Source organism: Coregonus clupeaformis, unplaced genomic scaffold (genome assembly GCF_020615455.1).
Source record: "Coregonus clupeaformis isolate EN_2021a unplaced genomic scaffold, ASM2061545v1 scaf1903, whole genome shotgun sequence".
Taxonomy (NCBI): Eukaryota; Metazoa; Chordata; class Actinopteri; order Salmoniformes; family Salmonidae; genus Coregonus; species Coregonus clupeaformis.
This window is the reverse complement of record NW_025535357.1, coordinates 36,021-103,094: the sequence shown is the minus strand read 5'-3', so window position 1 is coordinate 103,094 and position 67,074 is coordinate 36,021. Positions and strand designations below refer to the sequence as shown.

General features: G+C 45.5%; 1 pseudogene; it reads right to left on the bottom strand.

Moving 5' to 3' along the window:
• Window positions 1–15,288: 15,288 nt before the first annotated feature.
• On the bottom strand, window positions 15,289–42,770 carry LOC123487929 (annotated as a pseudogene).
• Between the last annotated feature and the right edge of the window lie 24,304 nt (window positions 42,771–67,074).

The window sequence follows — 67,074 nt, the reverse complement described above, 5'->3', positions numbered from 1 at the left end:
CAGGGTCTCTTTCAGTAGGACACACCAGTTAAAACACAGGATCTCTTTCAGTAGGACAACCACCGGTTAAAACACAGGGTCTCTTTCAGTAGGACTAAACACCCAGTTAAAACCGGTCTCTTTCAGTAGGACAGAACAACCAGTTAAAACACAGGGTCTCTTTCAGTAGGACTTTGAACACACCAGTTACAAAACACATTTCTCTTTCAGTAGGATAGAACAGAGGACAACCAGTTAAAAACACAGGGTCTCTTTCAGTAGGACAGACCAGAGGACAGCCAGATTTAAAACACAGGATGCTCTTTCCAATTAGGACAGAACCAAGAGGACAACCAGTTAAAACACAGGTCTCTTTCAGTAGGACAGAACTCTTAGTTAAAACACAGGTTCTCTTTCAGTAGGACAGAACAGAAGGACAACCAGTTAAAACACAGGTCTCTTTCAGTAGCACGACACAACCAGTTAAAACACAGGGTCTCTTTCAGTAGGACAGAACAGAGAGGACAACCAGTTAAAACCACAGGGTCTCTTTCAGTAGGACAGAACAGAGCACAACCGGTTAAAACACAGGGTCTCTCTTTCAGTAGGACAGAACAGAGGACAACCAGTTAAAACACAGGGTCTCTTTCAGTAGGACAGAACAACCAGTTAAAACACAGGGTCTCTTTCAGTAGAAGGACAGAACAACCAGTTAAACTTTAGGAATCTATGCGTCGTAGACACGGGGCCTTAGTTAAAACACAGGGTCTCTTTCAGTAGGACAGAACAGAGGACAACCAGTTTAAAACACAGGGTCTCTTTCAGTAGGACAAACCACCAGTTAAAAACACAGGGTCTCTTTCAGTAGGACAAACCACCAGTTAAAATACAGGGTCTCTTTCTGTAGGACAGAACAACCAGTTAAAACACAGGGTCTCTTTCAGGGTAGGGACACAGACACTAGTTAAAACACAGGGTCTCTTTCAGTAGGCACAGAGACAAACCAGTTCATGCTAGGGTCTCTTTCAGTAGGACAGAACGGACAACCAAGCAAACACAGGGTCTCTTTCAGTAGGACAGAACAGAGGACAAACCAGTTAAAACACAGGGTTCTCTTTCAGTAGGACAGAACAACCCCAGTTAAAACACAGGGTCTCTTTCAGTAGGGACAGAACAGAGGACAACCAGTTAAAACACAGGGTCTCTTTCAGTAGGACAGAACAGAGGACAACCAGTTAAAACACAGGGTCTCTTTCAGTAGGGGACAGAACAGAGGACAACCAGTTAAAACACAGGGTCTCTTTCAGTAGGACAGAACAAACCAGTTAAAAACACAGGGTCTCTTTCAGTAGGACAGAACAGAGGACAACCAGTTAAAACACAGGGTCTCTTTCAGTGAGGACAGAACAGAGGACAACCAGTTAAACACAGGGTCTCTTTCAGTAGGATAGAACAGAGGACAAACAGTTAAAACACAGGGTCTCATTTCAGTAGGACAGAACAACCAGTTAAAACACAGGGGTCTCTTTCAGTAGGACAGAACAAACAACCAGTTAAAACACACGGGTCTCTTTCAGTAGGACAGAACAGAGGACAACCAGTTACACAGGGTCTCTTTCAGTAGGACAGAACAAGGACAACCAGTTAAAAACACAGGGTCTCTCTTTCAGTAGAGGATCGCAGAAACAGAGGACAACACCAGTTAAAAACACAGGGTCTCTTTCAGTAGGACAGAACAGAGGACAACCAGTTAAAACACAGGGTCTCTTTCAGTAGGACAGAACAAACCAGTTAAAACACAGGGTCTCTTTCAGTAGGACAGAAACAACCAGTTAAAACACAGGGTCTCTTTCAGTAGGACAGAACAGAGGACAACCAGTTAAAACACAGGTCTCTTTCAGTAGGGAAACAGAGACAACCAGTTAAAACACAGGGTCTCTTTCAGTAGGACAGAACAACCAAGTTAAAACACAGGGTCTCTTTCAGTAGGACAGAAACAGAGGGACAACCAGTTAAAAAACACAGGGTCTCTTTCAGTAGGACAGAACAGAGACAACCAGTTAAAACACAGGGTCTCTTTCAGTAGGACAGAACAGAGACAACCAGTTAAAACACAGGGTCTCTTTCAGTAGGACAGAACAGAGGACAACCAGTTAAAACACAGGGTCTCTTTCAGTAGGACAGAACAACCAGTTAAAACACAGGGTCTCTTTCAGTAGGACAGAACAGAGGACAACCAGTTAAAAGCACAGGGTCTCTTTCAGTAGGACAGAACAGACAACCAGTTAAAACACAGGGTCTCTTTCAGTAGGACAGAACAGAAAACCAGTTAAAACACAGGGTCTCTTTCAGTAGGACAGAACACAACCAGTTAGAAACACAGGGTCTCTCTTTCAGTAGGACAGAACAGAGACAACCAGTTAAAACACAGGGGGTCTCTTTCAGTAGGACAGAACGACAACCAGTCAAAACACAGGGGTCTCTTTCAGTAGACAGAAAGAGACAACCAGTTAAAACACAGGGTCTCTTTCAGTAGACAGCAGAAACAGAGACAACCAGTTAAAACACAGGGTCTCTCTTTCAGTAGGACAGAACAACAAGTTAAAACACAGGGTCTCTTTCAGTAGGACAGAACAGAGGCAACCAGTTAAAACACAGGGTCTCTTTCAGTAGGACAGAACAACCAGTTAAAACATTAGGGTCTCTTTCAGTAGGACAGAACACAACCAGTTAAAACACAGGGTCTCTTCAGTAGGACAGAACAGAGACAACCTAGTTAAAACACGGGGTCTCTTTCAGTAGGACAGAACACAACCAGTTAAAACACAGGGTCTCTTTCAGTAGGACAGAACAGAGGACAACCAGTTAAAACACAGGGTCTCTTTCAGTAGGACAGAACAACCAGTTAAAACACAGGGTCTCTTTCAGTAGGACAGAACAGAGGACAACCAGTTAAAACACAGGGTCTCTTTCAGTAGGACAGAACAGAGGACAACCAGTTAAAACACAGGGTCTCTTTCAGTAGGACAGAGCAGAGGACAACCAGTTAAAACACAGGTCTCTTTCAGTAGGACAGAACAGAGGACAACCAGTTAAAACACAGGGTCTCTTTCAGTAGGACAGAACAACAACCAGTTAAAATACAGGGTCTCTTTCAGTAGGACAGAACAGAGACAACCAGTTAAAACACAGGGTCTCATTCAGTAGGACAGAACAGAGGACAACCAGTTAACAGGGTCTCTTTCAGTAGGACAGAACAAAACCAGTTAAAACACAGGGTCTCTTTCAGTAGGACAAGAACAGACGACAACCAGTTAAAACACAGGGTCTCTTTCAGTAGGACAGAACAGAGGACAACCAGTTAAAACACAGGGTCTCTTTCAGTAGGACAGAACACCAGTTAAAAACACAGGGTCTCTTTCAGTAGGACAGAACAAGGACAACCAGTTAAAACACAGGGTCTCTTTCAGTAGGACAGAACAGAGGACAACCAGTTAAAACACAGGGTCTCTTTCAGTAGGACAGAACAACCAGTTAAAACACAGGGTCTCTTCAGTAGGGACAGAACAGAGGACAACCAGTTAAAACCAGGGTCTCATTCAGTAGGACAGAACAGACAACCAGTTAAAACACAGGGTCTCTTTCAGTAGGACAGAACAGAGGACAACCAGTTAAAACACAGGGTCTCTTTCAGTAGGACAGAACAACCAGTTAAAACACAGGGTCTCTTTCAGTAGGACAGAACAGAGGACAACCAGTTAAAACACAGGGTCTCTTTCAGTAGGACAGAACAGAGGACAACCAGTTAAAACACAGGGTCTCTTTCAGTAGGACAGAACAGAGGACAACCAGTTAAAACACAGGGTCTCTTTCAGTAGGACAGAACAGAGGACAACCAGTTAAAACACAGGGTCTCTTTCAGTAGGACAGAACAACCAGTTAAAACACAGGGTCTCTTTCAGTAGGACAGAACAGAGGACAACCAGTTAAAACACAGGGTCTCTTTCAGTAGGACAGAACAGAGGACAACCAGTTAAAACACAGGGTCTCTTTCAGTAGGACAGAACAGAGGACAACCAGTTAAAACACAGGGTCTCTCTTTCAGTAGGACAGAACAGAGGACAACCAGTTAAAACACAGGGTCTCATTCAGTAGGACAGAACAACAACCAGTTAAAACACAGGGGTCTCTTTCAGTAGGACAGAACAGAGGACAACCAGTTAAAACACAGGGTCTCTTTCAGTAGGACAGAACCAGAGGACAACCAGTTAAAACACAGGGTCTCTTTCAGTAGGACAGAACAGAGGACAACCAGTTAAAACACAGGGTCTCTTTCAGTAGGACAGAACAGAGGACAACCAGTTAAAACACAGGGTCTCTTTCAGTAGGACAGAACAGAGGACAACCAGTTAAAACACAGGGTCTCTTTCAGTAGGACAGAACAGAGGACAACCAGTTAAACACAGGGTCTCTTTCAGTAGGACAGAACAGAGGACAACCAGTTAAAACACAGGGTCTCTTTCAGTAGGACAGAACAACCAGTTAAAACACAGGGTCTCTTTCAGTAGGACAGAACAGAGGACAACCAGTTAAAACACAGGGTCTCTTTCAGTAGGACAGAACAGAGGACAACCAGTTAAAACACAGGGTCTCTTTCAGTAGGACAGAACAGAGTACAACCAGTTAAAACACAGGGTCTCATTCAGTAGGACAGAACAGAGGACAACCAGTTAAAACACAGGGTCTCTTTCAGTAGGACAGAACAGAGGACAACCAGTTAAAACACAGGGTCTCTTTCAGTAGGACAGAACAGAGGACAACCAGTTAAAACACAGGGTCTCTTTCAGTAGGACAGAACAACCAGTTAAAACACAGGGTCTCTTTCAGTAGGACAGAACAGAGGACAACCAGTTAAAACACAGGGTCTCTTTCAGTAGGACAGAACAGAGGACAACCAGTTAAAACACAGGGTCTCTTTCAGTAGGACAGAACAACCAGTTAAAACACAGGGTCTCATTCAGTAGGACAGAACAGAGGACAACCAGTTAAAACACAGGGTCTCATTCAGTAGGACAGAACAGAGGACAACCAGTTAAAACACAGGGTCTCTTTCAGTAGGACAGAACAGAGGACAACCAGTTAAAACACAGGGTCTCTTTCAGTAGGACAGAACAGAGGACAACCAGTTAAAACACAGGGTCTCTTTCAGTAGGACAGAACAGAGGACAACCAGTTAAAACACAGGGTCTCTTTCAGTAGGACAGAACAGAGGACAACCAGTTAAAACACAGGGTCTCTTTCAGTAGGACAGAACAACCAGTTAAAACACAGGGTCTCTTTCAGTAGGACAGAACAGAGGACAACCAGTTAAAACACAGGGTCTCTTTCAGTAGGACAGAACAGAGACAACCAGTTAAAACACAGGATCTCTTTCAGTAGGACAGAACAGAGGACAACCAGTTAAAACACAGGGTCTCTTTCAGTAGGACAGAACAGAGGACAACCAGTTAAAACACAGGGTCTCTTTCAGTAGGACAGAACAGAGGACAACCAGTTAAAACACAGGGTCTCTTTCAGTAGGACAGAACAGAGACAACCAGTTAAAACACAGGGTCTCTTTCAGTAGGACAGAACAACAGAGGACAACCAGTTAAAACACAGGGTCTCTTTCAGTAGGACAGAACAGAGACAACCAGTTAAAACACAGGGTCTCTTTCAGTAGGACAGAACAACCAGTTAAAACACAGGGTCTCTTTCAGTAGGACAGAACAGAGGACAACAGTTAAAACACAGGGTCTCTTTCAGTAGGACAGAACAAACCAGTTAAAACACAGGGTCTCTTTCAGTAGGACAGAACAACAACCAGTTAAAACACAGGGTCTCTTTCAGTAGGACAGAACAGAGGACAACCAGTTAAAACACAGGGTCTCTTTCAGTAGGACAGAACAACCAGTTAAAACACAGGGTCTCTTTCAGTAGGACAGAACAGAGACAACCAGTTAAAACACAGGGTCTCATTCAGTAGGACAGAACCACCAGTTAAAACACAGGGTCTCTTTCAGTAGGACAGAACAGAGGACAACCAGTTAAAACACAGGGTCTCTTTCAGTAGGACAGAACAGAGGACAACCAGTTAAAACACAGGGTCTCTTTCAGTAGGACAGAACAGAGAACCAGTTAAAACACAGGGTCTCTTTCAGTAGGACAGAACAGAGACAACCAGTTAAAACACAGGGTCTCTTTCAGTAGGACAGAACAGAGGACAACCAGTTAAAACACAGGGTCTCTTTCAGTAGGACAGAACAGAGACAACCAGTTAAAACACAGGGTCTCTTTCAGTAGGACAGAACAGAGGACAACCAGTTAAAACACAGGGTCTCTTTCAGTAGGACAGAACAGAGGACAACCAGTTAAAACACAGGGTCTCTTTCAGTAGGAACAGAGGACAACCAGTTAAAACACAGGGTCTCTTTCAGTAGGACAGAACAGAGGACAACCAGTTAAAACACAGGGTCTCATTCAGTAGGACAGAACAACCAGTTAAAACACAGGGTCTCTTTCAGTAGGACAGAACAGAGGACAACCAGTTAAAACACAGGGTCTCTTTCAGTAGGACAGAACAGAACAACCAGTTAAAACACAGGGTCTCTTTCAGTAGGACAGAACAGAGGACAACCAGTTAAAACACAGGGTCTCTTTCAGTAGGACAGAACAACCAGTTAAAACACAGGGTCTCTTTCAGTAGGACAGAACAGAGGACAACCAGTTAAAACACAGGGTCTCTTTCAGTAGGACAGAACAGAGGACAACCAGTTAAAACACAGGGTCTCATTCAGTAGGACAGAACAACCAGTTAAAACACAGGGTCTCTTTCAGTAGGACAGAACAGAGGACAACCAGTTAAAACACAGGGTCTCTTTCAGTAGGACAGAACAAACCAGTTAAAACACAGGGTCTCTTTCAGTAGGACAGAACAGAGGACAACCAGTTAAAACACAGGGTCTCTTTCAGTAGGACAGAACAGAGACAACCAGTTAAAACACAGGGTCTCTTTCAGTAGGACAGAACAGAGGACAACCAGTTAAAACACAGGGTCTCTTTCAGTAGGACAGAACAGAGGACAACCAGTTAAAACACAGGGTCTCTTTCAGTAGGACAGAACAGAGGACAACCAGTTAAAACACAGGGTCTCTTTCAGTAGACAGAACAGAGGACAACCAGTTAAAACACAGGGTCTCTTTCAGTAGGACAGAACAGAGGACAACCAGTTAAAACACAGGGTCTCTTTCAGTAGGACAGAACAACCAGTTAAAACACAGGGTCTCTTTCAGTAGGAACAGAGGACAACCAGTTAAAACACAGGGTCTCTTTCAGTAGGACAGAACAGAGGACAACCAGTTAAAACACAGGGTCTCTTTCAGTAGGACAGAACAGAGGACAACCAGTTAAAACACAGGGTCTCTTTCAGTAGGACAGAACAAACCAGTTAAAACACAGGGTCTCTTTCAGTAGGACAGAACAGAAGCAACCAGTTAAAACACAGGGTCTCTTTCCAGTAGGACAGAACAACCAGTTAAAACACAGGGTCTCTTTCAGTAGGACAGAACAGAGGACAACCAGTTAAAACACAGGGTCTCTTTCAGTAGGACAGAACAGAGGACAACCAGTTAAAACACAGGGTCTCTTTCAGTAGAGACAGAACAGAGGACAACCAGTTAAAACACAGGGTCTCTTTCAGTAGGACAGAACAGAGGACAACCAGTTTAAAACACAGGGTCTCTTTCAGTAGGACAGAACAGAGGACAACCAGTTAAAACACAGGGTCTCTTTCAGTAGGACAGAACAGAGGACAACCAGTTAAAACACAGGGTCTCTTTCAGTAGGACAGAACAGAGGACAACCAGTTAAAACACAGGGTCTCTTTCAGTAGGACAGAACAGAGGACAACCAGTTAAAACACAGGGTCTCTTTCAGTAGGACAGAACAACCAGTTAAAACACAGGGTCTCTTTCAGTAGGACAGAACAGAGGACAACCAGTTAAAACACAGGGTCTCTTTCAGTAGGACAGAACAACCAGTTAAAACACAGGGTCTCTTTCAGTAGGACAGAACAGAGGACAACCAGTTAAAACACAGGGTCTCTTTCAGTAGGACAGAACAGAGGACAACCAGTTAAAACACAGGGTCTCTTTCAGTAGGACAGAACAGGGACAACCAGTTAAAACACAGGGTCTCTTTCAGTAGGACAGAACAACCAGTTAAAACACAGGGTCTCTTTCAGCAGAGGACAGAACAACCAGTTAAAAACACAGGGTCTCTTTCAGTGGGACAGAACAACCAGTTAAAACACAGGGTCTCATTCAGTAGGACAGAACACAACCAGTTAAAACACAGGGTCTCTTTCAGTAGGACAGAACAGAGGACAACCAGTTAAAACACAGGGTCTCTTTCAGTAGGACAGAACAACCAGTTAAAACACAGGGTCTCTTTCAGTAGGACAGAACAGAGGACAACCAGTTAAAACACAGGGTCTCTTTCAGTAGGACAGAACAACCAGTTAAAACACAGGGTCTCTTTCAGTAGGACAGAACAGAGACAACCAGTTAAAACACAGGGTCTCTTTCAGTAGGACAGAACAGAGGACAACCAGTTGAAACACAGGGTCTCTTTCAGTAGGACAGAACAACCAGTTAAAACACAGGGTCTCATTCAGTAGGACAGAACAACAGAGGGGAATGTAAGGCATCATGTCAGCTCAAAGTAAGGAGTCATGTGGGATCTATTCATTGCATTAATATCTATCCATAGTTCCCACCATAGATATTCAAAGCTATAGAACTGACGTGAAGTCCATACATGTATGGAGTTAGGGGTTACATGTACTGCCCATACATGTATGGGTTAGGGTTACATGTATACTGCCCATACATGTATGGGTTAGGGTTACATGTACTGCCCATACATGTATGGGTTAGGGTTACATGTACTGCCCATACATGTATGGGTTAGGGTTACATGTACTGCCCATACATGTATGGGTTAGGGTTACATGTACTGCCCATACATGTATGGGTTAGGGTTACATGTACTGCCCATACATGTATGGGTTAGGTTACATGTACTGCCCATACATGTATGGGTTAGGTTACATGTACTGCCCATACATGTATGGGTTAGGGTTACATGTACTGCCCATACATGTATGGGGTTAGGTTACATGTACTGCCCATACATGTATGGGTTAGGGTTACATGTACTGCCCATACATGTATGGGTTAGGGTTACATGTATTGCCCATACATGTATGGGGTTAGGGTTACATGTATTGCCCATACATGTATTCCAGAATCGGCATTGGTTGGAATCCGGCCTACTGCCCTTTGACTCCCCCGTCTTTCCAACACTGTTCTATCTCCTACCTTAAACAGAGCTGACATTGTCTATGGTTCCTACCTTAAACAGAGCTCATATATAGTCTATGGTTCCTACCTTAAACAGAGATCATATATAGTCTATGGTTCCTACCTTAAACAGAGATCATATATAGTCTATGGTTCCTACCTTAAACAGAGATCATATGCAAGCGGGGAGAACAAGTATTTGATACACTGCCGATTTTGCAGGTTTTCCTACTTACAAAGCATGTAGAGGTCTGTAATTTTTATCATAGGTACACTTCAACTGTGAGAGACGGAATCTAAAACAAAAATCCAGAAAATCACATTGTATGATTTTTTAATAATTAATTTGCATTTTATTGCATGACATAATTATTTGATCAATTCCGGCTCTCACAGACCTGTTCGTTTTTTTAACGAAGCCCTCCTGTTCTCCACTCATTACCTGTATTAACTGTACCTGTTTGAACTCAATTACACTGTATAAAAGACACCTGTCCACACACTCAATCAAACAGACTCCAACCTCTCTACAATGGCCAAGACCAGAGAGCTGTGTAAGGACATCAGGGATAAAATTGTAGACCTGCACAAGGCTGGGATGGGCTACAGGACAATAGGCAAGCAGCTTGGTGAGAAGGCAACAACTGTTGGCGTAATTATTATAAAATGGAAGAAGTTCAAGATGACGGTCAATCACCCCTCGGTCTGGGGCTCCATGCAAGATCTCACCTCGTGGGGCATCAATGATCATGAGGAAGGTGAGGATCAGCCCAGAACTACACGGCAGGACCTGGTCAATGACCTGAAGAGAGCTGGGACCACGGTCTCAAAGAAAACCATTAGTAACACACTATGCCGTCATGGATTAAAATCCTGCAGCGCACGCAAGGTCCCCCCTGCTCAAGCCAGCGCATGTCCAGGCCCGTCTGAAGTTTGCCAATGACCATCTGGATGATCCAGAGGGAGGAATGGGAGAAGGTCATGTGGTCTGATGAGACAAAAATAGAGCTTTTTGGTCTAAACTCCACTCGCCGTGTTTGGAGGAAGAAGAAGGATGATACAACCTCAAGAACACCATCCCAACCGTGAAGCATGGAGGTGGAAACATCATTCTTTGGGGATGCTTTTCTGCAAAGGGGACAGGACGACTGCCCGTATTGAGGGGGAGGATGGATGGGGCCATGTATCGCGAGATCTTGGCCAACAACCTCCTTCCCTCAGTAAGAGCATTGAAGAAACACACAGCCAGGGCAACTAAGGAATGGCTCCGTAAGAAGCATCTCAAGGTCCTGGAGTGGCTTAGCCAGTCTCCAGACCTGAACCCAATAGAAAATCTTTGGAGGGAGCTGAAAGTCCGTATTGCCCAGCTGACAGCCCCCGAAACCTGAAGGATCTGGAGAAAGTCTGTATGGATGAGTGGGCCAAAATCCCTGCTGCAGTGTGTGCAAACCTGGTCAAGAACTACAGGAAACGTATGATCTCTGTAATTGCAAACAAAGGTTTCTGTACCAAATATTAAGTTCTGCTTTTCTGATGTATCAAATACTTATGTCATGCAATAAAATGCAAATTAATTACTTAAAATCATACGATGTGATTTTCTGGATTTTGTTTTAGATTTTAGATAAATTACAGACCTCTACATGCTTTGTAAGTAGTAAAACCTAAAAAATCAGCAGTGTATCAGATACTTGTTCTCCCCACTGTATAGTCTATGGTTCCTACCTTAAACAGAGCGGATATACAGTACCAGTCAAAAGTTTTAGAACACCTACTCATTCAAGGGTTTTTCTTCATTTTGACTATTTTCTACATTGTAGAATAATAGTGAAGTCATCAAAACTATGAAATAACACATATGGAATCATTTAAAAACCAAAAAAAGTGTTAAACAAATCAAAATATATTTTATATTTGAGATTCTTCAAATAGCCACCCTTTGCCTTGATGACAGCTTTGCACACTCTTGGCATTCTCTCAACCAGCTTCACCTGAAATGCTTTTCCAACAGTCTTGAAGGAGTTCCCACATATGCTGAGCACTTGTTGGCTGCTTTTCCTTCACTCTGCAGTCCGACTCATCCCAAACCATCTCAATTGGGTTGAGGTCGGGAGATTGTGGAGGCCAGGTCATCTGATGCAGCACTCCATCACTCTCCTTCTTGGTCAAATAGCCCTAACACAGCCTGGAGGTGTGTTGGGTCATTGTCCTGTTGAAAAACAAATGATAGTCCCACTAAGCCCAAACCAGATGGGATGGCGTATCGCTGCAGAATGCTGTGGTAGCCATGCTGGTTAAGTGTGCCTTGAATTCTAAATAAAGCACAGACAGTGTCACCTGCAAAGCACCCCCACACCATAACACCTCCTCCTCCATGCTTTACGGTGGGAAATACACATGCGGAGATCATCCGTTCACCCACACCGCGTCTCACAAAGACACGGCGGTTGGAACCAAAAATCTCAAATTTTGACTCCAGACCAAAGGACACATTTCCACCGGTCTAATGTCCATTGCTCGTGTTTCTTGGCCCAAGCAAGTCTCTTCTTCTTATTGGTGTCCTTTAGTAGTGGTTTCTTTGCAGCAATTCGACCATGAAGGCCTGATTCACACAGTCTCCTCTGAACAGTTAATGTTGAGATGTGTCTGTTACTTGAACTCTGTGAAGCATTTATTTTGGCTGCAATTTCTGAGGCTGGTAACTCTAATGAACTTATCCTCTGAAGCATAGGTAACTCTGGGTCTTCCACTCCTGTGGCGGTCCTCATGAGAGCCAGTTTCATCATAAGCTTGTTGGTTTTTGTGACTGCACTTGAAGAAACTTTCAAAGTCTTGAAATGTTCTGTACTGAGCTAAAGGGTAGAGCTGCCGCTTTCAAGGAACGGGACTCTAACCCGGACGCTTATAAGAAATCCCCGCTATGCCCTCCGACCGAACCATCAAACAGGCAAAAGAGTCAATACAGGACTAAGATTGAATCGATACTACACTGGCTCTGACGCTCGTCGGATGTGGCAGGGCTTGAAAACGATTACAGACTACAAAGGGAAGCACAGCCGCGAGCTGCCCAGTGAACCAAGCCTACCAGACGAGGCTAAACCACTTCTATGCTCGCTTCGAGGCAAGCAACACTGAAGCATGCACGAGAGCACCAGCTGTTCCGGATGACTATGTGATCACGCTCTCCGTAGCCGATGTGAGTAAGACTTTTAAGCAGGTCAACATTCACAAGGCCGCAGGGCCAGACGGATTACCAGGACGTGTACTCCGAGCATGTGCTGACCAACTGGCAAGTGTCTTCACTGACATTTTCAACATGTCCCTGACTGAGTCTGTAATACCAACATGTTTCAAGCAGACCACCATAGTCCCCGTGCCCAAGTGACTCTAAGATAACCTGCCTAAATGACTACCGACCCGTAGCACTGACGTCTGTAGCCATGAAGTGCTTTGAAAGGCTGGTCATGGCTCACATCAACAGCATTATCCCAGAAACCCTAGACCCACTCCAATTTGCATACCGCCCCAACAGATCCACAGATGATGCAATCTCTATTGCACTCCACACTGTCCTTTCCCACCTGGACAAGAGAACACCTACGTGAGAATGCTATTCATTGACTACAGCTCATCATTCAACACCATAGTGCCCTCTAAGCTCATCACTAAGCTAAGGATCCTGGGACTAAACACACTCCCTCTGCAACTGGATCCTGGACTTCCTGACGGGCCGCCCCCAGGTGGTAAGGGTAGGTAACAACACATCTGCCACACTGATCCTCAACACGGGGGCCCCTCAGGGGTGCGTGCTCAGTCCCCCTCCTGTACTCTCTGTTCACCCATGACTGCATGGCCAGGCACACTCCAACACCATCATTAAGTTTGCCGACGACACAACAGTGGTAGGCCTGATCACCCGACAACGATGAGACAGCCTATAGGGGAGGAGGTCAGAGACCTGGCCGTGTGGTGCCAGGACAACAACCTCTCCCTCAACTTGACCAAGACAAAGGAGATGATTGTGGACTACAGGAAAAAAAGAGGACTGAGCACGCCCCCATTCTCATCGACGGGGCTGTAGTGGAACAGGTTGAGAGCTTCAAGTTCCTTTGGTGTCCACATCACCAACGAACTATCATGGTCCAAACACACCAAGACAGTCGTGAAGAGGGCACGACAAAGCCTATTCCCCCTCAGGAGACTGAAAAGATTTGGCATGGGTCCTCAGATCCTCAAAATATTCTACAGCTGCACCATCGAGACATCCTGACTGGTTGCATCACGCCTGGTATGGCAACTGCTTGGCCTCCGACCCGGCAAGGCACTACAGAGGGTAGTGCGTACGGCCCAGTACATCACTGGGGCCAAGGCTTCCTGCCATCCAGACCTCTATACCAGGCGGTGTCAGAGGAAGGCCCTCAAAATTGTCAAAGACTCGAGCCACCCTAGTCATAGACTGTTCTCTCTGCTACCGCGACGGCAAGCGGTACGAGTGCCAAGTCTAGGTCAAAAGACTTCTCAACAGCTTCTACCCCCAAGCCATAAGACTCCTGAACAGCTAATCATGCGCTACCCGGACTATTTGCACTGCCCCCCACCCCATCCTTTTACGCTGCTGCTACTCTGTTAAGTATTTATGCATAGTCACTTTAACTCCTACCCACATGTACATATTACCTCAACTACCTCAACTAGCCAGTGCCCCCGTTCACATTGACTCTGCAACGGTACCCCCTGTATATAGCCTCCCTACCTGTCACTTTATTTTACTTCTGCTCTTTTTTCTCAACACTTTTTTTTGTTGTTGTTTTATTCTTACTTTTTTTTGTTTAAAATAAATGCACTGTTGGTTAAGGGCTGTAAGTAAGCATTTCACTGTAATGTCTGCACCTGTTGTATTCGGCGCATGTGACCAATAAAATTTGATTTGATTGACTGACCTTCATGTCTTAAGGTAATGATGGACTGTCATTTCTCTTTGCTTATTTGAGCTGTTCTTGCCATAATATGGACTTGGTCTTTTACCAAATAGGGCTATCTTCTGTATACCCCCTCTACCTTGTCACAACACAACTGATTGGCTGAAACGCATTAAGAAGGAAAGAAATTCCACAAATTAACTTTTAAGAAGGCACACCTGTTAATTGAAACGCATTCCAGGTGACTACCTCATGAAGCTGGTTGAGAGAATGCCAAGAGTGTGCAAAGCTGTCGTCAAGGCAAAGGGTGGCTACTTTGAAGAATCAAACATATATTTTGATTTGTTTAACACTTTTTTGGTTACTACATGACTCCATATGTGTTATTGCATAGTTTTGATGTCTTCACTATTATTCTACAATGTAGAACATAGTAAAAATAAAGAACAACCCTTGAATGAGTAGGTGTTCTAAAACCTTTGGCCGGTAGTGTACTGTCTATGGTTCCTACCTTAAACAGAGCTGATATATTGTCTATGGTTCCTACCTTAAACAGAGCTGATATATTGTCTATATATTGTCTATGGTTCCTACCTTAAACAGAGCTGATATATTGTCTATATATTGTCTATGGTTCCTACCTTAAACAGAGCTGATATATTGTCTATATATTGTCTATGGTTCCTACCTTAAACAGAGCTGATATATTGTCTATATATTGTCTATGGTTCCTACCTTAAACAGAGCTGATATATTGTCTATGGTTCCTACCTTAAACAGAGCTGATATATTGTCTATATATTGTCTATGGTTCCTACCTTAAACAGAGCTGATATATTGTCTATATATTGTCTATGGTTCCTACCTTAAACAGAGCTGATATATTGTCTATATATTGTCTATGGTTCCTACCTTAAACAGAGCTGATATATTGTCTATATATTGTCTATGGTTCCTACCTTAAGCAGAGCTGATATATTGTCTATATATTGTCTATGGTTCCTACCTTAAACAGAGCTGATATATTGTCTATATATTGTCTATGGTTCCTACCTTAAACAGAGCTGATATATTGTCTATATATTGTCTATGGTTCCTACCTTAAACAGAGCTGATATATTGTCTATATATTGTCTATGGTTCCTACCTTAAACAGAGCTGATATATTGTCTATGGTTTCTACCTTAAACAGAGCTGATATATTGTCTATATATTGTCTATGGTTCCTACCTTAAACAGAGCTGATATATTGTCTATATATTGTCTATGGTTCCTACCTTAAACAGAGCTGATATATTGTCTATATATTGTCTATGGTTCCTACCTTAAACAGAGCTGATATATTGTCTATATATTGTCTATGGTTCCTACCTTAAACAGAGCTGATATATTGTCTATATATTGTCTATGGTTCCTACCTTAAACAGAGCTGATATATTGTCTATATATTGTCTATGGTTCCTACCTTAAACAGAGCTGATATATTGTCTATATATTGTCTATATATTGTCTATGGTTCCTACCTTGTTGATTCTTCTCCTTTGTAGTAATCTGCTGCCTGTTCATAGTGAGCTATAGCCTGCAGACAGAGACAACATTTAGATACACCTGACCCATGACAGAGACAACATCTAGATACACCTGACCCATGACAGAGACAACATCTAGATACACCTGACCCATGACAGAGACAACATCTAGATACACCTGACCCATGACAGAGACAACATCTAGATACACCTGACCCATGACAGAGACAACATCTAGATACACCTGACCCATGACAGAGACAACATCTAGATACACCTGACCCATGACAGAGACAACATCTAGATACACCTGACCCATGACAGAGACAACATCTAGATACACTGACCCATGACAGAGACAACATCTAGATACACCTGACCCATGACAGAGACAACATCTAGATACACCTGACCCATGACAGAGACAACATCTAGATACACCTGACCCATGACAGAGACAACATCTAGATACACCTGACCCATGACAGAGACAACATCTTGACCCATACAAGGACACTCTGGTCCCTTGTACAACACCTGGCTATGAATGCAAATCTGATAACCACCATATTTACTCATATGGAGCTGATTCTCCCAGTCTATTCAGCTCAGAGCTATACAGGGCAGTAGTGATTCTCCCAGTCTATTCAGCTCAGAGCTATACAGGGCAGTAGTGATTCTCCCAGTCTATTCAGCTCAGAGCTATACAGGGCAGTAGTGATTCTCCCAGTCTATTCAGCTCAGAGCTATACAGGGCAGTAGTGATTCTCCCAGTCTATTCAGCTCAGAGCTATACAGGGCAGTAGTGATTCTCCCAGTCTATTCAGCTCAGAGCTATACAGGGCAGTAGTGATTCTCCCAGTCTATTCAGCTCAGAGCTATACAGGGCAGTAGTGATTCTCCCAGTCTATTCAGCTCAGAGCTATACAGGCAGTAGTGATTCTCCCAGTCTATTCAGCTCAGAGCTATACAGGGCAGTAGTGATTCTCCCAGTCTATTCAGCTTCAGAGCTATACAGGGCAGTAGTGATTCTCCCCAGTCTATTCAGCTCAGAGCTATACAGGGCAGTAGTGATTCTCCCAGTCTATTCAGCTCAGAGCTATACAGGGCAGTAGTGATTCTCCCAGTCTATTCAGCTCAGAGCTATACAGGGCAGTAGTGATTCTCCCAGTCTATTCAGCTCAGAGCTATACAGGGCAGTAGTGATTCTCCCAGTCTATTCAGCTCAGAGCTATACAGGGCAGACACAGTGTGCATCCCAAATGGCTCCCTATATAGCTCCTACTTTAGACCAGGTCCCATAGGTCTGACCTTATCAATATCCACCAGCTCCGTCTCAAAGATCTCTGCAATGGAGATGTGATGTTTGGCTGCGATAGTGAACCGTCCCTAATGAGTCCAAGAGAAGAGGAACACAGAGGGAAGGTTGAGAGAAGTGAATGACAGTACACCAGACTGTGCTCATATCATAGCTCTACAAGTTCATGTTATTGGTGAAATACTTCCGTGTAGATACATGGTACCCTTTGTCTTGGTGTTGCTAAACTATGTGCAGTCAAAGAGGTGGGTATCTAAGAGTTTTCACCATTTCTGTGTAGATCTCTATGGCCCAAGTTCAGACAGTTGATAGCCTCTGTGGATGGAGAGGAGAGGAGAGGAGAGGAGAGGAGAGAGAGAGAGAGGAGAGGAGAGGAGAGGAGAGGAGAGGAGAGGAGAGAGGAGAGGATGTATTACCCTCAGAGACCATTCCCCTATTCACTTTGATCTGCAGGAAAATACCAAGGTAATGTTTCATTTCTTTGGAGAACATTCACCAAACGCTGAAAGAACAGTTGAATGTCTACAGTAGTAAAATAAAGACAGCCCTGGTTGTAAACGAGTGTTAAAACGAGTCCATGCTGAGGGACATAGTGTGGAATACCTTGTGGGTCAGCTTTTTTGAAGGCGTTTCCAGCATCTATGAAGTTAGTGGCAGCATCGTGTTTACTCTGCAGCTGGAGGTGGAGCTGGGCCGCCTGGGAGAACGCATTACCTGCACCTGAAACAAACACACAGACATCTATCACAATTCAGACTTATTACCATCACAATTCAGACTTATTACCATCACAATACATAATTATTACATCACAATACAGACTTATTACCATCACAATACAGACTTATTACCATCACAATACAGACTTATTACCATCACAATTCAGACGTATTACCATCACAATACAGACGTATTACCATCACAATACAGACGTATTACCATCACAATACAGACTTATTACCTCACAATACATAATTATTACATCACAATACAGACTTATTACCTCACAATACATAATTATTACATCACAATACAGACTTATTACCTCACAATACATAATTATTACATCACAATACAGACTTATTACCATCACAATTCAGACTTATTACCATCACAATACAGACGTATTACCATCACAATTCAGACGTATTACCATCACAATACATAATTATTACATCACAATACAGACTTATTACCATCACAATACAGACTTATTACCATCACAATACAGACTTATTACCATCACAATTCAGACTTATTACCATCACAATACAGACGTATTACCATCACAATACAGACTTATTACCATCACAATACAGACGTATTACCATCACAATACAGACGTATTACCATCACAATACAGACTTATTACCTCACAATACATAATTATTACATCACAATACAGACTTATTACCATCACAATACAGACTTATTACCTCACAATACAGACTTATTACATCACAATACATATTTATTACATCACAATACAGACTTATTACATTACAATACAGACATATCTACCATCACAACACAGACATATCCACTCTTACAACACAGACTTATTCCCATCACAATACAGACATATCTACTCTCACAACAGACATATCTACTCTCACAACAGACATATCCACCATCACAAAACAGACTTATCCACCATCACAATACAGACTTATTACCATAACAATACAGACATATCCACCACCACAATACAGACATATCCACCACCACAATACAGACATATCCACCATCACAATACAGACATATCCACCACCACAATACAGACATATCCACCACCACAATACAGACATATTCACCACCACAATACAGACATATCCACCACCACAATACAGACATATCCACCATAACAATACAGACATATCCACCACCACAATACAGACATATTCACCACCACAATACAGACATATCCACCATCACAATACAGACATATCCACCATCACAATACAGACATATCCACCACCACAATACAGACATATCCACCACCACAATACAGACATATCCACCATCACAATACAGACATATCCACCACCACAATACAGACATATCCACCACCACAATACAGACATATCCACCACCACAATACAGACATATCCACCATCACAATACAGACATATCCACCATCACAATACAGACATATCCACCATCACAATACAGACATATCCACCACCACAATACAGACATATTCACCACCACAATACAGACATATCCACCACCACAATACAGACATATTCACCACCACAATACAGACATATCCACCACCACAATACAGACATATCCACCATAACAATACAGACATATCCACCACCACAATACAGACATATCCACCATCACAATACAGACATATCCACTCTCACAATCGAGACATATCCACCATCACAATACAGACATATCCATCACCACAATACAGACATATCCACCACCACAATACAGACATATCCACCATCACAATAGAGACATATCCACCACCACAATAGAGACATATCCACACTCACAATAGAGACATATCCACCATCACAATACAGACATATCCACCACCACAATAGAGACATATCCACCACCACAATACAGACATATCCACCACCACAATACAGACATATCCACCATCACAATACAGACATATCCACTCTCACAATACAGACATATCCACCACCACAATACAGACATATCCACCACCTACAATACAGACATATCCACCACCACAATACAGACATATCCACCACCACAATACAGACATATCCACCACCACAATACAGACATATCCACCACCACAATACAGACATATCCACCACCACAATACAGACATATCCACTCTCACAATACAGACATATCCACCACCACAATACAGACATATCCACCACCACAATACAGACATATCCACCACCACAATACAGACATATCCACCACCACAATACAGACATATCCACCACCACAATACAGACATATCCACCACCACAATACAGACATATCCACCACCACAATACAGACATATCCACTCTCACAATACAGACATATCCACCACCACAATACAGACATATCCACCATCACAATACAGACATATCCACCACCACAATACTGCAGCCATGATACAGGGAATAGAGGTGTATGGGTAATCTACAGTGCCTTCAGAAAGTATTCACACCCCTTGATCTTTTCCACATGTTAATGTGTTACAGCCTGAATTTAAAATTGATTAAATTGAGATTTGTTGTCACTGGCCTACACACAATACCCCATATTGTCAAAGTGGGCTTATGTTTTTAGAAATTTTTACCAATTAATAACATCCGGAAAGCTGAAATCTCTTGAGTCGATAAGTATTCAACTATGTCAAGCCTAAATAAGTTCAGGAGTACAAATTTGCTTAACAAGTCACATAAGTTGTTAGGGGCGGCAGGTAGCTTAGTGGTTAAGAGCGTTGTGCCAGTAACCGAAAAGTCGCTGGTTCTAATCCCAGAGCTGACTAGGTGAAAAATCTGTCGATGTGCCCATGAGCAAGGCACTTAACCCTAATTGCTCCTGTAAGTCGCTCTGGATAAGAGCGTCTGCTAAATGACTAAAATGTAATGTAAATGTAATAAGTTGCATGGACTCTGTGTGCAATAATAGTGTTTAACATGATTTTTGAATGATTACCTCATCTCTGTACCCCACACATACAGATTTTTTTTATTTTATTTCACCTTTATTTAACCAGGTAAGCCAGTTGAGAACAAGTTCTCATTTACAACTGCGACCTGGCCAAGATAAAGCAAAGCAGTGCGATAAAAACAACAACACAGAGTTACATATGGGGTAAAAAAAACATAAAGTCAAAAAAAATACAACAGAAAATATATATGCAGTGTGTGCAAATGTAGCAAGTTATGGAGGTAAGGCAATAAATAGGCTATAGTGCAAAATAATTACAATTAGTATTAACACTGGAATGCTAGATGTGCAAGAGATTATGTGCAAATAGAGATACTGGGGTGCAAAAGAGCAAAATAAATAACAATATAGGGATGAGGTAGTTGGGTGGGCTAATTTCAGATGGGCTGTGTACAGGTGCAGTGATCGGTAAGGTGCTCTGACAACTGATGCTTAAAGTTAGTGAGGGAGATAAGTGTCTCCAGCTTCAGAGATTTTTGCAATTCGTTCCAAGCATTGGCAGCAGAGAACTGGAAGGAATGGCGGCCAAAGGAGGTGTTGGCTTTGGGAATGACCAGGGCATGTAGATTTCCGGGCGTTGTAGAAAAGATTCAGGGCATTATGTACAGACAAGGATATGGAAGGATATGAGTAAAGTGGAGGTACACCTAAGCGTTGGGTAACAATGAAAGAGAGAGCGTCACTGGAGGCACCAATTGAGTCGGTCTCCGCGTGTATGGGGGGTGGGACAAAGGAGCTATCTAAGGCAGGTTTAGCTGGGCTGGGGGATCTACAGTGAAATAGTACAATTAGAAATAACCGAAACAACAATAAGCTAACCATATTGAGATGGGAGAGAGGCATAAAGCAATCACGGTGTAATTTGAGAGAGCTAAGACAACAGCTGGTAATGACGACACAGTTTGGGCTGAGGCTAAACATAAACAGGATGCGGTACCGTAAAAAGGAACAGTCCAGCAGGCATCAGCTGTATAGCTGAGTTATCATAAGGTCCGGTGAACAGCAATAGGATAGTTCGGGGGCTGCTAAAGCACTAGCGAGCAAGAGGCCACGGCTAGCGTGTGCTAGCGGGCCGGGGCTAGCAGATGGAATCTTCGTGGTCGACGTGGTAACGGGAAGCCTGTTGTAATCACATCAGACGATTTCGTCGGCAGACCAGTCGTGTAGGATCGGCGGGGCTCCGTGTCAACACTAGGTGGTCCCATCCGGTTGACAGAGAGGTAGATAGCCGGGAGATGGGCCTAGCTCAGGATGATTAGCCAGACCACAACGTCCATTTTGTTGCAGCTAGCTGGTAGCGATGAATCCGGAGTTAAAGGTCCAGTGATTCAGTGATTCCGGCAGAAAAACTGATATGTTCTGGGTCGATAACGCGCTGTGCAGACAGTGCAGACTGGCCGAATAATAGTCCAGACTAGAGCTGGCTGGTGCAGGCCACGGACAATGGTGAAAAACCGCTAACGGTAGCTGATAGCAAGTAGCTAGTTAGCTGGCTACTCCCGTCCGGTAGACCTAGAGGTAGATATGAGTCTGGCTCTAGGCTAGCTCGAGGCTAACTGGTGCTTGCATCGGGGGCAGTGGTGATTAGCCAGACAGCAACATCCATTCGGTTGCGGCTAGCTAGTTGCGATCCGGTGATTAATGTCCAGTGATTAAATTATTCCCGCAGAAAATCCAATGTTCTGGATGAAATACCGCTAACTGTGGCTAATAGCAAGTAGCTAGTTAGCTGGCTAGCTAGTTTCAACTGGAGATTCTAGATAAAAGGTAAGTCAATAATATAATCCGTTCCACATTGAGTGAGGCGGGTTGCAGGAAAGTATATTTTGTAGAAGGATGAAAAGTCTGATAGGGAAATATGTACGAAAAATACAAAAAAAACAGGGTATTTACAGGCTATTTACAGACACACGACAAAAACAAGACTGCACTACTACGCCATCTTGGATGTTTGTAAAATATAATTGTAAGGTCCCTCAGTCGAGCAGTGAATTTCAAACACCAAATCAACCACAAAGACCAGAGAGGTTTTCCAATGGCTCGCAAAGAAAGGGCCCTATAAGCAGACACTGAATATCCCTTTGAGCATGGTGAAGTTATTAATTACACTTTGGATGTTGTATCAATACACCAAGTAACTACAAAGATACAGGCGTCCTTCCTAACTCAGTTGCCGGAGAGAAAGGAAACTGCTCAGGGATTTTACCATGAGGCCAATGGTGACTTTAAAACAGTTACAGAGTTTAATGACTGTGATAGGAGAAAACTGAGGATGGATCAACAACATTGTAGTTACTCCACAATACTAACCTAATTGACAGAGTGAAAAGAAGGAAGCCTGTACAGAATAAAAATATTCCAAAACATGCATCCTGTTTGCAACAAGACACTAAAGCAGGGGTGTCAAACTCATTCCATGGAGGGCTTAGTGTCTGCAGAGTTTTGTTTTTTCCTTTCAATTAAGACCTAAACAACCAGGTGTGGGGAGTTCCTTACTAATTACTGACCTTAATTCATCAATCAAGTACAGGGGAGGAGCGAAAACCTGCAGACATTTGGCCCTCCGTGGAATGAGTTTGACACCTGTGCACTAAAGTAGTACTGCAAAAAATGTGGCAAAGCAATTAACTTTTTGTCCTGAATACAAGATGGCGGCAGGGCAGTTTCATTGAGCGTGTTGTGTCACACTGTTTGTTTGTTTCAAATGTTACACGTTTTTATTACTTAGCAGAACTGTTATAGACTTATATATGTTATTGATTGCTTTGAACCTGTAATGGTTCTGTATATATAACCGTTATAGACTGCTAGAGTTGTCATTAAACAACAGGCACAATCTAAAATCCTACAGGATCAAAGCAATCAAAGCGTTAAAAATCATTAGTAAACCAAGCGGTGACATATGCTGTTTTCTACATGAGGAGATAGTGCCGGTGTGGTGCCCTCCCTGAAAGCCGAGAGAGGATACATCTGTGCTGTGACTGACTGTCTAGACACGTTGGGCTGATTAGCCTTGGATGCTCCTCGACGGTCAGGTTTTTAATCTGTGTTCCATCAATCTACCCGAGTCCTCTGACTGCCTTGCTGTGCAGTGGAAGCCGGAGGTCGGTATCTGCGCTGTGACATAACATCTAGATGCGCTGGGCTTCCTAGCCCAGGATACCGCCACCGGTGATTGGCCGGTCTACTGGGCCCGTTGCTGCCTCACTGTGCGGTAGCCTACTGCAAGGCGACTTGGCGCATTGACCAGATCCACAAACTGGGCGAAATCTCTGTCAGCACATTCCTGCAGCGGCTGTTGAACGCGCTGGCGTTCTAACTAAGACAGCAACGCTCAGGCAAACACTTGGTTTCTAACTCTACTAGACCTGTAGGCTACAGCTGAACATTTTTAGGGCATTTAAGGTTTCAAAAGACTGACTCAGCATACTTTAATTTGTTTTCTTTTTCTTTTAGTGAATTGTTGGATTCGGTGGTTAAAATTTGTATTTTAGTACAAATGGTTTTAATTGCTGCCTACATGGGTTATGGCTCATTGCAGAGTCTCAGTTATCAAAAACTATCTCCTCTCCTGCAGCGGCTGTTGAACGCGCTGGCATCTCCTTACCGCTAAACCCTGCTCTGACTGATGGGGTAGCAGCTTTTATCTTTCAGAGGGATCTGATACCATTTGACTCCTACTCTGACATGCTCATAAAACTCTCATCTACAGGGTTTCAAATCAAATCAAATTTTTTTTGCCACATGCGCCGAATACAACAGGTGTAGACATTACCGTGAAATGCTTACTTACAAGCCCTGAACCAACAATGCATTAATTTTTTTATAAAAAAGTAAAATAAAACAACAACAAAAAGGTGTTGCGAAAAAAAGAGCAGAAGTAAAATAAAAATAACAGTAGGGAGGCTATATATACAGGGGGGTACCGGTGCAGAGTCAATGTGCGGGGGGCACCGGCTAGTTGAGGTAGTTGAGGTAATATGTACATGTGGGTATAGTTAAAGTGACTATGCATAAATCATTAACAGAGTAGCAGCAGCGTAAAATGATGGGGTGGGGGTTGGGGGGCAGTGCAAATAGTCCGGGTAGCCATGATTAGCTGGTCAGGAGTCTTATGGCTTGGGGGTTGAAGCTGTTGAGAAGCCTTTTGGAACTAGACTTGGCGCTCAGGTACCGCTTGCCGTGCGGTAGCAGAGAGAACAGTCTATGACTAGGGTGGCTTGAGTCTTTGACAATTTTGAGGGCCTTCCTCTGACACCGCCTGGTATAGAGGTCCTGGATGGCAGGAAGCTTGGCCCCAGTGATGTACTGGGCCGTACGCACTACCCTCTGTAGTGCCTTGCGGTCGGAGGCCAAGCAGTTGCCATACCAGGCGGTGATGCAACTAGTCAGGATGCTCTCGATGGTGCAGCTGTAGAACTTATTGAGGATCTGAGGACCCATGCCAAATCTTTTCAGTCTCCTGAGGGGGAATAGGCTTTGTCGTGCCCTCTTCACGACTGTCTTGGTGTGTTTGGACCATGATAGTTTGTTGGTGATGTGGACACCAAGGAACTTGAAGTTCTCAACCGGTTCCACTACAGCCCCGTCGATGAGAATGGGGGCGTGCTCAGTCCTCTTTTTTTTCCTGTAGTCCACAATCATCTCCTTTGTCTTGGTCACGTTGAGGGAGAGGTTGTTATCCTGGCAACACACGGCCAGGTCTCTGACCTCCTCACTATAGGCTGTCGTTGTGTCGTCTGCAAACTTAATGATGGTGTTGGAGTCGTGCTTGGCCATGCAGTCATGGGTGAACAGGGAGTACAGGAGGGGACTGAGCACGCACCCCTGAGGGGCCCCCGTGTTGAGGATCAGCGTGGCAGATGTGTTGTTACCTACCCTTACCACCTGGGGGCGGCCCGTCAGGAAGTCCAGGATCCAGTTGCAGAGGGAGGTGTTTAGTCCCAGGATCCTTAGCTTAGTGATGAGCTTTGAGGGCACTATGGTGTTGAATGCTGAGCTGTAGTCAATGAATAGCATTCTCACGTATATGTTCCTCTTGTTAAGGTGGGAAAGGGCAGTGTGGAGTGCAATAGAGATTGCTTCATCTGTGGATCTGTTGGGGCGGTATGCAAATTGGAGTGGGTCTAGGGTTTCTGGGATAATGCTGTTGATGTGAGCCATGACCAGCCTTTCAAAGCACTTCATGGCTACAGACGTCAGTGCTACGGGTCGATAGTCATTTAGGCAGGTTATCTTAGTGTCCTTGGGCACGGGGACTATGGTGGTCTGCTTGAAACATGTTGGTATTACAGACTCAGTCAGGGACATGTTGAAAATGTCAGTGAAGACACTTGCCAGTTGGTCAGCACATGCTCGGAGTACACGTCCTGGTAATCCGTCTGGCCCTGCGGCCTTGTGAATGTTGACCTGCTTAAAAGTCTTACTCACATCAGCTACGGAGAGCGTGATCACATAGTCATCCGGAACAGCTGGTGCTCTCATGCATGCTTCAGTGTTGCTTGCCTCGAAGCGAGCATAGAAGTGATTTAGCTCATCTCGTAGGCTTGTGTCACTGGGAAGCTCGCGGCTGTGCTTCCCTTTGTAGTCTGTAATAGTTTTCAAGCCCTGCCACATCCGACGAGCGTCAGAGCCAGTGTAGTACGATTCAATCTTAGTCCTGTATTGTCTCTTTGCCTGTTTGATGGTTTGTTTGGTCTGGCTAACAACTGTGTGTTGTATCAGATTACTGTAGTTTGGATCATTTTAAATCATCTAAGTGCAGAGACATTTTAGGAAGCAACAAATCAAAGTGTTTTATTCTTCTTCTGCTTTTGGTGTCAGGAAACATTCAGCCAAACCCAGGCCCACTGGCTATGGAGGAACTCCCCACTCCAAATGATGTGAAAACTAGATCAGGGTTGGCACTGAAGCATATTAATGTGAGGAGTCTGATGGTGAATATAGACATGATAAAAGTCTGGGTTCACTCTGCTGACCCAGATGTCTTAGTTCTGTCCGAGACCTGGCTTAAGACATCTGTTGTAAATCAGTCTATAGGCTTGGATGGTTATAATGTTTATCGATGTGACCGACGAAGTAAGGGGGAGGTATAGCCATCTATATTAAAGACAGATATGTGGTTACTGAACTAAGGTCTTTATCTAAACCAAAACAGTTTGAGTTTTTAGCACTGAAACTGCAGTTATCGAAAGCTGTGAACTTAGATTTAATAGGATGTTATAGACCTGGATTCTCTGGCTGAACTGATGCGTGGTTGGGGGCAAAATGAAATGGTCCTTATGGGCGATTTAAACTGGGACTGGTTATCTCCAAACTCCGAGGCCATTAGAGGAATGTGCAATACACTGCATTTTACTCAAATTATAAATGCAGTCACAAGACTTAATCCAAAAGGCATCTCTAAGTCAACACTTATTGATGTTATTCTAACTAACAATCCGCATAAATACTCAGCTGTTGGTATTTTCCCTAATGATTTAAGTGATCATTGTGCAGTTGCTTCCATTAGAGACAACAAAATCCCGAAAGTGCCCCCTTGGTTCATAGTCAAACTAAATTTTACGCAGTTCTGTGAGCAGGCATTCCTGCATGAACGTTATGCATGCAACTGGGATAGGATTGCACTTAGACATCGAAGAGGCATTCTCCTATTTTCATTCCATGTTTTCTACTATCTGGGATAAACACGCCCCTCTCAAAAAGTACTGGGTAAGAGGTAGAGACTATCCCTGGTTTACAGGGGAATTATCTGATTTGATCCATAAACGAAACACACAATGGGCCAAAGCCAGAAAGGGTCATTCAGGGTCATTCCCCGGCTGAATGGCAGTTATTCAGGGTCATTCCCCGGCTGAATGGCAGTTATTCAACCCATTCCTAACCCTAACCCATTCCCCAGTTATTCAACCCATTCCTAACCCTAACCCTAGCCCATTCCCCAGTTATTCAACCCATTCCTAACCCTAACCCTAACCCCAACCCTAACCCATTCCCCAGTTATTCAACCCTAACCCTAACCCATTCCCCGGTTATTCAACCCATTCCTAACCCTAACCCATTCCCCAGTTATTCAGGGCACTGAGAAATAAGTGCACCTTGCTAATACGGAAATGCAAATCTAGCTTCTATTACGAATCTACCAAGTCAAACCTCAATAACCCGACGAAATTATGGAAAACCATTAAATCCTTTAATGCTCACACAAATTCCTCTGGTCTTCCGCTGAAATTGACCTCAAATTCAATGAATGTGACGGACAAGAATAAACTGCTTGACAAGTTTAATTAGCATTTTGCTAAAGCTGGGTATTTATTTGATAATGAACTCCTTCCTAACATCTCGAATGACTACAAGACAGTGTTCTCACCACACCAGCTGTGAATGAAACTGCCGCATGCCGGCCTATGGTTCATCTATTTCAGTTGACAGAGATTGAGCTTTCAGAAGTTGTAAAGGCACTCAAATCTATTGATATTAAGAAAGCGGCTGGCCCGGATGAATTAAACCCTTATTTTCTCAAACTTGGTGCAGAGATCATTGCTGCCCCTCTCACTCATATATTACATCTTTCTTTGGCGAGTAATACCATTCCAAAAGTCTGGAAAGCAGCCTGTCACGCCTTTACATACGGGTGGAGATCCGTCCCAGTTGGAGAACTATCGTCCCATATCTAAACTGTCTGCACTGGAAAAAGTTTTGGAAAACCTGGTGAACTCACAGTTGAAACACTTTCTTTATAATAACTCAGTTTTATCTCAATTCCAGTCGGGTTTTAGAGCCAAGCATAGTACAATTACTGCAGTACGTAAGGTTGTAGGAGATATTCTAGATGCTCAGGACAAGAAAAATCACTGTTTCACTTTTTATTGACTTATCGAAGGCCTTCAACACTGTTGACCATGCCCTGCTGTTGTATAGACTAAAAAAGGTTGGTTTAAGTGTTGATGCATTGGATTGGTTCCAAAACTACCTTTCTGACAGAACACAGTGTATAGCACTGGAGGGTATGAAATCTGAGTTTCAAAGGCTTACAAAAGGAGTTCCCCAGGGCTCAATTTTAGGTCCGATCCTTTTTACACTGTTTATTAATGATATAGCGAAGACTTGACTCTGCAAATCTCCATCTGTATTTTATATTTTATTTTATTTATTTAACCTTTATTTAACCAGGTAAGCCAGTTGAGAACAAGTTTTCATTTCCAACTGCGACCTGGCCAAGATAAAGCAAAGCAGTGCGATAAAAACAACAACACAGAGTTACATATGGGGTAAACAAAACGTACAGTCAATAACACAATATAAAATATATATACAGTGTGTGCAAATGTACACTGCTCAAAAAAATTAAGGGAACACTTAAACAACACAATGTAACTCCAAGTCAATCACACTTCTGTGAAATCAAACTGTCCACTTAGGAAGCAACACTGATTGACAATACATTTCAAATGCTGTTGTGCAAATGGAATAGACAACAGGTGGAAATTATAGGCAATTAGCAAGACACCCCCAATAAAGAAGTGGTTCTGCAGGTGGTGACAACAGACCACTTCTCAGTTCCTATGCTTCCTGGCTGATGTTTTGGTCACTTTTGAATGCTGGCGGTGCTTTCACTCTAGTGGTAGCATGAGACGGAGTCTACAACCCACACAAGTGGCTCAGGTAGTGCAGCTCATCCAGGATGGCACATCAATGCGAGCTGTGGCAAGAAGGTTTGCTGTGTCTGTCAGCGTAGTGTCCAGAGCATGGAGGCGCTACCAGGAGACAGGCCAGTACATCAGGAGACGTGGAGGAGGCCGTAGGAGGGCAACAACCCAGCAGCAGGACCGCTACCTCCGCCTTTGTGCAAGGAGGAGCAGGAGGAGCACTGCCAGAGCCCTGCAAAATGACCTCCAGCAGGCCACAAATGTGCATGTGTCTGCTCAAAAGGTCAGAAACAGACTCCATGAGGGTGGTATGAGGGGCCGACGTCCACAGGTGGGGGCTGTGCTTACAGCCCAACACCGTGCAGGACGTTTGGCATTTGCCAGAGAACACCAAGATTGGCAAATTCGCCACTGGCGCCCTGTGCTCTTCATAGATGAAAGCAGGTTCACACTGAGCACATGTGACAGACGTGACAGAGTCTGGAGACGCCGTGGAGAACGTTCTGCTGCCTGCAACATCCTCCAGCATGACCGGTTTGGCGGTGGGTCAGTCATGGTGTGGGGTGGCATTTCTTTGGGGGGCCGCACAGCCCTCCATGTGCTCGCCAGAGGTAGCCTGACTGCCATTAGGTACCGAGATGAGATCCTCAGACCCCTTGTGAGACCATATGCTGGTGCGGTTGGCCCTGGGTTCCTCCTAATGCAAGACAATGCTAGACCTCATGTGGCTGGAGTGTGTCAGCAGTTCCTGCAAGAGGAAGGCATTGATGCTATGGACTGGCCCGCCCATTCCCCAGACCTGAATCTAATTGCGCACATCTGGGACATCATGTCTCGCTCCATCCACCAACGCCACGTTGCACCACAGACTGTCCAGGAGTTGGCGGATTCTTTAGTCCAGGTCTGGGAGGAGATCCCTCAGGAGACAATCCGTCACCTCATCAGGAGCATGCCCAGGCGTTGTAGGGAGGTCATACAGGCACGTGGAGGCCACACACACTACTGAGCCTAATTTTGACTTGTTTTAAGGACATTACATCAAAGTTGGATCAGCCTGTAGTGTGGTTTTCCACTTTAATTTTGAGGGTGACTCCAAATCCAGACCTCCATGGGTTGATAAATTTGATTTCCATTGATAATTTTTGTGTGATTTTGTTGTCAGCACATTCAACTATGTAAAGAAAAAAGTATTTAATAAGATTATTTCATTCATTCAGATCTAGGATTGTCACGATCGTCTGAAGGAGGAGACCAATGCGCAGCGTTGCGAGTGAACATGATGACTTTATTAACTTAAAGCAACCACGAAGAAAACAACAAATGACGATCCGTGAAGTTCTATACTGAATACTACTAACAGCAACAAAGAAACAATAACCCACAACACAAAGTGAACTCACACAGTATAAATATGGCTCCCAATCAGAGATAACGAGCCGACAGCTGACACTCGTTACCTCCGATTGGGAGTCATCCGACTAATCAAGAACAATTAACCAAACATAGAAAATGCACAACCAGAAATCCCCAACATAGAAATACACCCAAACAATGAAACTAAACAACCCTGGCTCAAATATCAAGGTCCGTGGAGCCAGAGTGTCACATTACCCCCCCCTAAAGGTGCGACCTCCGGGCGCACCAGCCTACAGTCTCGGGAGGGTCTGGGTGGGCGTCTGTCCCTGGTGGCGGCTCTGGCCCCGGTCGTGATCCCCACCCCACCACAGTCACAGCCTGCTTCGGTAGCCTCCCAATGACCACCCTCCACCTAACCCCACCTGGACTAAGGGGGCAACCCCCGGACTAAGGGGCAGCACCGGGCTAAGGGGCAGTACCTGACTAGATGGCGGATCCTGGCTGGCTGGCTCTGGCGGATCCTGGCGGGGACGGCTCTGGCTGATCCTGGCGGGACGGCTCTGGCGGATCCTGGCGGGACGGCTCTGGCGGATCCAGGCTGGACGGCTCTGGCGGATCCTGGCTGGACGGCTCTGGCGGATCCTGGCTGGACGGCTCTGGCGGCTCATGGCTGGCTGACGGATCTGGCTGCTCATGGCTGGCTGACGGATCTGGCTGCTCATGGCTGGCTGACGGATCTGGCTGCTCATGGCTGGCTGACGGGTCTGGCTGCTCATGGCTGGCTGACGGATCTGGCTGCTCATGGCTGGCTGACGGATCTGGCTGCTCATGGCTGGCTGACGGATCTGGCTGCTCATGGCTGGCTGACGGATCTGGCTGCTCATGGCTGGCTGACGGATCTGGCTGCTCGTGGCTGGCTGACGGATCTGGCTGCTCGTGGCTGGCTGACGGATCTGGCTGCTCATGGCTGGCTGACGGGTCTGGCTGCTCATGGCTGGCTGGACGGGTCTGGCTGCTCGCTGGCTGGCTGACGGATCTGGCTGCTCATGGCTGGCTGACGGATCTGGCTGCTCATGGCTGGCTGACGGATCTGGCTGCTCATGGCTGGCTGACGGGTCTGGCTGCTCATGGCTGGCTGACGGATCTGGCTGCTCATGGCTGGCTGACGGATCTGGCTGCTCATGGCTGGCTGACGGGTCTGGCTGCTCATGGCTGGCTGACGGGTCTGGCTGCTCGTGGCTGGCTGACGGATCTGGTTGCTCATGGCTGGCTGACGGATCTGGCTGCTCATGACTGGCTGACGGGTCTGGCTGCTCATGGCTGGCTGACGGGTCTGGCTGCTCGTGGCTGGCTGGACGGATCTGGTTGCTCGTGGCTGGCTGACGGATCTGGCTGCTCGCTGGCTGGCTGGACGGATCTGGCTGCTCGTGGCTGGCTGGACGGATCTGGCTGCTCATGGCTGGCTGACGGATCTGGCGGATCCTGGCGGGCTGACGGATCTGGCTGCTCGCGGCTGGCTGAAGGCTCTGGCTGCTCCTGTCTGGCGGAAGGCTCTGGCTGCTCCTGTCTGGCGGAAGGCTCTGGCTGATCCTGTCTGGCGGAAGGCTCTGGCTGATCCTGTCTGGCGGAAGGCTCTGGCTGATCCTGTCTGGCGGAGAGCTCTAGCGGCTCCCGGTCTGGCGGACGGCTCTGAAGGCTCATGGCAGACGGGCGGCTTTGCAGGCTCAGTACAGACGGGCAGTTCAGACGGCGTTGGGCAGACGGACAGTTCAGACGGCGTTGGGCAGACGGGCAGTTCAGACGGCGTTGGGCAGACGGGCAGTTCAGACGGCGTTGGGCAGCCGGGCAGTTCAGGCGCCGTTGGGCAGACGGGCAGTTCAGGACGGCGTTGGGCAGACGGGCAGTTCAGACGGCGTTGGGCAGACGGGCAGTTCAGGCGCCCGTTGGGCAGACGGCCAGTTCAGGCCGGCTGGCGACGCACATCGTGGACCTGGTGCGTGAGTAGGAACAGGCCGGACCGCACCGGGAACACCCACCACTGGCCTTAACTGGGGATCAAGAACGGACCGACCAGACTGGGAACACACTTCAGTCTCTCATGCCGTGCCACAACAACTTCCCTCCCTCTACTCGCCAATGGCTCCCCGTAATCCGATAGCCTTCTCTCCTTTTCTCCCTGTGGCAGCCTCCTGCTGCCCAGGCGCCCAAGCCATGTGCCCCCCCAAAAAAATTTTTGGGGAGTAACCACGGGCTTCCAGCCTCGACTCCGCGCTTCCTCTTCATACCACCTCCTCTCGGCTGCAGCTGCCTCCAGCTCTTCACGAGGGCGGTGATATTCCCTCCTCAGACCACCTCCTCTCGGCTGCAGCTGCCTCCAGCTCTTCACGAGGGCGATGATGTTCCTCCGGTTGTGCCCAAGGACCCTTTCCAGCCCGAATCTCCTCCCATGTCCAAAAGTCCTTAGGAGGCATCCATAACTCCTGTGTCCAGACCCCTTGCTCCTGGACGCGCTGCTTGGTCCTTTTTGGTGGGTTATTCTGTCACGATCGTCTGAAGGAGGAGACCAATGCGCAGCGTTGCAGTGAACATGATGACTTTATTAACTTAAAGCAACCACGAAGAAAACAACAAATGACGATCCGTGAAGTTCTATACTGAATACTACTAACAGCAACAAAGAAACAATAACCCACAACACAAAGTGAACTCACACAGTATAAATATGGCTCCCAATCAGAGATAACGAGCCGACAGCTGACACTCGTTACCTCCGATTGGGAGTCATCCGACTAATCAAGAACAATTAACCAAACATAGAAAATGCACAACCAGAAATCCCCAACATAGAAATACACCCAAACAATGAAACTAAACAACCCTGGCTCAAATATCAAGGTCCGTGGAGCCAGAGTGTCACTAAGGATGTGTTGTTTAAGTGTTCCCTTTATTTTTTGAGCAGTGTACATTTGCACACACTGTGTAGTAAGTTATGGAGGTAAGGCAATAAATAGGCCATAGTGCAAAATAATTACAATTTAGTATTAACACTGGAGTGATAGATGTGCAAATAGAGATACTGGGGTGCAAATTAGCAAAATAAATAACAATGTAAATAACAATATGGGGATGAGGTAGCTGGGTGGGCTAATTACAGATGGGCTGTGTACAGGTGCAGTGATCGGTAAACTGATGCTTAAATATAGTGAGGGAGATAAGTGTCTCCAGCTTCAGAGATTTTTGCAGTTCGTTCCAGTCATTTGCAGCAGAGAACTGGAAGGAATGGCGGCCAAAGGAGGTGTTGGCTTTGGGAATGACCAGTGAGATATACCTGCTGGAATGCAGACTACGGGTGGGTGTTGCTATGGTGAACAATGAGCTAAGATAAGGCGGGGATTTGCCTAGAAGTGATTTATAGATGATCTGGAGTCAGTGGGTTTGGCGACTAATATGTAGTGAGGGCCAGCCAACAAGAGCGTACAGGTCACAATAATAATAATATAATAATAATATGCCATTTAGCAGACGCTTTTATCCAAAGCGACTTACAGTCATGTGTGCATACATTATTTACGTACGGGTGGTCCCGGGGATCGAACCCACTACCCTGGCGTTACAAGCGCCATGCTCTACCAATTGAGCTACAGAGGACCACAATGGTAGTATATGGGGCTTTGGTGACAAAACGGATGGCACTGTGATAGACTACATCCAATTTGCTGAGTAGAGTGTTCGCCGAAGTCAAGGATCGGTAGGATAGTCAGTTTTACGAGGGCATGTTTAGCAGCATGAGTGAAGGAGGCATGTTGCGAAATAGGAAGCCGATTCTAGACTGAATTTTGGATTGGAGATGCTTAATGTGAGTCTGGAAGGAGAGTTTACGATCTAACCAGACACCTAAGCATTTGTAGTTGTCCACATATTCTAAGTCAGACCTGCCGAGAGTAGTGATTCTAGTCGAGCAGGCGGGTGCAAGCAGCGTTCGATTGAAGAGCATGCATTTAGTTTTACTAGCGTTTAAGAGCAGTTGGAGGCCACGGAATGAGCGTTGTATGGCATTGAAGCTCGTTTGGAGGTTTGTTAACACTGTGTCCAATGAAGGGCCAGATGTATACAAAATGGTGTCGTCTGCGTAGAGGTGGATTTGAGAGTCACCAGCAGCAAGAGCGACATCATTGATATACACAGAGAATAGAGTCGGCCCGAGAATTGAACCCTGTGGCACCCCCATAGAGACTGCCAGAGGTCCAGACAACAGGCCCTCCGATTTGACACATTGAACTCTATCTGAGAAGTAGTTGGTGAACCAGGCGAGGCAGTCATTTGAGAAACCAAGGCTATTTAGTCTGCCAATAAGAATGCGGTGACTGACAGAGTCAAAAGCCTTGGCCAGGTCAATGAAGACGGCTGCACAGTACTGTCTATTATCTATCGCGGTTATTATATTGTTTAGGACCTTGAGCGTGGCTGAGGTGCACCCATGACCAGCTCGGAAACCAGGCATGGGCAAGTAGCAGCAGATGGTGCAGAGCTGGTGGCAGGGGTAAGGGTAGCCAGGTGGAAAGCATGGTCAGCCTTAGCAAAATGTTTGTTGAAATTTTGGATTATCGTAGATTTATCGGTAGTTACAGTGTTTCCTAGCCTCAGTGCAGTGGGCAGCTGGGAGGAGGTGTTCTTATTCTCCATGGACTTTACAGTGTCCCAAAACTTTTTGGAGTGTATATTGGTTCCTGACTTCCCTGAAAAGTTGCATATCGCGGGGGCTGTTCGATGCTAATGCAGTACACCACAGGATGTTTTTGTGCTGGTCAAGGGCTGTCAAGTCTGTGGTGAACCAGGGGCTATATCTGTTCTTAGTTCTGAATTTTTTGAATGGGGCATGCTTATTTAAGATGGAGAGGAAAGCACTTTTAAAGAACAACCACGCATCCTCTACTGACAGAATGAGATCAATATCCATCCAGGATACCCGGGCCAGGTCAAATAGAAAGGCCTGCTCGCTGAAGTGTTTTAGGGAGCGTTTGACAGTGATGAGGGGTGGTCGTTTGACCGCGGACCCGTTACGGACGCAGACAATGAGGCAGTGATCGCTGAGATCCTGGTTGAAGACAGCGGAGGTGTATTTAGAGGGTAAATTAGTCAGGATGATATCTATGAGGGTGCCCATGTTAACGGATTTAGGGTTGTACCTGGGAGGTTCCTTGATAATTTGTGTGAGATTGAGGGCATCTAGTTTAGATTGTAGGACGGCCGGGGTGTTAAGCATATCACAGTTTAGGTCACCAAGCAATACGAACTCTGAGGATAGATGGGGGGCAATCAATTCACATATGGTGTCCAGGGCACAGCTGGGGGCTGAGGGGGGTCTGTAGCAAGCGGCAACAGTGAGAGACTTATTTCTGGAAAGGTGGATTTTTAGAAGTAGAATCTCAAACTGTTTGGGCACAGACCTGATAGCCTGCAGAGCTCTATCATACTATCTCTACAGTAGATTGCAACTCCGCCCCCTTTGGCAGTTCTATGTAGACAGAAAATGTTGTAGTTGGGAATGGAAATTTCAGAATCTTTGGTGGCCTTCCTAAACCAGGATTCAGACACTGCTAGAACATCAGGGTTGGCGGAGTGTGCCAACGCAGTGAATAACTCAAACTTAGGGAGGAGGCTTCTGATGTTAACATGCAAGAAACCAAGGCTTTTGCGGTTACAGAAGTCAACAAATGATAGCACCTGGGGAGCAGGAGTGATACTTGGGGCTGCAGGGCCTGGGTTAACCTCTACATCACCAGAGGAACAGAGGAGGAGTAGACTAAGGATACGGCTAAAGGCTTTAAGAACTGGTCTTCTAGTGCGTTGGGTACAGAGAAAAAAAGGGGCAGATTTCCAGGCGTTGTAGAATAGATTCAGGGCATTATGTACAGACAAGGATATGAGTACAGTGGAGGTAAACCTAAGCGTTGGGTAAAGATGAAAGAGATAGCATCATGGTAGGCACCGATTGAGCCGGTCTCCGCGTGTATGGGGGGTGGGACAAAGGAGCTATCTGAGACAGGTTGAGCAGGACTGGGGGCTCTACAGTGAAAAAGTACAGTTAGAACTAACTGAAACAGCGATAGGCAAGGCATATTGACATGGGAGATAGGCATAAAGCAGTCACAGGTGTTATTCGAGAGAGCTAAGACAACAGCTGGTAATGGCGACGAAAGTTTGAGCTGAGGCTAAACAGGATGGGGTACCGTATAAAGGAACAGTCCAGTAGGCATCAGCTGTGTAGCTGAGTGATCATAAGGTCCAGTGAACAGCAATAAGTAGGTCCGGGAGCAGTTGTGGCTGCTACGCTACAGGCGAGCTGGAGGTACGGCTGTTGATTGCGTGTGCTAGCGGGCCGGGGATAGCAGATGGATCTTCGTGGTCGTCGCAACGGGAAGCCTGTTCAATCCACATCAGACGATTATGTCAGCAGAGTCGTGATGGATCGGCGGGGCTCCGTGTCAACACTAAGAGGTCCCGTCCGATTGACAGAGAGGTAGATTGCCGGGAGATGGGCCTGGCTCGAGGCTAGCTCAAGGCTAACTGGGGTTAGCTTCAGGACAGTGGTGATTAGCCAACAACGACAACAGCCATTCGGTTGCAGCTAGCTAGTTGCGATGATCCGGTGTTAAGGTCCAGTGATTCCGTGATTCCAGCAGAAAATCCGATATGCTCTGGCTCGATAGCGCGATGTGCAGACTGGCCGATAATTGTCCAGGCTAGAGCTGGCTGGTAGGTAGTGCAGGCCACGGCCACGGACAATGGTGAAGACCGCTAACGGTGGCTAATAGCAAGTAGCTTGTTAGCTGGCTAGCTGGCTAGTTTCAACCAGAGGTTCTGGATAAAAATGTATGAAGGAATAATAGAATCCGTTCCACATTGAGTGAGGCGGGTTGCAGGAAAGTATATTTAGTTAAAGGATGGAAAATGAGATTGAGAAATATATATGAAAAAGACAAAAAAACTAAAAACAGGCTATTTACATGAGGACACTACAGAAAACACGACCGCACTGCTATTTCATCTTGGAATCCAGATGCTGATGACACAATTATTTATTCTAGCGCATTTAATATTGAGAATGCTTTTCAGGACTTAGTTGGCTTTTGATGTTATTCAAAGGCAGCTTTTTGAATTGAAACTTGTGCTTAATGCAAGGAAAACAAAATGTATGGTTTCTCTTCCCTGAAAGTAAACAGATGGAGTCACTTGCAGATTTTAACTATAAAAGACCAGCAAATCGATAGGGTCACCTCCTATAAGCATCTTGGGATTTGGTTAGATGAAAAGCTGAATTTTAAACAGCACATTGATAACTTGACGAAGAAACTGAAGTTGAAATTGGGTTTCTATTTTAGGAACAAATCTTGCTTTTCAATGTTAGTCAGAAAGGATGTTGTTCAAAGCACTTTTTTATCAGTGCTGGATTATGGTGATAGTGTCTATATGCAGGCCTCAGCAAGTACCTTAACAACTCTGGGCACAGTGTATCATGGTGCTTTAAAATATATTACATATGCTAGATCACTTAATGTGTGTGCTATGGTGCAATGGACTGCTCTCTCCACCAGGAGGCTAAAGCACTGGTACACTTTCGTGTACAAAGCATTGATAGGACAACTCCCTTTGTATCTAGTCTTCGTTCACAGTCGCTGCTGTCCTTGTCTGTTTAAGGCTAGAACTGAGATGGGGAAATAATACATCCTGGAACATGCTTCAAAAGATATTAAAGTTAGGGGAGTTAGTGCCTGTTTTTAAGACTGATCGACAACACAGTTTCTAATCTTCAATCTGACAACACAGTTTCTAATCTTCAATCTGACAACACAGTTTCTAATCTTCAATCTGACAACACTGTTTGTGAAGCTGCAGTTGTTTCTAATCTTCAATTGTATCTGGAACTTGTGACTGTCTTTTGTGTGTATTTTGTATTTTTCTGTAGTATTTTATTTACACGCTTCTATTTCCCTGTTTTGCCTTCTTTCCAGGTCACCCTCGCATAAGAGGTTTTTAACCTCAATGGGTCTTACCAGGTTAAATAAAGGTTAAACATTTTAAAAATTTAAAAGTGTTATGTTTGGGGCAAATCCAAAACAACACATTACTGAGAACCACTCTCTATATTGTCAAGCATAGTGGTGGCTGCATCATGTTATGGGTATGCTTGTAATCGTTAAGGACTGGGGTTTTTCAGGATGAAAAAAAAAAACTGAATGTAGCTAAGCACAGGCAAAATCCTAGAGGAAAACCTGGGTTAGTCTGGGAGATTAATTCACCATTCAGCAGGACAATAACCTAAAACACAAGGCCAAATCTACACTGGAGTTGCTTACCAAGAAGACAGTGAATGTTCCTGAGTGGCCGAGTTACCGTTTGGACTGAAATCGGCTTGAAAATCTTTGGCAAGACTTTAAAATGGTCTAGCAATGGTCAACAACCAATTTGACAGAGCGTGAAGATTTTTTTAAATATTAAAACGGGCAAATATTGTGCAATTCAGGTGTACAAAGTGCTTAGAGACTTACCCAATAATCGCTGCCAAAGGCGACTAACATGTATTGACTCAAGGGTGTGACTACTTATGCAAATGAGATATTTCTGTATTTCATTTTCAATAAATGTACAAACATTTCTAAAAATATGTTTTGACTTTGTCATTATGGGTAATTGTGTGTAGATGGGCGAGAAGAACATGTTTTAATCAATTTTGAATTCAGGCTGTAACACAACAAAATGTGGAATAAGTCATAGGGTATGAATACTTTCTGAAGGCACTGTATATGGCTACAAGACAGTGATCTCACCACACCAGTTCTATATGGTTACAAGACAGTGATCTCACCACACCAGTTCTATATGGCTACAAGACAGTGATCTCACCACATCAGTTCTATATGGTTACAAGACAGTGTTCTCACCACACCAGTTCTATATGGCTACAAGACAGTGATCTCACCACACCAGTTCTATATGGTTACAAGACAGTGTTCTCACCACACCAGTTCTATATGGTTACAAGACAGTGATCTCACCACACCAGTTCTATATGGCTACAAGACAGTGATCTCACCACACCAGTTCTATATGGCTACAAGACAGTGATCTCACCACACCAGTTCTATATGGCTACAAGACAGTGATCTCACCACACCAATTCTATATGGTTACAAGACAGTGTTCTCACCACACCAGTTCTATATGGCTACAAGACAGTGATCTCACCACACCAGTTCTATATGGCTACAAGACAGTGATCTCACCACACCAGTTCTATATGGCTACAAGACAGTGATCTCACCACACCAGTTCTATATGGCTACAAGACAGTGATCTCACCACACCAGTTCTATATGGTTACAAGACAGTGATCTCACCACACCAGTTCTATATGGCTACAAGACAGTGATCTCACCACACCAGTTCTATATGGCTACAAGACAGTGATCTCACCACATCAGTTCTATATGGTTACAAGACAGTGTTCTCACCACACCAGTTCTATATGGCTACAAGACAGTGATCTCACCACACCAGTTCTATATGGTTACAAGACAGTGTTCTCACCACACCAGTTCTATATGGTTACAAGACAGTGATCTCACCACACCAGTTCTATATGGCTACAAGACAGTGATCTCACCACACCAGTTCTATATGGCTACAAGACAGTGATCTCACCACACCAGTTCTATATGGCTACAAGACAGTGATCTCACCACACCAATTCTATATGGTTACAAGACAGTGTTCTCACCACACCAGTTCTATATGGCTACAAGACAGTGATCTCACCACACCAGTTCTATATGGCTACAAGACAGTGTTCTCACCACACCAGTTCTATATGGCTACAAGACAGTGATCTCACCACACCAGTTCTATATGGCTACAAGACAGTGATCTCACCACATCAGTTCTATATGGTTACAAGACAGTGTTCTCACCACACCAGTTCTATATGGCTACAAGACAGTGATCTCACCACACCAGTTCTATATGGCTACAAGACAGTGATCTCACCACACCAGTTCTATATGGCTACAAGACAGTGATCTCACCACACCAGTTCTATATGGTTACAAGACAGTGTTCTCACCACACCAGTTCTATATGGTTACAAGACAGTGTTCTCACCACACCAGTTCTATATGGCTACAAGACAGTGATCTCACCACACCAGTTCTATATGGTTACAAGACAGTGTTCTCACCACACCAGTTCTTTGCCATCTTGTACATGTTGGCAGCCCTGGTGTAAATATCACAGACCTCCTCCATCTTGGATGAGCCTCTGCATCAACAGAAGAAGAGTAACAGTGAGCCAGTGGCGCTAAACAGGTGGTATCAGGATTAGTAACACAGTCTAGTAACAGTCATACAGTATAGGCTTTGTTTCAATATTGTAAAGTATATCACTGACTATTGGCAAAAACTACTGTTATAATATCAGTTTGAATGTGTGCATTAGATGAGGCAACAATTATCATTATTTAGGCTTTTTAAGAAAAAGAAAAAAAAACATGACAGTCATATCATATTGAGAAACATCAGTAAGCAGTCATTGTTGATGTTTACAGTAAAGTGAGAAGACAATACTTTAGTAGTGGATTGGGGAACAGGATCAGATGGGGAACATTATATAACACTAACGTTAGTTCCTACAACTAGACGTCATCATTTCGAAATCAGCTGACAACGGGCTGTTTAGTCGCTAAATAAGTGGTGTTGGTGAAACCATACAGGAGAGGAAGTACAGAACCAACGACGCTAGACGGAGAGGAATATGTTTAAGCAAAAGGCAGTTTATTAAACACAGAGATAGCTGGTATCTGCTCAAGCTACATGCATGGACCCATTTCAGTTGCCTCTTATGGAGACAGTTGAAAAGGGATCAAAAACAGAGTTTTCAGCATTACTTTATACAATGCAACACAAAGGAAGGGGTCCTTCTTCTAGTCCCTTGATTGGTTCCCGAAGCGTAGGAGGCGGGTCTGCTCTGTCCAGAGTAGAAGCCCCATTTGTGCACGGCAGAGTCCTCTGCCCTAGGCACCGACCAGTAGAAAGATGTGCAGTTTGTGTGTGTGCGTAACTCGTGAGGCATGAGGATGAGTGTGCGTATGCATGGAGATGTGTGTGTGAATGTGTGTATGTTCTCAAAGGAAAGTCTCGTGGGGAGCAACCAGATTGTGGCCTGTGGCGTGGGAGTTGTCCTTGAGAAGATATTGGCTCTGTCCATTGTTCTTGCATAGGAACAGCATTGACTGAAAACAAGCTCCTAACATTAAAATGGGTCATGCACAAGATTTTAGTCAGACCAAGCTATAACATTTTAATATTTACTACGACAGTGGCCATAGTAAAAATACAAAATAAACAAGTTTGCAATATTTTACTCTCATGTGTTACCAGCAAATATAGATATACAACCTAATGCACGTCAAAGAACTCACAAGTTCAACTGTTTGGTTATTTCGTTTTTGTACAACAGGGTAACGTTTGCTAACTTACATTAGCTAAGTTACTTTGTTGACTTGATTGCTAGCTAGCTAAACAAACTAATAGCTGGATGATTAAATTGCTCTTCGAAAATTAACGTTAGAGGGTAGTTGGTAACTATATGGCTCTGGTAACTAGTAGCTAACAGTTAGCTAACTAGCTACATAACTAGCGTTACTCTACCATTTGCTATTGCTAGCTAAGCTAACGGGGCTAGTTAGCTGGAATGCTCACCCAAACAACGCCCCAAAAAACGACTGAGATGATTTCAGTTTCTTTTCAGCCTCAGCCATTAGAGCCGAGGCTTCCTTCTCTTTTCCAGAGTTGTCCATGTTTGTAACAACTAGCAAGCTAGCTAGTTTAGTAAGGCGGCAGTTGAGCAAGTAACAGGAGACTGTCTAGCTGGTAGCTACAGTCTCCACATTGGTTCTTCCTGTCACGTCACCGGGTGCGTTCTCCTCGCTTCCGGTCTACTAAAGCCAGAGAGGAACCTCCTGCCAAATGTATGACCACAATAGAGACACATATTTCCCACAGATCACACAGCACCACAAAGAGTTTGAAAACAAATCAAACATTAGTTTCCATCCAATTGGCGACAGATTTTCATGCGAATATTCTAAAATATGCATAAAGAAAATATGCGTATTTTCTCACCAGTGGTTTTTCCACCAAACGGACTTGCTGCAGATAAAATCAGTGTGTGAGGTAGCGCACACAACATGTGATTTTTCGCTTAAGTTTTCAAGTACCGAATAAAAGTTCAGTGTGTTTCCATCACATTCAACTCTACCGATAGTTTTGTCACAAAAACGGTTGCGTTAAATAGCAAATGTGGCTACTCTGGTTTTGGCATGTGTTCTCTAGCTAACAGCTGGCAGGTACAGTGCGGGTAAATCAAATCAAGCTTTGTTTAAACAGCACATTTCAGACATGGAATGGAATGCAATGTGCTTTACAGAATTAAAAAATTAAAAAATAACAGCTTAAATATTTACTAGACAACAAACATCAGATAAAAAACAGAAGAATGACACAAACTGAACGACTAAAAAGCACCCTGAGGAAAAGCAAAGCTATAAAGATGTGTTTTAAGATCTCTTTTCAATACTGTATGTCCACAGTTTCATCCCCCATCAGGTTCTCTGGCAGACTATTCCAGAGGCTAGGGGCATGATAACTAAAGGCTGCCTCTTCATGCCTCTTGGTCCTAGGCTTTGGGATAGTTAAAAGGCCAGTGCCAGAGGACCTGAGGGACCTACTGGGTACATAACTTAAAAGCAAGTATGACATGTATTGGGGTGCACAATTAAAAACCAATAGAAAAATATTTAAATGAATTCTAAAACTCAAAGGCAGCCAGTGCAGAGACTTTAAAACCGGTGTAATGTGTGCTCTCAGTCTAGTCTTGGTCAGAACCTGTGCTGCAGCATTCTGTATGTTTCGCAGTTGACCAATGGCTTTCTTGGTTTGACCAGACAGGAGAGCATTACAGTAGTCAAGCCTGCTTGTAATAAAAGCATGGATGAGTCTCTCTGTATCAGCCTGAGAGAGAAACGGCCGCACCTTGGCAATGTTCCTCAGGTGGTAAAAAGCTATTTTGGTCACATTCCTGATGTGTGATTCGAAATTTAGTTCAGAATCTAAAATAACGCCTAGGTTTTTTACCTGGTGTTACATCTTTATTGCCTGAGAATTAAAATGTGCTGCGCTGTCTGAATTAAAATCAATGCTGTGCTGTCTGATAACGCTGCCAAGGGGTAACATATATAAACTGAACAGTACCGGACCCAAAATCGAACCTTGTGGAACGCCACATGTGATATGTATTTTCTCTGAGTTATGTTCACCAAGGGTGACAAAAAACTCTTGACCGGTTAAATAGGTCCTAAACCAATTTAGAACTGTATCGGAGAGGCCAACCACCTCTCCAGTCTGTCCAGAAGGACATCATGGTCAACAGAGGCCAACCACCTCTCGAGTCTGTCCAGAAGGACATCATGGTCAACAGTGTTGAATGCAGCACTTAAATCTAAGAGTACAAGGACAGAGAGCTGTTTGGCATCTGTGTTGACTCTAAGATCATTTACCACTTTAACTAAGGCTGTCTCTGTGCTGTGGTGGGCACGAAAACCAGATTGGAATTTTTCAAAAATACAGTTTGCACTTAAAAAATCATTTAGCTGTTTGAACTCCAATTTCTCCAGAATTTTGCTTAAGAATGGAAGGTTGGAGATTGGCCAAAAACTGCTAAGAGCTGAAGAATCCAGATGACTTTTCTTCAGAAGGGGTTTCACCATAGATGACTTTTCTTCAGAAGGGGTTTCACCATAGATGACTTTTCTTCAGAAGGGGTTTCACCATAGATGACTTTTCTTCAGAAGGGGTTTCACCATAGATGACTTTTCTTCAGAAGGGGTTTCACCATAGATGACTTTTCTTCAGAAGGGGTTTCACCATAGCAGTTTGTAGTGCAGTGGGGAAAGTGCCTGTGAACAGGGAGTGATTAGCAATAGCTTGCACTTCTTCAGATATGCAATTAACTGTTTTGAAAAAGGTGGTGGGGATAGGATCGAGAAGGCAGGTAGAAGGCTTAAGTTGTGATAACACTTTCCTGCGCATGTCTGTATCAACCAGGGAAAATAAATCCATAGTGTCTTTGCGTGGTAGGCTAGGACACATATCATCAAACTTCTCATTAGATCTTGCTTGACTGATACCCACATTTAGATGTGAAGGAAAGTTCATATAGGTTTGCGGTGGTAGGATTTATCAGGCCATTAATGATCGAGAAGAGCACTCTCGATTTATTCTGATTAATAGTGATCAAGTTAGAAAAATGAGCCCGTCTGGCATTTCTAACTGCCTTGTTATATATGCCAAGTTGCTCTCTCAGAATATCATAATGGACCTGCAACTTTGACTTTCTCCACTTCCCCTCTGCCTTTCTGCAATTTCTCTTTAATTGATTAGTTTCCTCATCCAAGGGGCTCTCCGTTTGGATGGGGCCTTTTTCAACCTTACTGGAGCTATTGGTAATATGTGGTTGGCCTTCATATGCTATTAATGTTACCAACTAAATCACCACAAGAGGAAGGCAGAATAGGTGGTGGAGTATTGTTAATACACTCAATAAAATCTGTAGCAACTTTAGAGGTCAGACAGCGTTTCTTAATAATGCGTTCAGTATTACCCTGTGTTGCTATGGGCAACACGGTAGTAAAACATCCACAGTGGTGATCAGATAAAGCAACATCAACAATAGAGGATATGTCAACAGAAAGCCCCTTGGTAATAACCAGGTCCAGAGTATGGCCGTAGAGGATATGTCAACAGAAAGCCCCTTGGTAATAACCAGGTCCAGAGTATGGCCGTAGAGGATATGTCAATAGAAAGCCCCTTGGTAATAACCAGGTCCAGAGTATGGCCGTAGAGGATATGTCAATAGAAAGCCCCTTGGTAATAACCAGGTCCAGAGTATGGCTGTGGTTATGGGTGGGCCCAGTAACATGTTGGATGAAGTCCATAGAGCTCAAAAGGCTAGTCTACATGAGATTATGGATAAGAACGAGACTATTTTTATTTGTCAAACGGCAGTCAAGCATCGATCATCATGTCAGCAGAATAAGACCCTCGATATTTTTTGTAAAGGAGCATCAAGATCACCGTGCACTTTCACCACCCTGTGAAGGTCATCATATAATTTATTTAATCTGTCGCCTAATAAACTGCATGGTTTCCCGAGTTGTAGTGGGAGGACCACACACCATGTCATTGCATAACTTTTACTTCCATATGGTGGTTGTTATAGCAATATTTGCGTATAAAGGTGTTTCCGCTGCCATTTCACACATAAATAATTTTACAGACACAAAAATATCCCACCTTGTCAAAGGAACAAATGATCTGTCAGCGTTTATAAAATTGTCCTGAAACTTCCTGTTTCCATCACAGCTGTCATGATACACTATATATACAAAAGTATGTGGACACCCCTTCAAATTAGTGGATTTGGCTATTTCAGCCACACCCGTTGCTGACAGGTGTATAAAATCGAGCACACAGCCATGCAATCTCCATAGACAAACATTGGCAGTAGAATGGCCTTACTGAAGAGCTCAGTGACTTTCAACGTGGCACCGTCATAGGATGCCACCTTTCCAACAAGTCACTTCGTCAAATGTCTGCCCTGCTAGAGCTGCCCCGGTCAACTGTCAGTGTGGTTATTGTGAAGTGGAAACCTCTAGGAGCAACAACGGCTGCGAAGTGGTAGGCCAAACAAGCTCACAGAACGTGACCGCCGAGTGCTGAAGCGTGTAGCGCGCAAAAATCGTCTGTCTGTTAGGCCTACTGCTGCTAGGTAGCTCTCTTTCTGCTCTCCCCCTCCCCTCTGTCTGTTCTTGATTGCAGGAGTGAAGTCTGGTGTGCGGGAGTCAGGGTTCCAGCTGCAGCTCATTCACCATAATCACCTCAGCCTTAAAGACCCGGTCAAACTTGCCACTCATCGTCAGATCATAGTCAAGACGACCATGTTAGTCTCGCTGCTGATTCAACAAGCTTGTTTTCGCTCTTTGTGTTTTTGGCCTGTTCTATTTATATTTCTCCTGTGCCACAGATTATTGGAACCTGACTCCTGCCTCCGCTTCACTCCTGCCACCACCATCCTGCTTTCCACTACTGGACCTCCCTTTTGGACTCACCACGGACACTAGGACGTTACGGTACCACTCCTGCTCAGAACCTGGATCTGTTACCCTCCCTGTAGACCTGGACTTGCTCTTCCCCCCTACTTTTGGAAACCTGGACAAGTTTACTTTGTAATAAACCTGTTAAACCTTCTCTGGCTCTGTGTAGTTGTCTGCATTTGGGTTCCTATCCAGTTACATCATGACACTGTCCTCGGTTGCAACACTCACTACAGAGTTCCAAACTGCCTTTGGAAGCAACTTCAGCACAATAAATGTTCGTCGGGAGCTTCGTGAAATGGGTTTCCATGGCCGAGCAGCCGCACACAAGCCTAAGATCACCATGTGCAATGCCAAGCGTCAGCTGGAGTGGTGTAAAGCTCGCCGCCATTGGACTCTGGAGCAGTGGAAACACGTTCTCTGGAGTGAGGAATCACGCTTTACCATCTGGCAGTCTGACAAACAAATCTGGGTTTGGCGGATGCTGTTTGGGATTTTTCATTAGACTATAGTTAAATCTCTTCAGACTCAGTAGACTATAAGATAAACATAGTTAATCACAACATGACGAACACGGAGCCAGGGTTAAACATGGGTACATCTCTGTTGCTAGGCAGGAACGTAATTGGTTCCTCTCCCTGGTGTAGTCACTGCCCTGCCTGGTATATGGGGGAAATAGGACTGTTTATTCTCTTTTCATCTGACCTGTCTTCGGGTCAAATTCCTCGCTCCTCCCTAATCCACGGCTGTCCTGCCTTATCAGTGACTGAAACCAGACTGTTGCCCTTTGCCTCTCTCCTCAGGCATAGTCCTGGAACGGAGCCAGGGTTGAACAGAGTTCAGACTAAACATGGTTAATCACAGCATGAGGGGCATTTGGACTGAGTGGTACAGAGGGAGGAGGCTGGTATATGTTTAAAAAATGGATTATGGACCTGCCATATTTTAAGCCATGTTTTAAGTATTGATTGATAGGTTTGGGAATCAATTAGGGGGCCAGAACGGAGCATGACAGGGCTTTTTCCCACCACTATTGTTTCCAGACACAGAACTAGAAGGGAGAGAAGTCAGATACCGCCATTAAGGAAGTGGGCGGAGCGGTCAAGAGGTGAAAACTGGAGACAGTGGTGGAGGAACCAAAGAGGGAGGGATTAAGCTAAAATGTATGTAAAGTGACTATATAAACAGAGAGCTGAGAGGTGGAAAGTTAGATGCTCTGCAGAACACCTCAGCTCTATTGCTTATGTAATAAAGTCTATCTTAATTCTACAAAAACTCTGAAAGTACTTTGTGTTTGACTGAGGTCAAAGACAATTTTCTACAACAATGCCAGGAGAACGCTACCTGCCCCAATGCATAGTGCCAACTGTAAAGTTTGGTGGAGGAGGAATAATGGTCTGGGGCTGTTTTTCATGGTTCGGGCTAGGCCCCTTAGTTCCAGTGAAGGGAAATCTTAATGCTACATATATTCTAGATGATTCTGTGCTTCCAAATTTGTGGCATCAGTTTGGAGAAGGCCCTTTCCTGTTTCACCATGACAATTCCCCCATGCACAAAGCGTGGTCCACACAGAAATGGTTTGTCGAGATCGGTGTGGAAGAACTTGACTGGCCTGCACAGAGCCCTGACCTCAACCCCATCGAACACCTTTGGGATGAATTGGAACGCCGACTGCGAGCCAGGCCTAATCGCCCAACATCAGTGCCCGATCTCACTAATGCTCTTGTGGCTGAATGGAAGCAAGTCCCTGCAGAAATGTTCCAAGATCTAGTGGAAAGCCTTCCCAGAAGAGTGGAGGCTGTTATAGCAGCAAAGGGGGAACCAACTCCATATTAATGCCCATGATTTTGGAATGAGATGTTCGGGTAACTAGCAATAGGCTGGTGCTAAATATCTCAAAAACTAAAAGCATAATTTTGGGGACAAATCAATCGCCCAATGCTAAACCCAGTTTAGATCTATTATTGAATAATGTGGCTATTGAACAATTTGAGGAGACTAAACTGCTGGGTGTAACCCTAGATAGCAAGCTGTCATTGTCAAAACATATAGACTCAATGGTTGCTAAAATGGGAAGAGGTCTGTCCGTGATAGGGCGTTGCTCTGCCTTCTTGACATCTCAGTCGACCAGACAGGTCCTACAGGCCCTAGTTTTGTCGCACCTGGACTACTGCCCAGCTGTGTGGTCATGGGTGGCAAAGAAGGACATAGGTAAAATGCAGTTGATCCAGAACAAAGCAGAACCTATCACACTTAGATGTACACGGAGGGAAAGTGTCAGTAACATGCATGTCAGTCTCTCCTGGCTCAAAGTTGAGGAGAGATTGACTGCACAATTGGTCTTTGTGCGAGGTATTGATGTGTTAAAGGTACCAAACTGTATGTTCAAGCAGTTGGCACACAGTTCAGACACTCATCGGTATCACACAAACAGAGGACATGCAACCAGAGGTCTCTTCAAAGTCCGCAGGTCCAGAACAGAGGCTGGGAAACGCACATTTTTTTAATAGAGCCATGACTACATGAAGCTCTCTGCCACCCCAGGTAACTCAAGCTAGCAATAAAACCAGATTTAAAAACCAGATAAAATAACACCTGACTGCACAAAGGGAACTGAAGAGACACAGACATTTGATATATCTGGTATTGTAATATACACTGTACTATCTAATAGACCTAGATAGTGTGTGTATGTACTGATATGTAAGCTATGTGTGATGTTTTAAATGTATGTATTTCAGTCCTTGACTAATAATGTTCTGTACTATGTATTATGTCATGTTTCATGTGGACCCCAGGAAGAGTAGCTAATGCTTTTGCAGCAACTAATGGGGATCCTAATAAATACCAAATACATGGACACATCTGAAATCAGGCTACCTGATGGGACTTTGATAAATCCAGAAAATCGCCAAAATAATCGCTCTACCACAGCTACCATGTTATCTTTACTAAGCATACAGTGGGGGAAAAAAGTATTTAGTCAGCCACCAATTGTGCAAGTTCTCCCACTTAAAAAGATGAGAGAGGCCTGTAATTTTCATCAGAGGTACACGTCAACTATGACAGACAAAATGAGATTTTTCTTTCCAGAAAATCACATTGTAGGATTTTTAATGAATTTATTTGCAAATTTTGGTGGAAAATAAGTATTTGGTCAATAACAAAAGTTTCTCAATACTTTGTTATATACCCTTTGTTGGCAATGACACAGGTCAAACGTTTTCTGTAAGTCTTCACAAGGTTTTCACACACTGTTGCTGGTATTTTGGCCCATTCCTCCATGCAGATCTCCTCTAGAGCAGTGATGTTTTGGGGCTGTCACTGGGCAACACAGACTTTCAACTCCCTCCAAAGATTTTCTATGGGGTTGAGATCTGGAGACTGGCTAGGCCACTCCAGGACCTTGAAATGCTTCTTACGAAGCCACTCCTTCGTTGCCTGGGCGGTGTGTTTGGGATCATTGTCATGCTGAAAGACCCAGCCACGTTTCATCTTCAATGCCCTTGCTGATGGAAGGAGGTTTTCACTCAAAATCTCACGATACATGGCCCCATTCATTCTTTCCTTTACACGGATCAGTCGTCCTGGTCCCTTTGCAGAAAAACAGCCCCAAAGCATGATGTTTCCACCCCCATGCTTCACAGTAGGTATGGTGTTCTTTGGATGCAACTCAGCATTCTTTGTCCTCCAAACACGGCGAGTTGAGTTTTTACCAAAAAGTTATATTTTGGTTTCATCTGACCATATGACATTCTCCCAATCCTCTTCTGGATCATCCAAATGCACTCTAGCAAACTTCAGACGGGCCTGGACATGTACTGGCTTAAACTGGGGGACACGTCTGGCACTGCAGGATTTGAGTCCCTGGCGGCGTAGTGTGTTACTGATGGTAGGCTTTGTTACTTTGGTCCCAGCTCTCTGCAGGTCATTCACTAGGTCCCCCCGTGTGGTTCTGGGATTTTTGCTCACCGTTCTTGTGATAATTTTGACCCCACGGGGTGAGATCTTGCGTGGAGCCCCAGATCGAGGGAGATTATCAGTGGTCTTGTATGTCTTCCATTTCCTAATAATTGCTCCCACAGTTGATTTCTTCAAACCAAGCTGCTTACCTATTGCAGATTCAGTCTTCCCAGCCTGGTGCAGGTCTACAATTTTGTTTCTGGTGTCCTATGACAGCTCTTTGGTCTTGGCCATAGTGGAGTTTGGAGTGTGACTGTTTGAGGTTGTGGACAGTGTCACGATCGTCATGGAGAGACCAAGGCGCAGCGTTGAGGGTGAACATATTTATTAAATGAATGATCAAACGATCAAAAACAACAGACGAAAAACGTGATGTCTACGGTTTACACAACCAAATACGAACAAAAACCCACAACCACAAAGGAAAAGACACAGTTTAAATATGGCTCCCAATCAGAGACAACCAGCCCCAGCTGACACTCGTTGCCTCTGATTGGGAGTCACTCAGGCCAACATAGAAAATACAAACATAGAATTACACACCCTGGCTCAACATAACAGTGTCCCCAGAACCAGGGCGTGACAGACAGGTGTCTTTTATACTGATAACAAGTTCAAACAGGTGCCATTAATACAGGTAACGAGTGGAGGACAGAGGAGCCTCTTAAAGAAGAAGTTACAGGTCTGTGAGAGCCAGAATATTGCTTGTTTGTAGGTGACCAAATACTTATTTTCCACCATAATTTGCAAATAAATTCATTAAAAATCCTACAATGTGATTTTCTGGAGAAAAAAAATCTCAATTTGTCTGTCATAGTTGACATGTACCTATGATGAAAATTACAGGCCTCTCTCATCTTTTTAAGTGGGAGAACTTGCACAATTGGTGGCTGACTAAATACTTTTTTTCCCCACTGTAGTCTAATACCCCTTGGAAGGCCCTCAGAAGGAATCCAAAATAGCACTAAACCACCAAGGGTATAATATTTCCTCTTGCAGGAAATGAACCAAGGAGAAGTAGAAGGAATTTCAAATGAGAACTTCTGGGTAAGGTGGATGAACTACACAGCCAGGGCGTTGGGTCAAACTAATTGTTATGCCTGTTCAACCCTTCTAACTGCACCTATACCTCAGACCATGTTCTCTTGTGTGATAGATTTGGGATCAAACCAAACCTCACCTAATTGTTCTGATATTAAAATAACCACTCTTAAAAAGGATAATACTAAGGCACCCCAATTCACCATGAACCCCGGAGATTATCAATGTTATAGACACCAAAGTAATGCGAATCACAGATCAAATTGGAGAAGGGTTTACAACAACGTTTTTCTGGTGGGTTACAATTGATAAAAATGTTGACTGGATTAAAATCTCTAGTTTAAAAGTTATTGTAATGATATTTTGTGTATTAAAGTATTGTTTTAAGTATGATGTACTAGTGAACCGATGTTGAGGGGTCAAGACAGATGACAGGGGGTAGAGGGGTCAGGACAACGGTTAAGGTTAGTGATGCAGTTAATTAAAGTTTCAGAACGTGCCAGGGACTTCTGGTAAGGATGCTTTTGTGAAAAAGTGTTGGATAAAGCCCAACTACATCGACAATTTTAATTGGCTAAGACAGAATTTTGTCACCGGATATAATTATCTGCTCAGCTGGTTGGCCCCAGCATCGTGGCTAAATATTTTTTATTTAGTTTTATTTTAAGGTAATGCACTGTTTTATTTTGTTTTATTTTACAGTAATGCACTGTTTTATTTTGTTTTATTTTACAGTAATGCACTGTTTTATTTTGTTTTATTTTACAGTAATGCACTGTTGCCCTACTTTTATTTAATTAATTTTAATTTTGTATGTAAGTCCTGCTCAGGCCTTTTTTTATTTTGTATGTACAGTGACTTACGAAAGTATTCACCCCCCTTGGCATTTTTCCTATTTTGTTGCCTTACAACCTGGAATTAAAATGGATTTTTGGGGGGTTTGTATCATTTGATTTACACAACATGCCTACCACTTTGAAGATACAAAATATGTTTTATTGTGAAACAAACAAGAAATAAGAAAAACTAAACAGAAAACTTGAGCGTGCATAACTATTCACCCCCCCCAAAGTCAATACTTTGTAGAGCCACCTTTTGCAGCAATTACAGCTGCAAGTTTCTTGGGGTATGTCTCTATAAGCTTGGCACATCTAGCCACTGGGATTTTTGCCCATTCTTCAAGGCAAAACTGCTCCAGCTCCTTCAAGCTGGATGGGTTCCGCTGGTGTACAGCAATCTTTAAGTCATACCACAGATTCTCAATTGGATTTAAGACATTTAAATGTTTCCCCTTAAACCACTCGAGTGTTGCTTTAGCAGTATGCTTAGGGTCATTGTCCTGCTGGAAGGTGAACCTCCGTCCCAGTCTCAAATCTCTGGAAGACTGAAACAGGTTTCCCTCAAGGATTTCCCTGTATTTAGCGCCATCCATCATTCCTTCAATTCTGACCAGTTTCCCAGTCCCTGCCGATGAAAAACATCCCCACAGTGAAGCATGGTGGTGGCGGCATCATGCTGTGGTGATGTTTTGTTCTCTGGGTGATGAGAGGTGTTGAGTTTGCGCCAGACATTGTGTTTTCCTTGATGGCCAAAAAGCTCAATTTTAGTCTCATCTGACCAGAGTACCTTCTTCCATATGTTTGGGGAGTCTCCCACATGCCTTTTGGCGAACACCAAATGTGTTTGCTTATTTTTTTCTTCCTTAAAGTGGTCCTATGGACAGATATTCCAATCTCCGCTGTGGAGCTTTGCAGCTCCTTCAGGGTTATCGTTGGTCTCTTTGTTGCCTCTCTGATTAATGCCCTCCTTGCCTGGTCCGTGAGTTTTGGTGGGTGGCCCTCTCTTGGCCATATTCTTTCCATTGTTTAATAATGGATTTAATGGTGCTCCGTGGGATGTTCAAAGTTTCAGATATTTTTTTATAACCCAACCCTGATCTGTACTTCTCCACAACTTTGTCCCTGACCTGTTTGGAGAGCTCCTTGGTCTTCATGGTGCCGCTTGCTTGGTGGTGCCCCTTGCTTAGTGGTGTTGCAGACTCTGGGGCCTTTCAGAACAGGTGTATATATACTGAGATCATGTGACAGATCATGTGACACTTAGATTGCACACAGGTGGACTTTATTTAACTAATTATGTGACTTCTGAAGGTAATTGTTTGCACCAGATCTTATTTAGGGGCTTCATAGCAAAGGGGGTGAATACATATGCACGCACCACTTTTCCGTAATTTATTTTGTAGAATTTTTTGAAACAAGTAATTTTTTTTATTTCACTTCACCAATTTGGACTATTTTGTGTATGTTCATTACATGAAATCCAAATAAAAATCAATTTAAATTACAGGTTGTAATGTAACAAAATAGGAAAAATGCCAAGGGGGATGAATACTTTACAAGGCACTGTATGTCCTGCTCAGGCCTTTGTTTATGTGAAATAATCAAAATGACCATTGGAGCTTTGAACCACCACCCATGTTCCGTCATTTGCTAGCTGGTGTTATGACTATGTTTTACCTTCTATTTTGAAATGGCAGAAAGCAAATAAACATTGCATTTTCTGTACAAATAAGTAATTATTTAAATGTTCAGTGCAGAGAGAGAGCTAATTAGTCATTGAATGGTTTTCTGTTCAACAACACTTTTGTTAACAGGGGTCATGGCTTTGGCTATGACAAGGATTTCTAGTGTGTTTCTGTTAAAGGATGCGTGCTGTTTGTACCAGCCAGTCATTTGTGGTGAGGGTGCGTCAGATGTCAGGCTAAGTGACTCAGGTTGTGGAGAGAGACACCTGTGTAGTTCTGTCCCCTTCCTCCTGCAGCATCATGGTCCACAAGCTGAGTCCAGCTGGCAGGAAACACACCACATCCTCATACCTCAGTCAGCACAGATGGACCGGTCACGAAGGGCAGAGCCAGGGGGTAGAGGGGGTAAGGGACAAGGGTTAGGGGGTAGAGGGGGTAAGGGACAAGGGTTAGGGGGTAGAGGGGTAAGGGACAGGGGGTAGGGGGTAGAGGGGGGTAAGGTACAGGGGCAGGGGGTAGAGGGGGTAAGGGACAGGGGGTAGGGGGTAGAGGGGGTAAGGGACATGGGGTAGGGGGTAGAGGGTAGAGGGGGTAAGGGACAGGGGGTAGGGGGTAGAGGGGGTAAGGGACAGGGGTAGGGGGTAGAGGGGGGTAAGGGACAGGGGGTAGGGGGTAGAGGGGGTAAGGGACATGGGGTAGGGGGTAGAGGGGTAAGGGACAAGGGTTAGGGGGGAGAGGGGTAAGGGACAAGGATTAGGGGGTAGAGGGGGGTAAGGGACATGGGGTAGGGGGTAGAGGGGGTAAGGTACATGGGGTAGGGGGTAGAGGGGTAAGGGACATGGGGTAGGGGTAGGGGGGTAGGGACAGGGGTAGGGGGTAGAGGGGGTAAGGGACAGGGGTAGGGGGTAGAGGGGGGTAAGGGACATGGGGGTAGGGGTGGGAGGGTAGGGACAAGGGTTAGGGGGTAGAGGGGGTAAGGGACAAGGGTTAGGGGGTAGAGGGGGTAAGGGACATGGGGTAGGGGGTAGAGGGGTAGGTACATGGGGCAGGGGGTAGAGGGGGGTAAGGGACAGGGGGTAGAGGGGGGTAAGGGACATGGGGCAGGGGGTAGAGGGGGTAAGGGACATGGGGTAGGGGGTAGAGGGGGTAAGGGACATGGGGTAGAGGGGGTAAGGACATGGGGCAGGGGGTAGAGGGGGTAAGGGACATGAGGTAGGGGGTAGAGGGGGGTAAGGGACATGGGGTAGAGGGGGTAAGGGACATGGGGCAGGGGGTAGAGGGGGTAAGGGACATGGGGCAGGGGGGTAGAGGGGTAAGGGACAAGGGTTAGGGGGTAGAGGGGGGTAAGGGACATGGGGTAGGGGGTAGAGGGGGTAAGGGACATGGGGTAGGGGTAGAGGGGTAAGGGACAAGGGTTAGGGGGTAGAGGGGGTAAGGGACATGGGGTAGGGGGTAGAGGGGGTAAGGGACATGGGGTAGGGGGTAGAGGGGGTAAGGGACAAGGGTTAGGGGGTAGAGGGGGTAAGGGACAAGGGTTAGGGGGTAGAGGGGGGTAAGGGACATGGGATAGGGGGTAGAGGGGGGTAAGGTACATGGGGTAGGGGGTAGAGGGGGGTAAGGTACATGGGGCAGGGGGTAGAGGGGGGTAAGGTACATGGGGTAGGGGGTAGAGGGGGGTAAGGGACATGGGGTAGGGGGTAGAGGGGGGTAAGGGACATGGGGTAGGGGGTAGAGGGGGTAAGGGACAAGGGTTAGGGGTAGAGGGTAAGGGACAAGGGTTAGGGGTAGAGGGGGTAAGGGACATGGGGTAGGGGGTAGAGGGGGTAGGGACATGGGGTAGGGGTAGAGGGTAAGGGACAAGGGTTAGGGGGTAGAGGGGGTAAGGGACAAGGGTTAGGGGGTAGAGGGGTAAGGGACAAGGGTTAGGGGGTAGAGGGGGTAAGGGACATGGGGTAGGGGGGTAGAGGGGGTAAGGTACATGGGGGTAGGGGGTAGAGGGGGTAAGGTACATGGGGTAGGGGGTAGAGGGGGTAAGGTACATGGGGCAGGGGGTAGAGGGGGTAAGGTACATGGGGTAGGGGGTAGAGGGGTAAGGTACATGGGGTAGGGGGTAGAGGGGGTAAGGGACATGGGGTAGGGGGTAGAGGGGGTAAGGGACAAGGGTTAGGGGGTAGAGGGGGGTAAGGGACAGGGGGTAGGGGGTAGAGGGGGGTAAGGGACAGGGGTAGGGGGTAGAGGGGGTAAGGGACAGGGGTAGGGGGTAGAGGGGGGTAAGGGACAGGGTAGGGGGTAGGGGGGTAAGGGACATGGGGATAGGGGGTAGAGGGGGTAAGGGACATGGGGATAGGGGGTAGAGGGGGTAGGGACATGGGGTAGAGGGTAGAGGGGGTAAGGGACATGGGGATAGGGGGTAGAGGGGGGTAGGGACATGGGGATAGGGGGTAGTGGGGGGGTAAGGGACATGGGGATAGGGGGTAGAGGGGGGTAAGGGACAGGGGGTAGGGGGTAGGGGGGTAAGGGACATGGGGATAGGGGGTAGAGGGGGTAAGGGACAGGGGGTAGAGGGTAGAGGGGGTAAGGGACATGGGGTAGGGGGTAGGGGGGTAAGGTACATGGGGGTAGGGGGTAGAGGGGGTAAGGTACATGGGGCAGGGGGTAGAGGGGGGTAAGGGACATGGGGATAGGGGGTAGAGGGGGGTAAGGGACAGGGGTAGAGGGTAGAGGGGGGTAAGGGACAAGGGTTAGGGGGTAGAGGGGGTAAGGGACATGGGGTAGGGGGTAGGGGGGTAAGGGACATGGGGATAGGGGGTAGAGGGGGTAAGGGACAGGGGGTAGAGGGTAGAGGGGGGTAAGGGACATGGGGTAGGGGGTAGGGGGGTAAGGTACATGGGGTAGGGGGTAGAGGGGGTGAGGTACATGGGGCAGGGGGTAGAGGGGGGTAAGGTACATGGGGTAGGGGGTAGAGGGGGTAAGGTACATGGGGTAGAGGGTAGAGGGTAAGGGACAAGGGGTAGGGGGTAGGGGGTAAGGGACAAGGGATAGGGGGTAGAGGGGGTAATGGACAGGGGGTAGGGGTAGAGGGGGTAAGGGACAGGGGATAGGGGGTAGAGGGGGTAAGGGACAGGGGGATAGGGGGTAGAGGGGGGTAGGGACATGGGGGTGGGGGGTAGAGGGGGGTAAGGGACAGGGGGTAGGGGGTAGAGGGTGGACAGGGGTAGGGGTAGAGGGGGTAAGGGACAGGGGGTAGAGGGTAGAGGGGGTAAGGGACAGGGTAGGGGGTAGAGGGGGTAAGGGACAGGGGGTAGGGGGTAGAGGGGGGTAAGGGACATGGGGTAGGGGGTAGAGGGGGGTAAGGTACATGGGGTAGGGGGGTAGAGGGGAGTGGGGACAGGGGGTAGGGGTAGAGGGGGTAGGGACATGGGGTAGGGGGTAGAGGGGGTAGGGACAGGGGCAGGGGTTAGGGGGGTAAGGGACAGGGGGTAGGGGGTAGGGGGTAAGGGACATGGGGCAGGGGGTAGAGGGGGTAAGGGACATGGGGATAGGGGGTAGAGGGGGGTAAGGGACAGGGGTAGGGGGTAGAGGGGGGTAAGGGACAGGGGGCAGGGGGTAGAGGGGGTAGGGACATGGGGTAGGGGGTAGAGGGGGTAAGGGACAGGGGTAGGGGTAGAGGGGGTAAGGGACAGGGGGTAGGGGGTAGAGCGGGTAAGGGACATGGGGTAGAGGGTAGAGGGGGTAAGGGACAGGGGGTAGGGGGTAGAGGGGGTAAGGGACAGGGGGTAGGGGGTAGAGGGGGTAAGGGACAGGGGGCAGGGGGTAGAGGGGGTAAGGGACAGGGGTAGGGGGTAGAGGGGGTAAGGGACATGGGGCAGGGGGTAGAGGGGGTAGGGGACATGGGGATAGGGGGGTAGGGGTAAGGGACAGGGGTAGGGGGTAGAGGGGGGTAAGGGACATGGGGTAGGGGGTAGAGGGGGTAAGGGACATGGGGATAGGGGGTAGAGGGGGTAAGGGACATGGGGTAGGGGGTAGAGGGGGGTAAGGGACAGGGGGTAGGGGGTAGAGGGGGGTAAGGGACAGGGGGTAGGGGGTAGAGGGGGTTAAGGGTAGGGGGTAGAGGGGGTAAGGGACAGGGGGTAGGGGGTAGAGGGGGGTAAGGGACAGGGGGTAGGGGGTAGAGGGGGTAAGGGACATGGGGTAGGGGGTAGAGGGGGGTAAGGGACAGGGGGTAGGGGGTAGAGGGGGTAAGGGACATGGGGTAGGGGGTAGGGGGGGTAAGGGACAGGGGGTAGGGGGTAGAGGGGGTAGGGACAGGGGTAGGGGGTAGAGGGGGTAAGGGACATGGGGTAGGGGGTAGAGGGGGTAAGGGACAGGGGTAGGGGGTAGAGGGGGGTAGGGGACAGGGGGTAGGGAGTAGGGGGGTAGGGACAGGGGTAGGGGGTAGAGGGGGTAAGGGACATGGGGTAGGGGGTAGAGGGGGGTAGGGACAGGGGTAGGGGTAGAGCGGGGTAAGGGACAGGGGGTAGGGGGTAGAGGGGGTAAGGGACAGGGGTAGGGGGTAGAGGGGGGTAAGGGACATGGGGCAGGGGGTAGAGGGGTAAGGGACAGGGGGTAGGGGGTAGAGGGGGTAAGGGTACATGGGGGTAGGGGGTAGAGGGGGTAAGGGACATGGGGCAGGGGGTAGAGGGGGTAGGGACAGGGGGTAGGGGGTAGAGGGGGGTAGGGACAGGGGTAGGGGGTAGAGGGGGGTAGGGACATGGGGTAGGGGGTAGAGGGGGTAAGGGACAGGGGTAGGGGGTAGAGCGGGGTAAGGGACAGGGGTAGGGGGTAGAGGGGGTAAGGGACAGGGGTAGGCCAAGGGGTAGAGGGGTAAGGGACAGGGGGTAGGCCAAGGGGTAGAGGGGTAAGGGACAGGGGGTAGGCCAGGGGGTAGAGGGGTAAGGGACATGGGATAGGGGGTAGAGGGGGAAAGGGACAGGGGTAGGGGCAGGGGGTAGAGGGGTATGGGGCAGGACGGGGTAGAGGGGTAAGGGGCAGATCTTGGGATAAGGGGCAGTGGTAGAGGGTCAGGACATGGGGCAGGGGGTAGAGGGGGTAAGGGGCAGATCTTGGGATAAGGGGCAGTGGTAGAGGGTCAGGACATGGGGCAGGGGGTAGAGGGGGTAAGGGGCAGATCTTGGGATAAGGGGCAGGGGGTAGAGGGGTAAGGGGCAGATCTTGGGATAAGGGGCAGGGGGTAGAGGGGGTAAGGGCAGATCTTGGGATAAGGGGCAGGGGGTAGAGGGGGTAAGGGGCAGATCTTGGGATAAGGGGCAGGGGGTAGAGGGGTAAGGGGCAGATCTTGGGATAAGGGGCAGTGGTAGAGGGGTCAGGACATGGGATAGGGGGCAGGGGGTAGGGGATAAGGGGCAGGTCTTGGGATAAGGGGCAGGGGGTAGAGGGGTAAGGGACAGGTCATGGGATAAGGGGCAGGGGGGTAGAGGGGGTAAGGGACAGGTCATGGGATAAGGGGCAGGGGGTAGAGGTGGCTGGACATGGGGCAGGGGTAGAGGGGGTAAGGGGCAGGTATTTGGGCATACACACACACACACACTACAATCTGGGCAGGTTTATCTAATGCAGATCTCTGCCCCCTGGAAGTTGATTCACACTGTTGACCCTGTTACTTACAGCCACCGTGATAATTCTGTATGGCCTATTACTGAGCCAGAATAGGTTATCTATACAGAACAGTAAAGGTTGTTGTTTATTCTGAATTATCATGAAATCAAATCAAATCAAATCAAATCAAATCAAATCAAATCAAATTTTATTGGTCACATGCGCCGAATACAACAAGTGCAGACATTACAGTGAAATGCTTACTTACAGCCCCAGCTACAGTGTATGTTACATTTGGCCAACAAATTCCAATCTGTTACGTCATTGTAGACTACACCTTCTTTCAGTTTCACTTATTTTTTAAAAAATCTGCTTATTTCTCTTTTTTAATTAGGACAACTCTGGTACCCCCAGTCAGTTCACACTTTAGGGAAGCGATTGAAAACTGACCCCGGATCTGGGCTCAGTGGAAAACTCTGTGAGTACAGTTTGCGACCATAGGACTGCAGCTGCTCCCTTTGCGACCATAGGACTGCAGCTGCTAATTTTGACCATAGGACTGCAGCTGCTAATTTTGCGACCACAGGACTGCAGCTGCTAATTTGCGACCATAGGACTGCAGCTGCTAATTTTGCGACCATAGGACTGCAGCTGCTAATTTTGCGACCATAGGACTGCAGCTGCTAATTTTGCGACCATAGGACTGCAGCTGCTAATTTTGCGACCATAGGACTGCAGCTGCTAATTTTGCGACCATAGGACTGCAGCTGCTAATTTTGCGACCATAGGACTGCAGCTGCTAATTTTGCGACCATAGGACTGCAGCTGCTAATTTTGCGACCATAGGACTGCAGCGTGCAAACTTTGTGACTGTACTGTCAATGGCGAACGATACAGCAAGCGGCAGCGGGAGAAGATGGCGGAGGAAGATACAAATGCAGAGAAACTCAAGGAGAAGGCGAATAATTACTTTAAAGGTAGGATGACAACCATGTAAAGTTGTCTATCAACGTTATCTTTCAATCTGGACAAAGTCTGTAATGATCAAAATTCAGTGCCCTTCATATGGGCAACAACGGATTTTTCTAGCACACATCAGCCGGTTGCTATGCTATTAACTAACTAGCTGAACGGCGCATTGTTTTTAATTGACAGTTGCGGGTATGCGATGTTAGCCCACACATGCTATGCTAGTACCTTAGAGTTGTGTGGTGGAGTTGTCGTTAACTCGGGTCTTATAAAAAACAGGAACCAATCCATTTAATATTCCCTGTAATATTTATAATTGTGTAAAATGATACGATCATCCAGTATGTCGTAGCTAATCTTGATGACACCTTCCAGAATGTTCTATGTGTTGTATCAGTAACTTTATCACACTGGCGCGTTCACACAGGCCATGTCAAATCATTCATTCCTAATCTTAGTTACTGTAGCTAGCAGTGTTTTGGTTTTTATTTTGTCATTTGACACCCGTCAAAATATCTTTGCCGTTAGAAATCAAAACCTGTCTCACCCGAGAAATCATTAACTTTGCACATAATAGGCTAAATCACAACAAATGCATAGTAGCGGTAGCTTGGCTCATGGCCTATCATTATGCAGGAGATTAGCTAACGTTGGCTAGCTCGCTGCCTTTACTACTGTAGCTAACAGGAGGATAACCTCTGGTATTTATCTAGCATATTGAGTAATACAAGTAACGCTATTCTCTTGCAGTGTTTTTCGAGTAACTCAGGAGACCACGTCAATAAGTTGAAGGTAATGGCTAGATCATGGTTAATTTATTGTCCAAGGCAAATCAGAGTTGCTGTCAAAACATTAAAGTACACTGATTGAAATGTCTAACTAGCTACATGGCCATAACTTGATGTGTATTGTGCAAGTGTCTTCCCATTGTCATTTCAACCATCTAAGTTTATTGGTGAATAGATATCCAGTCACCAGCAAAAACTTGTCCTGTGTACACTGCTACAGTACACAGGTACACTACACTGTTACACTACACTGTTACACTACTGTACCCTGCTACACTACACTGTTACACTAAACTGTTACACTACTGTACCCTGCTACACTACACTGTTACACTACACTGTTACACTACTGTACCCTGCTACACTACACCCGTTACACTACACTGTTACACTACACTGTTACACTACTGTACCCTGCTACACTACACTGTTACACTACACTGTTACACTACACTGTTACACTACTGTACCCTGCTACACTACACTGTTACACTACACTGTTACACTACTGTACCCTGCTACACTACACTGTTACACTACACTGTTACACTACTGTACCCTTTTACACTACACTGTTACACTACACTGCTACACTACACTGTTACACTACTGTACCCTGCTACACTACACTGTTACACTACACTGTTACACTACACTGTTACACTACTGTACCCTGCTACACTACACTGTTACACTACACTGTTACACTACACTGTTACACTACTGTACCCTGCTACACTACACTGTTACACTACACTGTTACACTACACTGTTACACTACACTGTTACACTACAGTACACTGTTACACTACAGTACACTGCTACACTACACTGTTACACTACACTGTTACACTACACTGTTACACTACACTGTTACACTACTGTACCCTGCTACACTACACTGTTACACTACACTGTTACACTACTGTACCCTGCTACACTACACTGTTACACTACACTGTTACACTACACTGTTACACTACAGTACACTGTTACACTACACTGTTACACTACACTGTTACACTACAGTACACTGCTACACTACACTACACTGCTACACTACACTGTTACACTACACTGTTACACTACACTGTTACACTACACTGTTACACTACTGTACCCTGCTACACTACACTGTTACACTACACTGTTACACTACTGTACCCTGCTACACTACACTGTTACACTACACTGTTACACTACACTGTTACACTACACTGTTACACTACAGTACACTGTTACACTACACTGTTACACTACACTGTTACACTACAGTACACTGCCACACTACACTACACTGCTACACTACACTGTTACACTACACTGTTACACTACACTTTTACACTACATTACACTGCTACACTACACTACACTGTTACACTACACTGTTACACTACACTGCTACACTACACTGCTACACTACACTGTTACACTACACGGTTACACTACACTGTTACACTACTGTACCCTGTTACACTACACTGTTACACTACACTGTTACACTACACTGTTACACTACTGTACCCTGCTACACTACACTGTTACACTACACTGTTACACTACACTGTTACACTACTGTACCCTGCTACACTACACTGTTACACTACACTGTTACACTACTGTACCCTGCTACACTACACTGTTACACTACACTGTTACACTACACTGTTACACTACTGTACCCTGCTACACTACACTGTTACACTACACTGTTACACTACACTGTTACACTACTGTACCCTGCTACACTACACTGTTACACTACACTGTTACACTACACTGTTACACTACTGTACCCTGCTACACTACACTGTTACACTACTGTACCCTGCTACACTACACCGTTACACTACACTGTTACACTACACTGTTACACTACTGTACCCTGCTACACAACACTGTTACACTACACTGTTACACTACACTGTTACACTACTGTACCCTGCTACACTACACTGTTACACTACACTGTTACACTACACTGTTACACTACTGTACCCTGCTACACTACACTGTTACACTACACTGTTACACTACACTGTTACACTACACTGTTACACTACAGTACACTGTTACACTACAGTACACTGTTACACTACAGTACACTGCTACACTACACTGTTACACTACACTGTTACACTACACTGTTACACTACACTGTTACACTACTGTACCCCTGCTACACTACACTGTTACACTACACTGTTACACTACACTGTTACACTACTGTACCCTGCTACACTACACTGTTACACTACACTGTTACACTACACTGTTACACTACACTGTTACACTACAGTACACTGTTACACTACACTGTTACACTACACTGTTACACTACAGTACACTGCTACACTACACTACACTGCTACACTACACTGTTACACTACAGTACACTGCTACACTACACTACACTGCTACACTACACTGTTACACCACTGTTACACTACACTGTTACACTACACTGTTACACTACAGTACACTGTTACACTACACTGTTACACTACACTGTTACACTACACTGTTACACTACAGTACACTGCTACACTACACTACACTGCTACACTACACTGTTACACTACACTGTTACACTACACTGTTACACTACACTGTTACACTACAGTACACTGCTACACTACACTACACTGCTACACTACACTGTTACACTACACTGTTACACTACAGTACACTGCTACACTACACTACACTGCTACACTACACTGTTACACTACACTGTTACACTACACTGCTACACTACACTGTTACACTACACGGTTACACTACACTGTTACACTACTGTACCCTGTTACACTACACTGTTACACTACACTGTTACACTACACTGCTACACTACACTGCTACAGTACCCTGCTTTAGTACACTGCTACACTACAGTACCCTGCTACACTACACTGTTACACTACATTACACTGCTACAGCTAGCTAGTGACTGTAGTAGTATTTGTTTCATCGCGGTAGCTAGTGACTGTAGTAGTATTTGCTTTCCATGCGGTAGCTAGTGACTGTAATAGTATTTGTTTCCATGCGGTAGCTAGTGACTGTAGTAGTATTTGTTTCCATGCGGTAGCTAGTGACTGTAGTAGTATTTGTTTCCATGCGGTAGCTAGTGACTGTAGTAGTATTTGTTTCCATGCGGTAGCTAGTGACTGTAGTAGTATTTGTTTACATGCGGTAGCTAGTGACTGTAGTAGTATTTGTTTCCATGCGGTAGCTAGTGACTGTAGTAGTATTTGTTTCCATGCGGTAGCTAGCAGGGTTTCCATTAGGAAAATGTGGCGCTGGACATTTGACCAGCAACATTTTTATTTTTCCGGACATTTGAGAAATGTGACGGACCCATATGCATTGGGTACATAACCTGATTAGGGTGTCCACCCTCGTTTCTCAGAATGACAGAAATAACATTTAGATTATGGTAATACATATTAACAGAACATGCAAGTCAAGGATGGAACGATGTGCACTTTGAAGATGTTAGAATAACTGTCCACATCTACTTTTCCTCAGCCAACTAGATGAGTAACAAACAGCAAAATCACTAGTCTATGTCAATCTACTATCCCCCATAGTAGACAAGTTTACCAATTCTATTGGTCAGCTTGTCAAGAAATATCTTATTCCAAATAGACAGTTGTGGGACGATAGATCCCAAATCATCCAACCAGTAGACCTCGGCTAGATCCCAAATCATCCAACCAGTAGACCTCGGATACATAAAGACACATTAAAAAGCAATGAGTCTGATGCAACAAATCAGAACGTTGAGCTTAATGTTGATAAACTATTACTTCTTCACATTATAAGCACAGCAATGCGCACAAGGCTGTAGACTACGGGTGAATGTTCATTCCGTAATGCAATGAGTGGAAAACACTGTTGTCTAAAGGGTATCGTTTTAACCCTAACCCTAACCCTAACGCCAGGGTTGTGGGTTCGATTCCCACAGGGGCCAGTATGAAACCTAAAATAAAAAAGATAATGTAAGTCGCTCTGGATAAGAGCGTCTGCTAAATGACTAAAAATGTACATGTAAAAATGTTGGGATGGTGTTCTTCGGCTTGCAAGCAACCCCCCTTTTTCCTCCAAACATAACAATGGTCATTATGGACAAACATTTATATTTTTGTTTCATCAGACCAGAGGACATTTCTCCAAAAAGGGATGATCTTTGTCCCCATGTGCAGTTGCAAACCGTAGTCTGGCTTTTTTATGGCAGTTTTGGAGCAGTGGCTTCTTCCTTGCTGAGCGGCCTTTCAGGTTATGTCGATATAGGACGCGTTTTACTGTGGATATAGATACTTTTGTACCTGTTTCCTCAAGCATCTTCACAAGGTCCTTTGCTGTTGTTCTGGGATTGATTTGCACTTTTTGCACCAAAGTACAGTAATCTCTAGGAGACAGAACGCGTCTCCTTCCTGAGCGGTATGACGGCTTTGTGATCCCATGGTGTTTATACTTGCGTACTATTGTTTGTACAGATGAACGTATGTATTATGTATTGTATTATACATTTAGCAGACGCCCTTATCCAGAGCGACTTACAGGAGCAATTAGGGTTAAGTGCACATGGACAGATTTTTCACCTAGTCGGCTCGGGGATTAGAACCAGCGACCTTTCGGTTACTGGCACAACGCTCTTACCCACTAAGCTACCTGCCGCCCACGTGGTACCTTCAAATTGCTCCCAAGGATGAACCAGACTTGTGGAGGTCTACAATATATTTTCTGAGGTCTTGGCTGATTTATTTTGATTTTCCCATGATGTCAAGCAAAGAGGCACTGAGTTTGAAGGTAGGCCTTGAAATACATCCACAGGTACACCTCCAATTGACTCAAATGATGTAAATTAGAAGCTTCTAAAGCAATAACATCATTTTCTGGAATTTTCCAAGCTGTTTAAAGGCACAGTCAACTTAGTGTATGTAAACTTCTGACCCACTGGAATTGTGAAAAGGGGCGGCAGGTAGCTTAATGGTTAAGAGCGTTGTGCCAGTAACCGAAAGGTCGCTGGTTCTAATCCCCGAGCTGACTAGGTGAAAAATATGTTGATGTGCCCTTGAGCAAGGCACTTAACCCTAATTGCTCCCGTAAGTCGCTCTGGATAAGAGCGTCTGCTAAATGACTAAAATGTAAATATAAAAAATGTGATACCG